The sequence below is a fragment of the Enhydra lutris genome, unplaced genomic scaffold, assembly GCF_002288905.1.
Source record: "Enhydra lutris kenyoni isolate GAN:26980312 unplaced genomic scaffold, ASM228890v2 scaffoldscaffold8, whole genome shotgun sequence".
NCBI lineage: Eukaryota > Metazoa > Chordata > Mammalia > Carnivora > Mustelidae > Enhydra > Enhydra lutris.
The window spans coordinates 12,519,000-12,591,088 of record NW_019154092.1 but is presented as its reverse complement, the minus strand read 5'-3'; positions in this window follow the sequence as shown (position 1 = coordinate 12,591,088).

The window sequence follows — 72,089 nt, the reverse complement described above, 5'->3', positions numbered from 1 at the left end:
AATGTGCTTTTGGAAATGGAAGCATTTGTTTTCATTAAAATAATCTGTACAGTCATGTAAATCATTTTTATTTTATTAAGTTTACAAAAAGAAATCCAAAGTGTATGTTAAGCCATTACTCTTTTCTTACCTTTTCTATCTCATGCTGCACAAAATATCATTGTTCTCCATTTGAAATAATAAATCTATAACTTTGCTTTAGATACAGGATCAGATTGTGCCAACTTGAGACTTGTACCTAATTACTAATCATGATGTGTCCAATCAAAAATGGTCATAATGTACTTGCTAACAGTTCTGTATATGAGCTACAATTTCAATTAATGTGTTTTTCATTTCTACTGAATTTACAAAGTGCCATTTCACTCTTACTCCCCCTTCAGATCACCATTAAAGAATACGGCAAGGAAGCCTATCTACAACTTCAGTTTATTTCAGTTTTACTATGGGTTACATAGAGCTGTGCTCGCTTTATGGGACTTCTGTCAGGGAATATTTGTACTTGCACGGAATGAGGTCTGTCTTCTTCACGGATTTGTAAACTCCTTGAGTGCAAAGACCAAATATCTTTAGACTTCCAAATTTATTCTCTGCATGGAGCTCAGTGTCTGGCATCTAGCATGCACTGAACCAGTATTTGTTGAAAGGATGAATTAATGAAGAGATCTTTCTTTTGCATGCATGAGGTCTCAGTTTAAATGTTAGTAATGCAAACTGCTGAAGTCAATTTATTCCAGGGAGATGCAACAGCTGAGGTCCCAAACAGAAAAAAGATTCATAGGATCAAGAAACAGAAAGACCCAGTGGATCAAAGCAGGGTAATCCACAAGATGAGATGTGTTTCAAGAGGGAGTTAGGACATCAATTACACAGGGCCTTCTAAAGGGTTTGGAGTTCATTCTAAGTGCAATGGGAGAGACTGGAGGATTTATACAGGGTTTGATATGATATAATGCATGCAAAGATCACTCTTGCTACTTTGCAAGACATGGAGTGAAGGCAGGTGGGGGTGACAGCTAGGGGTGAAGTCAGGAAATCTAAAGGAGTGAAATTTTGACCTCTTTAGGTTCATGTTGTAGACAGGGAGAAAACTGGATGAATATGTCATATTTTCTTGAGAATCATTAGGATACATCTGACAGATCAAAGAGGAATTGAGCTATTTCCCTGGTTTCTGTCCTGAGCAACTGAGTGTATGATGTTCCATTCACAGGCACACAGTCTATAAATGGGAGGGAGTGCATTAGAGGAAGAGTGGTGAAAACACAATCATGTAGTAGTTTTTAAGTAAAACATTAAAAGTAAAAAGATAGAAATTCTGGGGGCGCCTGGGTGGCTCAGTGGGTTAAAGCCTCTGCCTTCGGCTCAGGTCATGATCCCAGGGTCCTGGGATCAAGCCCCGCATCGGGCTCTCTGCTCAGCAGGGAGCCTGCTTCTTCCTCTCTCTCTGCCTGCCTCTCTGCCTACTTGTGATCTCTCTCTGTGTGTCAAATAAATAAATAAAATCTTTAAAAAAAAAAAAAGATAGAAATTCTGTATCCTATGCAGGCACTAATAAAAAGAAAGCCAAAAAAGCTGTAGTAAGGTCAAATAAGATTTTAGAACAAGGAATATAACCAGGGAAAAAAGAGACATTTCAGAATGATAAAGAGGTCAATTCATCAACCCTTACTTAGTAGGTCTGTACATATTAACAGAGCTTCGTATCACAAGAAGCAAAATTTGTTAGAACCAAAAGGAGACATAGACAAGTCCATAACTACAGTAAAAAAAATACATCCTAGAGGGGGAAAGGGATGCTTATTATAAATTATCTTTCCTAATCACACTTACTAATGAATTCACTCCAGTTTCCAATTTATGTTATGGAATATACATAATTCTAACTTACTTCATCAGAACTGCTAAAATTATAGTCATAATTATTCCTTGCATAAAATTTCTCTGACACCAGTACCAAGGACCTCCAAAACTTCATGACTCAATAATCCAACAAGGATTTATTATTTAACAAAAATAAAATGCTGAATGTCAATATTGAGTATTTATTCAAAAGACACATGTTCTGTCAATTAAAAAAAACCAAAATATTGCATGCTAAGGGAGACATGATTTGACACAGTAAATACTGTAAGTGTGATCACAAGTCCACTAAAAATGGTTAGCTTTGGAATTTTTTGAATTAGAAGATTTGAAATACTTTTATATTTAAAATTCTTACATTAAAAGTTTCCATGTTACACCAACGACAAACATTCACGTGTACCATTTTTATAGAGTCTTAAAATTCTAGAATATTTCCAAACATTATCTCATTCAATTCTCGCAACTCAGGGAAGTTTGTTTTTCCCTAGAATAAAGAAACAAACAAACAAAAAAATAAATCTCAAGATGACAAGAAAGTGGCCATAATTCACAGTAAGTGAAGTCACCTTGTCTTCTGACTTTATGTCCACTGCTCTTTCTTTCACACACTTAGTTTAATGTAAATATAAAGAGGTAGAAGGTATTTGTGTACCCACTTTATTCTTTGCCTGACAACCATCCTTTTTAATTATATTGTCAGGTTTTCAAAATACCCATGTAGATCTTAGTAAATTTGCCAAAAAACACACTAAACATTTTGCTGTTCCTAGATAAAAGTGACTTTTATTTAAAAAAAGGAGGGGGAAGGAAAATTCACTAGACCACAATCTTCTTGAAATCATATTATAGAACTGAACCTAAATAAGCTTATGTATGAAATGACTCTTCTAGAAAAATATCTCTAAAATACTGAAGTGGAGTTTCAACCCTATTTAAGAGCTAAGGTGCATCTAAATGTGTCCTAATTATAATCTAGTTAATTCTAGACCTGTATGAAAGTCTATGCTCCTTCCTGTCAATTCAAACCAGGAATTGTGAATTACTGCTATTATCCATATTTTCAGGATGAGGATATGCAAATAACAGGAAAATGTGAATAAGAAAGAGAAGTTTCAGTTTTCTTATAAAGTAGAAATAAGATTAAGAATGTACACTAAGTACAAATAATGTATTATATACTTTGAAAAACAAAAAATATCATATGTACTAAGAGCTTTTTATCTCTGCAGATTTCCCACAAAACTTAAACAAGACAATTGTATTATCATTGAACACGGCAGTAAATAATACCAAATATGATTAGGTATTGACTTAATGAAAGGTCATAGCAATTAAAGTTGGCTTTAAATTTCTATTAATCACTAATAACAACCAAATGCTTAGTTTCCTTTGGAGCATTGGAGAATGGAATTTTTCTTCTCAGGAATTGACCTGGAATACATTAGATGTATGTAATCAGACACCTGAAGTTTCCCCTTATGACTTCACCATTCTACAAATCTACTCCTGGGTTCTACTCCTGCCCAAGAATTAAAGTAGTCCTCAGAAACTATATGAGAAATAGGATAATCTAGAAACTTCTAAAAAGTGTTATTAATGTTCTTGACATTGCATATTTCTGTCAGACAAAAAACAGATTTTTGCTCCTAACTCTGAAGGCAACTTTTTCTCCAAGAGTCTTTGATGGAAAAATAACATGGAAAACATGATAAAATGGAAAGTAGTTTTGAATTTAAATGGATACAGATTAGTCTCTATGCCCACTCCAATCATGCCTCTGTGCATTTCTTGGGGGTATGACTTTGAGCAAGTTACTTAATTCCTTGATCTTCATTTTATCTATAAATAAAACAGGAATATCTGGACTCATCTCACAAGATCATCTCCAGAATTTGAAGAAACTTCTTAGCATGTGGTGAACAATAAATATTACTTCCCCTTCCCAGTTCACAAATCTTAAAAAGCCACAGTCTAAGTATCTGGTAATGCACAATATTCCAAAAGTCATAGTCTCCTCTAAGCACCTACTGTGGCAGTGGAGTGTTTCCATTAACACGGAGTATTTATTTTTAGTAACACAGAGGTCACCTAAAACAGAGTCCCTGAACTTGATAATGCTTGAATTCTAATGATAGGCAATGGGATTTCTGGGTCTGTTATTTATATTTTTGCACTATACAAGATTATGTTCAAGGATTATAAATAGAAAAATGCATTAAATATTTGGATAAACACTCTCAAAGATCTTGCATTTTAAATATTGAAGAAATATTTTACACCACTAAGGCTAAATGGTTTTAAACTTTTGCTTTCTCTTCACTCATAGTTTCTAACTCTTGCAAAATTACATAAGTACTTTTTAGTTTGCTAGAAACTATAAGTGACTAGAAAAACAAAGTTTACAAAATTTGTTCTAAGGTCTAATATTGCCCTGTTGCTCTCTCTGAAAGACATTATGGTATACATAGTTGCAAATGTTTCAGCAAAATAATTATACTGTTCTTATAAAAAAACGTCTGGCTTAAGCCCTGATCATATAAAAAAGTAGATTAGATATATTAATAATTTACTTTATTGGTTAATCCTATATATGCCATAAATCTTTATATGCATATTGAAAGATCTTTTTTTTAACTCTTGCTTTTTTCTTAACAATTAACTTATTTTAAAACATCTTGGGAAAAAATGAAGACAATCAAATGGATAGAAAAACCTAAAAAAGTTTTCATTTTCTTGTTTTCAACAATTCATAAAGAACATCATCAAGCCTAGAACGTAGTTTTCCATGGTCAGTATCAAGTCTCCACATGAGACACAGCCCAAGTTTTCCTCTTCCTAAATCTCACTGGTCATTTGAAACCCAGTACTATACTATGGTGAATAATATCGGAGTCAGAATTGAGCATTAAGATTGGATGATGGAAAAAAGACTGGATTAAGGAATTAACTTCTAAGTACTCCCTAGCCCTAGAGATAAGCCTGCATATGAAGTTAGAAGTTTAGATGGAGTACCTAGTAGAAAGGCATGGTATCTTTATTACCTAGTATTTTACAATTTCACAGATTCAAAAGGTTTGGTCAGCAGTTTAAAACACAAATTAGAGTTGAAATAGCAAGCTCTGATATTAGGAATCATCAAAGTGTGAAGCAATATAAAATAGAAGCTATGTAGATTCCTCTGGAAAGAATCAAGTTTGGGAATTTTAAAAGTGGTTATCCTGGAGGTAATTTAGTAACATCATGAAATAAGATTTGCATTTAAACTAAATTTATATATTTTATGGGTATAAATTGATGAATATAATGAATCATGTCCAAGAATTAAACCATGACCTGAGAATTTGCATATATTAATATTTTGTTATTAATTCCATAGAACATTCTGCTTCAAGGTCCACCAGTTGAAGACAACAGCAGCAATGACACCAGAGGTAGATGAGAAAGTATTTACGAAGAATAATTACAATGCTAACAGTAGAGGTATTAATAACAGTTCACACGCATTGGTTATTTCTGTATCATATAGTAGACATTATTTAATACTCACAAAAATTATTGTAGATATTCTATTATTCTCATTTCAAAGATGAAAAGATTTGGAAGGTAAATTACCCAATATCAAAATGCTACAAAGTGGCAGATATGAAATCATAAAGTTTAAAATAACAAGAATCTTCAAAAATATAATACATGCCAGATGTAAAAAAAAAAAAAATTCTACTCTTGAAAAAACATAGTAATGTCTTCCTAGGGTCGACTAGGTAAGATAAGGAAAATTTAAGGTAGGAAAAATTACAGATGAGAAATGTAAGTCCTCAGAGAAAATAGTATCAAGGACTAGTGAATCTATAAAAACCCTTACAAATGTTCGCACAATCACTTAAGGATAGTCATTTATTGAACAACTTCTCTTTAAGTCTAGTACTAAGCCCTTTTTGTAAATTAGCTCTTCGGCCAAAGTCATGGCCAAAAGTTGGCACAGTCCATGTTCTAGCCACAGATTATTGTTCCTACAGCCCATGTTCTCTGCCACAATGCTATGATCATGGGGCGTTTACATGTCTCAGTCTTCCCAGTTTCCATTTACCAGGTTTTGTTCACTAGGAACCTTTGGGGATATCCCTTCCCTGCACTGAGCATAAGATACTTGAAAAGCTGTTACAGGTTGAAGGTGAACACGCATTTCAAGAGATCGAAGGGTCTAAATCCTCCATCTAAATATGCAGCATCTTTCCATTTATGTCTAAGAAGTATTAACTTACCTGGAGTCTCAGATACGTGAGATGCAGAGTAACCTGAATGCTTGAGAAGCAAAACCTTTGGATGACCTGTATTTCTCAACACCTATCTACCCAAGATAAATTCACATCATGGCCAAAGCACCATTTCATCAATTAGCTTGTGTCTTCATGGCAGCTACTGGAGCTTCTAAGAGATGGCACGTCACCTATGCTCATTTAACCCCCTCTGGGATTGATTTCCTGCAGTAACTACTTCAATTTTGCCTTCTGATTCAACTTTACTGTCTTTTTTCAATCTCAGTTCTATTTTGCTAATTGATCCTAACTGGAATGACTGGCAATTTCATATATTGGAGCAGAAAATTTTGATGTTGAGGAAAAGATATCAGAAGCAAATTTACATGCATTTGAAGTACAGGTAAGGGAAGCCCACAGTTAGGGAAGGATCTGCATAAAGATAATCACAATAGGTACATTTTCATCATAACCCATTTCCAGGGGATAGCGTTCTCCATTTTACAGTTATTTTACAGCAATAAAAATAACGTAGATTGTAGCAATTACAGGTTTCATAAAACCGTATTGCAGTTATATTTTACAAGAAGAATGCTTGTCATGAAACTCCCCTTATACTAAATGTTAAGTCCCTATACTTTACACAAGTAATAAAAATATCTCTAAATACATCAGCATATGCTTAGCTAATAATAAACATTTCAGTCCATATACCAATGCCTTTTTGTGGGAGCCTATTTTTTCCCCTCCACCATGTGTCTCTTTAGTTATAACCTTCCAAGCAGAAATACTTCTCAGCAGGTCATGTCAGATATCATCAGCAAAGAGTAAATTATTTTGAAAGTCTTACCTGATCTTAGTGAGACGAGCGTAATCTGTTCCCCAACTCCATTAATCGGAGCTTATATCTGAGGAAACCAGATGTTTGCTGGTCCCAGGAAGAGGTATCAGTAGCAGTCACTGAAAGTGCTCCAGAGTACCAATTCAAAGTACTGAAACAGAGGGAAACAGAAAACAAGCACAATCTGTAAACAGAGCTGCACAGTCACTTAGTTACTTTTTTCAGTATTAACATATATACGTTAAACCACATGCACAACAGCTTCAGCCTCATCCTATCTTCAAAACAATAGTTCATTGGCAGGCTACTCTAGTCATCAAGAATGTGAGCTCTGGGTCTAACACGGAGACCTCACGTCACACCTCAGCCACCCACCTGCCTCTTGGGCAAGCTATGGACACCCCCTGCAGAAGACTGTGAAAAGGACAAATTAATACAAGTGCTTTTAACAGTGGCTCAGTAAAGAGTAGTTATTTTATCCCTCCCCTCTTTTTTCACTGTTCTCAGTGAAAGGAAAACAGAACACCCATTTATTGAACACATAATATAAAGCAGTGGGTGGTACTTTATAGAAATTATCTCACTTCATCTTCAGATGACATGCTATTAAATCTGTTTTACAAATAAGGAAACCAAGATCTGGGGAATTAGTAATCTATCCATGTTAGACAACAAGAAAACAGTATAACTGGGACCTAAACTAGGTCTGTCTGATTTCCAAAGTCTTTGCTGAACCCCCATGTTGGAGGGCTCATTTGGAGTATTTTGATGCTATCCAGAGCAAAACAGTAAAAGTATGAAATTTAACTCTTACTATTGGTTTCATATAAAATACTATTTTTATAAACTTGCCTTAAGTTTACTTATACTGAGTTTTAGTAGATTGAATGCAACTAAAATTAGCCAATGAAACTTAGCACATGAAATACATTAGAACATTCAAAGAAATTTTTTTTTCAAGATTTTATTTATTTTAGAGAGATAGCAAGTGTGCCCTTGTCCACTTGTGTGTGCCAGTAGGGATGAGGGCAGAAGAGGGACGGAGAGGAAAAGGGAGAGAACACAAACTTGTGCTGAGCCTGGAGGTCGATCCCATGACCCCGAGATCATTACCTGAGCTGAAACCAAGAGTCAGACGCTTAACTGACTGAGCCACCCAGGCACCCCTCAAAGTAATTTTTCTATTTAACTCTAACATGAAAGATTGATTTATATTGATGATTACCACCATGGAAAGATAACTGATGAAAGACAACTTGTTCAAATTCCTATGGTCAAAATTACAGAAAAATTAAAGCTGTGTACTAAGGCCCATTTGATAGATTTTCATTATAATAGTACCTTTTCTAAAAATCTGCCAACAGAAAAATATTTAGTCATATTCCCAGCACATCATCATTATCATTACTAATAATATGGTATCCTTTCCAGACTATTTCTCTATGCTGAGATTTTTCCTAGATATATAACAATACTATATTCTGTTTATTTGTTTAACTTATAACAAGCAGTTCAAAGTTTTAAGTTTGTAAACATTTTATTAAATAACGCACTATAGGGACACCTGGGTGGCTCAGTTGGTTAAGCGTCCCACTTGATTTTGGCTCAGGTCATGATCTCAGGGTTGTGAGATTGAGCCCCAAGTTGGGCTCTGTGCTCAGCGGGGAATCTGCTTGAGATTCTTTCCCTTTGCTCATCCACCCTGTGTGCATATATGCACATACTCTCTAAAATAAATAAATCTTTTAAAAAAATAATGCATTATACATTTTAGATAAATTTCACTTTTTTTTTAAATTATGGAATGTAGATCTATAATCCCTTATGACAATACCAAACTCCAAAAATTCTTTTAAGGATTTTCTTGTTTCTCATTTGGTAGGAAAATCTGATCTGACCTGAACTGATATGAAGCCACTTATTATTTAGAATGCTCAATATGAATATTCTTGTAATTCACAATGAAGTTATGAATGGGTTTAACTCTGGGGTCCTACCCCAGAAAACCTTAGCTATGCTGGGAGGGCATTATATAATATAGCCTAAATATCTCCTGTTACTTTTCTAAAATCTAACAAGGTCTGATTTCTGAAAACTTTAGAATTTTTGATGAGCAGTTATGGACCTAAAATAGTAACAAGGTCTCATGTGGTGCTTAGCATTTGCCAGACATATTATTTTAACTGCTTTACATATAATAACCCTCCTAACATCCTCCCAACACAAGGTAGGTTATATATATATATATACATTTTTTTTTCTTAAGATTTTATTTGAGAGAGAGAGCACACAGGACTGGGAGGAGAGGGTGCACGGAGCCCAATGTGGGCCTCGATCCCAGGACCTGGCATCATGACCTGAGCCGAAGGCAGACGCTTAAATGACCGAGCCACTGGAGTGTTCTGGTAGATACCATCATGAATATCCTCTTACAGATGAGAGGAAACTGAGGAGACAGAGGAGAATGCGGCACAAGGAGCCTCAGTAACTTGCTTGATTCACATGGATAGGAAACAACAGACCGGCAGCCTGAATCCAGACAGCCTGACTCCAGCACCTGCATCCCACGGCAACATTCCTAGACACTGGCTTCACTCTCAGAAGTAGAACCAAGACATCAACGTGTTTAAGATCTCGATGTGTATGGATAGGCTGTCTTCTTAGAATATTTGTGCCAGTCATGACACAGAATAAGCAGTTTGATTTCATTGCTGTCATTGGTTGTGATTCATTCTCAATTTTTTCATATTTTGCAGGTGAAGAAAATTAACTTTATGGTTGGCTTTGATTTTGACTTGCTTTTTGTGACCATGATGAAAATGTTTGCATATTTTTGTTATCATGTTTGTTTTTTCTTTCAATTATCTTTGCACACCCTTTCCCTAGTTAGACATACTATTGTCTACTGGTATCTTCCTGTTCCTTATGTGCACCTGCATGGCCCTGCTTGGGACTGGTCGGTATACTCATCTGTCGTGGCTGTTTCACACCTGTGGGAGAGCCTTGGTAATTCTGAGGCCTGTGCATCTGGAAGAGCTCTTCTTTCCAAGCCCAAACAACCTGGAGTGGCCTGATTTCCACCCCTAGCTGCCCCGATGTCCCTTATTTGTCCCTCTTTTCTTTCATTGCAGCTTCTCCTGAGTCAGAAACATCCCACATCTCCAACAATGGGGTCTTTCAATGACTCCAGCCCATGAAGATCATGCCTTTGAGCTCTCTAATGTTTTGCTCATTCTTGTCACCTACCACAATCACAGGCATTTTTCATTGTTGACTTAGGGAATAAATTTTGATCATTACGTGAAGAATTCATCCAACATTCCAACCCTCTGGTACTTTCTCATCACCTCTGCCAACCTTTGGCTTTAGAGAGAATGAAAAGCCAAAGCAATTTCTCCTATAAATCCTCTTCAAAAAAACTATCAAATTTCTAGCAACATAAGTTGGAGATGAGAACCAATTCAATTGTTTTTCAGCCAGTCCTGCATGAGTGTTTGTCGTGTGTGTGTGTGTGTGTGTGTGTGTGTATGTGAGAGTATGTATGAAATTTATTATTCCAGAAGTATATAAAACTACCATTTTATCATGTCATCACCACTACATGGGATTTTTGGTCTTTTTCATTTTATTTGTTTTTATTTATTTTTTTAAGATTTTATTTATTTGAGAGAGAGCACATGCAGGAGTAGGGGGAGAGGGAAAAGCAGGCTCTCCACTGAGCAGAGAGCCCAATGTGGGGTTCAATCCCAGGACCCTGAGTTCATGACCTGAACTGCAGGCAGATGCTTAATCAAGTGAGCCACCCAGGTGCCTAGTGTTTTTCACTTTAGTTACTCTAGGGGACATATCACAGCATTACACTGTGGTTTCAATTTGCATTTTCCCCATAACTAGTGAAGTTTTAAAATTTGTTGACTATGTGGATATCATTTTTTAATAGGTTGTCCACTTTAAAGTTATTTTAGTTGTCGAGTTTCTTTATATCATCCATAAAGGAGTCTTTAATTTCATATATATATGTGTGTATATATATACACATATATATATATATTTATATTTATATAAAGGCAAAACTGTGCAAATTAAGGAATGACAGGGATGAATTAACTATTGAAAAAAGGGGGAAAATAAGAAGGGCTACTCTACAGCGTAGTCTTATAAATGATGTCTTATAAAAGACATCTTTGCTTTAAGTTTTAAAATATAGATAAAAAGGACAATTTTCTGGGAAGGATGTACTACCAAAGGTTTAAAGAGACTAAAGAGGAAGTTATTAAAGGTCAATCTCCAAAAACAACCAGGCAGACAATGTCACAGTTGAAATCCAAAAAGCATTCAAAGACCAAATAGTCCCAACACTATAAATTGCCCCCATAGTTTCAACACACTATAAATTTGAAGCAAAAGAAAATTTGTTATTAAGCCAGTGCAATGTTGAAGTGGGGAGAGAACTTCAAGCAGACTCCCCACTGATCACAGAGCCTGAGGCAGGGCTTAACCCCAAAACCCCCAAATCATGACCTGAGCTGAAAACAAGAGTCAATGCTTAACTGAGCCACTCAGGTGCCCCTAGAAGCATTTATACTCAGACCTGAAATAAGGTAGGAATGTACAGGATGTCATTACTCACTATTGTAATGAAAAGTACCAGCAAAAGGACTTACACAAAATCAATTAAAGTTATAAGAATTGGTAAGGAGGGTGAAACTTTACTTATGAATGATGTGACATCTGGAAAATGCTTAAGAATCAGTAACAGTAGTACCTCAATAAAATGATTTAGTAAGTAATAGAATATGAAATTAGTATTCAGATACCTTTCACATATATTGCATTATAAATTGATAATATAACCAAACAGAAAGGGAGAGGAAAGAAAGTTAACCTAAGTAACTGTTAAACAAGTGTTTTGCTTGCTTACTATAAGGTTATGCACATGCTCTATTGTAGTAAGAGATTTGTTTTTCATAGTGGTATGAAATTGCAATTTGAAGTACTTTATGTGTATTTACAGATAAATAATGAAATCTAGTGATGATAATGAGAGAGGTTTCTCATTGTTAAAAATCACTGGTAATGGAGGGATTTGCCAGAATGAACCCTGTGATGTTGGAATGGAGTCAGATATATCAAGGAAATCATATTTGGATTTTGTGTATAGACATAAATAGGTATAAAAACAACAGATGTGTGTATATGCTTGTTTGCATAGATGTACATATGTCCTAGCTCAGTTAGGTAAGAGGCCCTAGAAGAAATGATGAAGTTCAATGAGCACACTCAGCACCCAGATCTTGGTTTCTCAATACCCTACTTCAATAAAATGAACCAAAAATCCTTGGAGAAATGGTTGATTTCAGGAATGATGCAGAGAGGAGAATAACAGAATGGGGCAAGAAGAGCCAGCAAAATCTTGTAATGACAGAAAGGAAGCAAATGCTCAACATTCGATGATAGGTCAAAAGAATAAAGGACCCAGCCTAAAGGAGCTTCCAATGGCCAAACCTAGAATAAAGTGAAATAACTAGAGTGAATTTGATCTTCTGGAATAAATAAATATCTTTGAGTCTATACTATAAATCAGTAATTACATGAATAAATAAGGATGAGACAACTTATTCTTAGAGTATATTTCAAATGAATATAGAAGGAATGATGCAAGTAAAAAAAAAAAAAAATCATCATCTCACGAACACCAGAGTAGTAACTATTATAGAAGCAAGAATCACTGATAGAGGCTAATGTTACTGGGGAAAGTCTGTGAGAACACAGGATACTTAACATAGTCTAAAACTGTCTCTTCACAAGATACTCATTAACTATAAAAATCATATTATATACATATATATATATATATATCAGTGGGGAAAACTGACAGTCCACCTCAATTAGGTAATCAATCTTAGTATCACCAGGAATGAAACATGTCAACATTATATACCTCCTGATATGAGGCACTGAGATTATCTCATCATTTCTGGTATTCCTGCCAAAAGGAGGAACCTAAAGGGCTCAATCAGTTAAGTGACCAGCTTGGTTTGGGCTCAGGTCTTGATCTCAGACTCCTAAGATAGAGCCCTGCATGGGGCTCTTCACTCAGGAAGGAGTCTGGTTATCTCTATTTCCCTTTGCCCCTCCCCCTCCACCAATCACACGGTCTCTCTCTAAATAAATCTTCAAAAAAAAAAAAAAAAAATCAGGAACCTGGATTTAATCATGAAGAAAAGTTAGACAAACAAATTCAGAGAAATTCCCCAAATTGAATGGTCAGCCCTCCTCAAAAATGTCAAGGTTATGAAGATACATGAAGTATAAATTCCCCACCTCAAGGGAGAATAGATATAACAGCTAAACTCAATGTACAATCTTGGATTTGATCCTCAACTAGGAAAAGGATATTTGTAGCACAACTGGCAAAGTTTGAAAAAGGCTTATGAATTGCATCAATATCAATTTCACAATTTTATAATTGTACCACAGTTGTTATATAAGATGTTGACACTTAGTGAACCTGGGTGATGGGTTTATAAGAACTTTTAGTAATACTTTGTGTAATGTTCTAAAATTCAAGTTACTTCAAAATGAATGTTTCAAGACATTCTAGAAGCATCTGGGAAAAAGACTAGCAAACTAGTCTTTAACCAAAGATATTATCAGAGATAATAGATTAAAAAAAGAATGAATAAAAATGAATACAAAAGTCAATTGAGTTGAAACCGGGTATATAATGGAAAAAAAAACTGTTTCTAGAAATTATTAAGACATTAGGAAAAGAGAAATTTAGCAGTATCACATGAAAATAACGGCATCTCTGAAATACATATCAGAAAAAAAAAACTTTAGGACAGTAACTTACAAAACTGAAAAAACTCAGGAAAAACACCCACACATATATGACAAAGATGACATCTTCAGCGAATGGGAAAAACAACGAATTGGATCTTTTCAATAAATAACTTGATAAACTGAAAATGCATATGGAAAAAGAAATGGGTCTTGACCATTTCCTCATGCTTTACCCAAAACATAAAAATAATGCCAGATGGATTATAGACTAATATGAAAGGTAAAATGAGATAGCTTCTAGAAAAATGGCTCAAATTCCAAAACCCTAGTGTTAGCAGATACAGGAAATGAAATTCACATGTGACTGGTCCAGTTTAAACTGGTTCACTTTCTTTAAAACATTGTGTAGATAAAGGGGAACAAATGCAGAGTCTTTGATCAGCAACTGCACTCCTATGTACATTCTAGGGAATGACCATGTGTGCACACCAAAAGATATGAACCAAAATCTTCACAGCTTTTTGACTCATGAAAGCCAAAAACCACCAAGGCAAATTTTCATCAATAATAGAACTGATTAATATATTACGCTCCATTTGAAAAACTGACTGCTCTCCAGAAAAAGGAATTAAAATATTGCTGCCAATAACATCATCAATCCTACAGAGATAATATTCATTAACAACAAAAATAAAAATTGAGCATAAAGTATTACATCTATATAAAATTCAAAAAACTGGTAATACCAATTTTTAGTGGGAAAATGGATTATAGTGATTACTTCTGGGGGTATTAATTAAGAAGTAGGACACAGGAGTTCTTTGGGCTAGAGATAATATTTTGTACCTTTCTATGGTACCAAAGTATGGCTGGGGAGCAGCCATCATCTTAACTAGGCTGTACACTTAAGATTCATGTGGTTTACTGTGGGTAGGTAATAATTCAGTGAATTTCTTTGTCCTGAATGTATCCTTTTATCTCAATTTTCATAGTTTAAACATGCCATATTCTCAGACAGGCTTTCCAAAGGAGACAATTAAAACCAAGTATTAATTTCTGAGAATACCTTCTTCCATAAAATAACAGAAGAAAGGAAAAGCACTATTTTCTATCTTTCAACCCCTTTGCTGAAAATGGATGCTTTAGTTATCCATTTACTACTTTGTAGAGCAAGAAAAGATAATATCCTGGTTTTTACTATAAATGCTAACTATTCCATCTGTTACAAAGTGTTTATTTCTTGTCAAAAAATGGCAGGAGATATTAGATACTGGTAAATACTGCAGACTTAGCACTAGCTTAGAAAAATATTTTTAATTTCTGTGTACCAAGCTGATTGTTTTCAAAACATTTTAATGAGGCATTGTATTTTTCTAAACTAACAATATACTTCCAGCTTAGCTATACAAAGGTGCTAATGCAAAACCATGTATTTCAATTTTCCTCAACATCAAATTGCAATGACAATAACATTTTCCTTCAATAATGACAGAATTTCTAGAATTTTCCATCTCTATCAAAATCAACTAACAATAGTGAGTTTGAAATCTCAACTGCAGTCATCCATGATTTTCCCTGAAAGTCCCATTTAAAAACAATGAACATACCATCCTTTAACTATTTCATATCCTATTCTGAAAGACAATTATAACTAAATCATAATTGACATATGAAACATGAGTACTAGCCATACAAGTACTGATTTCTACCGATAGAATGTCAGATGTTCAGGATCTCCATTAGCCTCTACATTGCCCACAGGATCTATAATACTGTGACTTCAATATGGCCAGTTATCAATATATTGTTTTTCTAAATTCTAAAGGTAAAACCCTTAAAGCGAAAGGAAAAATGTTAATTATGACAATACCTTGTGTTAAGAGAAAGCTGGAAAATACATATATATTCAATTTTAAAAAGCAAAATGATATAAATTAAATCTGGCAATTGGGATATGTTCCAATTTATCTAGAAAATGTCCTCATGTACCACCTTTCTGTTTAACACCATTTCTAAGTAAATGAGGTATTACTGCACATACATACAATGCCATTTACAGATCCAGGAAAAAAAAAAAAAAAGAGGTACTGCAATAGGACCATAGCCATATTTCTTTTAGAACCTTAATAAAGTTTTAAGACGTACAAGTATTTTTTTGTCCATCATATGGTACAGGACCTTTTTGACTTTAGTTTAATTCTAATCATACAATAAATACTCTCCATTCCTCTGAATTTAACTCTTCCCATTGCTATTACCAAAGTTTCAATTTGTAGGTTTCATCTAACTACTGAAGCATGATCAGAACCCAAATAGAGCCATATTATCTTACTAACTAATGCTCTCCAAGAGACTTAGAAATTCGTATTGACCATGCTACAGAAAAAATGACCACTGAAATCACAGCCCTAACACACACTTCAGTGAACACACTCATATACCCATTTCTCTAGTAGGATTTTAGCAAAAGACGGGGAAGATAACTGAAATCGCCTGTGCAAAAGCAAAAGATTACACTGGTTCGTAACTATACTAAAATTCTAACTTAGCAGATAGTCACAAGCTCTAGCCTCAGGATTCTGAGAGGGATGTACACACCACACAAAGAAATATTGAAGAAGAATTACATAATCCATTCTTCAACCAGTTGTTAGCTTGTTTACTGTAGATTTAAACACTGCCACAGGCTTCTAGTGGTTGGCAACTCACACTGTGGGAAATGTCACTGGGCTTTGCTACCCTACTAGCTGTGCTCCACAGAGCAGAAAATTAAGCTTGACACATTTTGGGGAGGAGTTTTCTGTTTGTAAGAATTTACAAAAATAGCCATACTTATTCATTCCAGGGTCACATTTGTAAGTTCTTAGTAGCTCTGAGATAAATTTAATTTTATTACACATGCTAAAATTAAAATCTTAGGTCATTCTCACTTAAAATCTAGCTAATTGTCTCTTAGGTAAATAGACTTTGGTTTCTAGCTTTAAAAGATACATATACATACAGTACTGCAAAATACTCAAAAATCTATACCAACTGAAAATAAACTGAAGAAAAATCAGTATCTAAAATCATGCATTTCTGCTCCAGTTTATTCTGATTCCCTTTAAATAACGACAAATCTGAGCAGCTAATATCAAAATATGAATCTCATTCTGAATAACCTAGATTTAATGTACAAATGGAACTGTTAGATACTAGGTTCAAATTTTATTTTATATATTTCTTTTGACTATGGTAACATTTAAAACTAATTATCCTTTAGTTTGTGTCAGCATATTTGAAATATTCTTTATTTCATTCTATTTTAAGTAGAATCATATATCACAAATTGCTGCACTTACTCACAAATCCTAAATAAAACTATGAGGTCCTGGGGTGCCTGGGTGGCTCAGTCATTTAAGTGTCTGCCTTCAGAACAGGTCATGATCCCTGGGTCCTGGAATGGATCCCTGTGTTAGGCTGCCTGCTCAATGAGGAGTCTGCTTCTCCCTCTCCCCTGTCCCTCTCCACCGGTCTCTTGCACAAGCTCACTCTCACTTTTTCACTCTAGCAAATAAATAAAATCTTAAACAAACAAAACCTAGAGGAGCCTGGGTGGCTCACTCAGCTAAGCTTCTGACTCTTGGTTTCCGCCTCAGGTCATGATCTCTGGGTTGTGCGAGCCAGCCTCACATTGGGCTCCACACTGAGTGTGGAACCTGTTTAAGATTCTCTCTCTCTCTCTCTCAAAAACAAACAATAAATAAATAAACAAACAAACAAGATTCTCTCTCTCGCCCTCTGCCCCTCCCCACACTTGCACACTCTCTAAAAAACAAAACAAAACAAAAAACCTATGAAGTCCTAAAATGTGTACACAATAAGATCACCAATGAAGAAAAATATTTATAGTGCTGCTTCTAGAAAAGTTTGTCCAACTTTTTCAATAACATCAAACCACATATTTAATCACTCAGAGGCATTTGCCAACTTCATCAAAATGAAGACACACCTCCTTGTCTCTTGCCAGATTTCTTTCTTACCCGACTTTGGCTGTTCTCTCATGGAACTTTTAAAAGGAGAATCTTGTGCTTCCATGCTCTTTCTGCAATATTCCAGGCCCATTTTATTATGCATGCCAAACACTGTGGCCTTCAGAGAAAAGTGCTCCCATATCTCTCCATTTCCTCAGCACCTTACCCTCATGTTTGTGCAAAGTTAGCCTCTCACAACATTTCCTTCTCTTACCATGCCTTGGAAAGCCATCCCTCTGCCTTCTAAAAGTCCTATTGATCAAGCTAATGCCATTCAGTTAGCATCTGCGAAGTCAAAGTCACCGCTCTTAAATGACTGTGATGAACACACATATACATAGATTACAGGGCAGCTTCCTTTAAACAAAGAAAAATGTCCTGTGATTCCTGTTTTATAAAGTAGCCCCTGATGCCTGAGAAGTCCCCTAGCAGTCAAACATCCACTTACTTACACATGACATCTCTCTTTTCCTTAAGATTTCCATTTGAATTAAGAGAAATCAAAATTCCCTTTCCCCAATAACCACCACCTAGAATTTTGTAGACACTCTTGCCTTTTCCCTGAAAACATATGCTTATGACCAGTATTTCATGGAAATGTCTAAGCCCATTTTCTTACTTGATTTCATGTTTCCTTATCAATGATCCTCTGTATGTCACTCTCCATTATTTTTGTATAGGTGGTTGTAGATTCATGAAGAGGGGCTCCTTGTGACTTTTTTAGTCCTTGGCACAATTAAACATTAATGTCCTCTGTGATTATGAGGATTATCTACCTGGAATTAGAGATGTTCCTTAACTCATTCCTGTTTAGTGTTCTGAGCACAACTAAAGGCTGTGTATCAAGAACAGGGGAAGTAACTGCAAGAAAGTAAACATTTGAATAACAACTTGCACTCTCGGAAAACTCTGTTTTTAAATGTTCTATTATAAATCAGGAGTTGATACTATTTAAATTATAAATCATCACACACCAAAGCTTTCTGGTTTTTAACTGTTTGCTCTCTGCTTCCAGAACACTTGGCTGCTCATCTCCTATTTTGTTTTGCTTTGTTTTGTCTTGTTCTTCCTTTCTTTAGGTCTCAGGGGTTGCACTGGCTCAATACAGGCTTCCCCTGGAGCAGGGGGCAACAAGTCACAATGCCTCGTTGATCAACCTTCCTTGCGGAGCTGACATGTTTCAAATGACCTGAAGTGGTTACACCTGTTCAGTCAAGTTATTACAAGCAACATCAAGAGGGAGCCCCTCTTGCGGAGCAAAACAACCACAGCACAGCCTCCTTCGGGTCCCCCAAGAGGCTGCAGGATCCAGCTACTGGCACTAGTCAGATCTCTCTTTCTCCATTACTAGGTAATTCCCTTTTCATTATGAAAGGCTCTCTCTGCAGCTTTTTGCCCCCCCCTTTTTTTAATGATGAACAAATTTGGCTTAGAGAAAACTATTTTCAGACAAAAAATGAAAAACATTTTATATCCTAAAATGTGGAAACCTTGAAACTTTGTATTTTAAATTTATATTTAGATATTTATATATTAATACAGTTTATGTACTTAAATCTTTTTTTCCCTACTATGTTTTTCAAGTTTTCTTTTATTTTTTTGTCATGCAGTTTAGTGGTAGGCTCACCAATTTTTAATGAGCTTCTGTCAATGTATAGGTACTCTGAACTTATGTATTTTCTGACCCTGTGACAAAAAGATCTATAGATTAAAAATTTTTCACATTAACTTGGGGTGCTTGGGTGGCTCAGTTGCTTAAGCATCTGACTCTTGATTTTGGATCAGGTCATGATCTTAGGGTTGTGAGATGGAGCCCCACGTCCGGTTCCACACTGGGTGTGGGGACTGCTTAAGATTTTCTCTCTCCCTCTCCCTCTGACCCTGCCCACCCATCTCAAATAATAAATCTTAAAATACATGAACTCCAATTTGTAATTTCTAGGTTGTTGCCAAATATCACACATTTCACCCTACATACAGTTTGAGCAGTTTTAGTGCCCAGATGTGTATTACTCAAATGCATTAAATTTTCAGGCAAGGAAATAGAAACATTCACTCTCTATTTCTCCCACTGGTGACAGGTGTGGAGGCTCTGTGCAAAGCATTAGCTCACTGGTCTTCATGTCACAGAGCAAAAAGATCTCCATACGTCCTTATCTATTAAGCATAAGCTTTTTTTAAACCAACATCACATCTATTTTCATACGTACTCAAAACCTCAAAGTACGGGCTAGGTTTTAATAATCTTCATGTTACCTAAGAAGAGTCTGGAGGTACAGGTGGGCTCCCAACTCTGCAATTACTTTCCTTAAAAAGAAATGTCTCCACCCAGATGGCCACCAGACACATGAAAAAGTGCTCCACATCACTCGGCATCAGGGAAATACAAATCAAAACCACAATGAAATACCACCTCACACCGGTCAGAATGGCTAAAATTAACAAGTCAGGAAATGACAGATGCGGAGAAAGGGGAACCCTCCTACGCTGTTGGTGGGAATTCAAGCTGGTGCAACCACTCTGGAAAACAGCATGGAGGTTCCTCAAAAAGTTGAAAGTAGAACTATCCTATGACCCAGCAATTGCACAACTGGGTATTTACCCTAAAGATGCAAACGTAGTGATCGGAAGGGCACATGCACCCAAATGTTTATAGCAGCAATGTCCACAATAGCCAAACTATGGAAAGAACCTAAATGTCCATCAACAGATGAATGGATAAAGAAGTGGTATATATATACAATGGAATACTATGCAGCCATCAAAAGAAATGAAATCCTGCCATTTGCGACGATGTGGATGGAACTAGAAGGTATTATGCTTAGTGAAATAAGTCAATTGGAGAAAGACAACTATCATATGATCTCCCTGATATGAGGAAGTGGAGATGCAACATGGGGGGTTTGGGGGATAGGAAAAGAATGAATGAAACAAGATGGGATCAGGAGGGAGACAAACCATAAGAGACTCTTAATCTCACAAAACAAACTGAGGGTGGCTGGGGGAGGGGGGGAGGGAGAAGGAGGTGGGGTTATGGACATTGGGGAGGGTATATGCTATGGTGAATGCTGTGAAGTGTGTAAACCTGGCGATTCACAGACCTGTACCCCTGGGGCTAATAATACATTATATGTTTATTAAAAAATTAAAAAATATATAAAAAAGAAAAAAAGAAATGTCTCCTAATGCATTCATCAGAGTGGCTAAAATCAGTGACAACACAAAATGCTGGCCAGGGTGTAGAGAACCTGGGTCACTCATAGGTTGCTGGTGGGAATGTAAAATTACATAGCCACTCTAAAAATGATCTGGCAGTATCTGAGTTGAGTATCAAACTCAACATGGGTGATGGGCATCAAGAATGGCACTTGTTGTGATGAGTATTCGGTTTTATCTCTAAGTGATGAATCACCAAATTCTATTCCTGAAACTAATCCTACACCCTATGTTAACTAATTGAATTTAAATAAAAAAAATGAAACCATACATATACAACTACATACACTCAACATGCACTTAACACAAAAACCAGCAATTGCACTCTCGGGCATTTGTCTCAGAGAAATGAAAAGCTAGGTTCACCTAAAAACCTGTACACAATTGGGGTAACTGAGTGGCTCAGCTGGTTAAGGATCTGACTCTTGATTTCAGGTCTGGTCATGGTATCAGGGTCATGAAATGAAGCCCTATGATGGGCTCATGCTCTGCACAGAGTCTGCCTAAGACTGTTTCCCTCTCCTCTGTCCCACCTCCCTGCTTGCTCTCATTGTTTCTAAAATAAGCAAATCTCAAACAAACAAACAGACAAAAAAAGCCCTACACAATTTTCATAGTAATTTTGTCATAAGAACCCCAAACAGGAAAAGCCTGAATGATCCTCAATGGGTATAAAAGGCCATGGAACACCATTCAGCAATAAAAAGGTATTCAGTACCATTAGGCAAAACAGCTTGGATGATTCCCAAGAGAATTATGCTGAGTGTAAAAAGTCGATCCCAAAGGTTAAATACTGCAATGATTCTATTTATGTAAAATTCTTGAAATAACAAAATTATAGAAGTAGAGAACAGTGGATGCCATGGGTCAGGGATGAAAGATATATAGCTTTAAAGGAGTAGCACAAGGGAACCACATGATTATGCAAAGTTCTGGATTTTGATTGTTCTAGTGGCTACACATCTGATGTAACTCTATAGCACACATACCCGTGCGTGCGCGTGCACACACACACACACACACACACACACACACAGTACATGCGTAACTGATGAAACCTTAACCTTTGAATGTACCAGTATCCATTTCTTAGTTTTAATATTGTACTATAGGGATACAAGTGGTTTTTGAGGGGAAACCAAGCCCATCTGATCCCATCATTTTCTTCCTTCATTGTCTCATACAAATCAAAAATATCATTGCCGCTACCTTCACAATATACCCTGAAACGAACGAAGCACTTCCCACAGCTTTCACTCTTACCACCTATTTGAGTGCACTATTATATTTGCACTGGATTCTTCAAATGGTGTTCTAAATCACTACTCTGGCCGTGCTCTCTATAGTGTATACTCAGCGCAATGACCCAAGTAATCCTTTTAAATTATAGTTAGTTCAAGACACCCCTCTGGCCCCCAAAGACCCATACTTTCCAGACCTCATGCCTTACTATTAGACCCTTTGTTTACTCTGCTCTAGTTCACTGGCCTTCTTGTTTTTTCTAGTACATACCAAGTACACAATTGCAGGGCCTCTGCATTTGCTGTTCTACAACATGGGTAGCCATTCTTTCTTCCCAGTTCAGGTACTCACATGTTACCTTTAAGATGGATTCTTATCACTCCATGCCTTATTGTACTCCATAGCAATCACCACCTCCTCTATCATCATATGATCTACCATTCATTTTATCATCTGTGGATTCTCACTAGAAAACAAACTTCATAGAATTTGTGTTTTTGTCCATTTTTACACTTGTTTATTGCCATTGTCTAAGGCATGTCTGGAACACATAAGGCTCAACTGTCACAGGAATAATTTTTTTAAGTAATTATCCAAATAATCCTCTACTTCCAAATAGGAAGAAACCTGCAGTATTTGGAATAGCATGGACTGTAAGAATTCTTGAAGACCTGAAGGACTACAGAGAATCCCATGTGCTCTATGACTGATAGCCCTGGCAAGCACAGCAGACATCACCTCATCTCTCCAAGATCTGGCAGTCAGATGACCAAATGCTTCACAGTCACAGACCTGTCCACTCAATAACAAACAGAGCCCCCGTTGGGGAGCAAGGCCTATTTGCTCCCTTACCCCTGGGGATTCCACAGCCTGAGAGCAGCATGAAATATAGTTGGTCGGAAGCAACTACATCTACTTTCAGCTTCCTCTGATACTAGACAGAAAATCAAGCTCATTAAGATTCAAATACAGTCAACATCAAATAAATGTTTATTATAGATTACCCCACCTGATAATAACAACAGACATTCTTTTTAAGCTCACATGGAACATATTCCAGGATAGACAATATTCTAGGCCATAAATTAATCTTGATAAATTTAAAGTTAGAAGAACAACAATTATACAGTATGGTCTACAATCACAACAGAAGGAAATTTGAGAAATCCCCAAATACTTGCAAGTATAACTAAAGAATTCTGAATAATTTACATGTCAAAGAGGAAATTATGAGGAAAATTAGAATATACATATATTTTAAAGATTTTATTTATTTATTTATTTGACAGACAGAGAACACAAGTAGGCAGAGCAGCAGGCAGAGCATGAGGGAGAAGCAGGCTCTCTGCTGAGCAGGGAGCCCAATGCAGGGGTCAATCCCAGGACCCTAGATCATAACCTGAGCTGAAGGCAGACGCTCAACCAACTGAGCCCCCTGGTGCCCCTAGAACATATTTTAAACTGAATAAAAACAAAGGCATAACATACCGAAATTTATGGGATGCTGCTACATCAAGGCTAAGAAGGAAATTTATACCTTCATTCACCAGTATTAGAAAAGAATCTTAAATCAGTGCCCTAAATTCCCACCTTAAAGAAACTAGAAAAAGAGCAAACATACCCCCAAAGCAAACTGACTCCTTTTTTAAGACTTTATTTATTTATTTGACAGAGAGAGAGAAGGAGAGAGAGAGAGCTCAAGCAGGGGGAGCAGCAGAAAGAGTGAGAAGCAGATTCTCTGCTGAGCAAGGAGCCCAACACGGGACTCTATCCCAGGACCCTGAGATCATGACCTGAACCAAAGGCAGATGTTTAACCGACTGAGCCACCCAGGTGCCCCTGGACTCATTATGAAAATTTCAGAAAGGCCCATCTATACATATGGAAAGCAGATCAGTGGTTGCCTGTTGCTTAGAATTGGGAGCAACAACTGTCTATAAACAGTATGAAGGATCTTTTTAAGGTGATAGAAAAATGTCCTAAAACTGGACTGGAGTTGTATAATTGCAGTTGTATAATTCAACAGTTTACTACATTTCTACTTCAGTTTCTACTTCAGTAAAGCTAATAAAAAATAATTGGCCTAATCAGCAGTGGAAAAATATGCAGATGTGTAAATACAAATGTATTTGTAAATTTGTATTTGTAAATATACAAATGTGTAAAAAAATCTTAAAAATAAGATTTATTTAATCTTGCTCTTTATAGTTTTATAGCCAATAAAATACCCTCATAGGTTAAGTATTTCATTTTCAGTGGATAAAACTATTTGGGCATTGTCTTAATTTTTCAAGTTAAAATTTGTATTTAAAAACTCAATCTTATTTACCTCTGAAATATTAAGTCAAAAGCTAGGTCTTTGTTCCCACAATGATGTGAATAGCTTGGTTATTTGGGAAAAAAGAAACAACAACAAAACCCTATGCCTATCAGTATTAATATATCTTATTTCTCATCTTTAGCAAGAGAGTCTGATTTTTCAAGTGGATTTTAATTGTAACAAATCATCCTAATGTTGGCCAAACTTTTATAGACATATATAGACATCATCAAAATGAGTCATTTATTTGATATAGTCAGGGGCCACATTCTCCAATAAAATTGCTCTAAATATAGATTTCACCAACCAAAATTCTAGTTATCAAATGGATTTGTATTAATCTGAAACTCTGAAAACAGTCTATCTAGGTCCTAATTACTCATCAATCTCGTGTGCTGCTTTCAGATGTAAGTAACAGAACTGAAAAATTTGAACCATCTTAAGGGATTTGGGGGAAATTGAGTTCTTCTTAAAAGGTAAAAAAAATCTGAATCCCTTTAAAAGTCTATTTCTAGGGACGCCTGGGTGGCTCAGTTGGTTGAGCACCTGCCTTCGGCCCAGGTCATGATCCCAGCGTCCTGGGATCGAGTCCCACATCAGACTCCTTGCTTGGCAGGGAGCCTGCTTCTCCCTCTGCCTCTGCCTGCCATTCTGTCTGCCTGTGCTCGCTCTCTCTCCCTCTCTCGCTCTGACAAATAAATAAATAAAATCTTTTAAAAAAAAAAGTCTATTTCTAAATCTGATGGAGAAGTGCTAAAAGAGCTAAATCATATATTTTCAACAAGGGGTCTGTTTCTCATGGAAAATGAGAAATCTTAGATGTTACTTTGGTTTTTGTTTCAAGAACCAGAGAACATCAACAGGATACATGTATCTGTGGTATTAAAGTTTCATGGGACACTAATTAGAACAAAATGTTTATACAAGATTGGGGCAATGATGAAAAGAACAGATAATTCCCAAATAATTTATTTGGCTCTCCCCTCCATTTTTTTTTAAATTCATTACAGTTAAGTGCCTGTCTGATATCCAAATAAAAGTGAACTCTTTTTACCTAACAATGTGAAATAACATTACAAATGCAAAAACACTTGCTATGCATATTTCTAGAGGTTATTTAAAAACGTCAATGTATTTCTGATAGTTCGTGCCATAAGTCGAACACAATACAGACAAAGAGACAAATAGCCCAATAATCTCATGGAAAAATTGATTTTTTTTGTTCTTTACTTTCATAATATGTAAATTCTATAATAGTTATTTGGTATACAGCACTATCTTGTATTCAGTTTTCTTACCATGCAGCTGTTGAACAAAAACAGCAAGAACTGTGCTAATCTAGTACACTGGCATTTCTTAGCTGACCTAAATTACAAAGGACTGACTTCAAGACCATCAGGCAAACTAATTTTAAGCACTAATTACATCTAAACACATCCTATATTTATTCAGAAGTCACAATGTAGATACATTAGACGAACTAGTGTAGTACAATTTCAGAAGAATTAGTTGGCATATTGCTTTCAGAACTATTTGAAAAATAAACGCAATGATTTCATTCAATATTTTTAGATTCAACAATGTATCCATTATATCACTTTCCTAATTTCAGCTTCAAGTTGCTTTCATTTTACCAAGTTTTCTTTTATAATAAAAATTTGCAAAGCTTCCAAATTAAGTTAAATGTATGCAGTTCTTTCAGAAGTCCTAAGAAGTCAAATTATTCCTTAGGAAATTCAGCAATTCTACCAAATGTTATACTATAAAAAGAAAAAAAAAAAAGATTTACAGAAACAGAAGGAATACTCAAATAGTAAATCAGTTTTTTCAGGAATCGTAAGTGGGTTTTTTAAAAAAGGTACTACTTTAGTATTTAGTTGATCACATATTTTGCTCAAAAGGCTAAAAAAAATAATAAATCTTGTTTTATCAACCTGTATTTGTACAAAGAACATAAGCAATGGCTTCATTTTAATAACCTTTAAATCAGAGCAAGAAACAATACAACCACAAAGGGAAAAATTCCTGATTCTCATGAGAAAAAAGTTTAAATGTAGGTAGGACCTAAGGCATAGTTTCAATGATGGTAAACCAGAGGCACCATCATAGTTAAAGTTTTGACTGTGAATTTAGGAATTTTCTAACAAAACTGTCCTTCCTACCCATTACATTTTCTCTCCCAATTTTGCCAATGGTATTTAAATTTTATGATTTAGATATCATGAGGGTTAATTTCATGTTAACCTGGCTGAGCCATGATACCCAGACATTTAGACAAACATGCCTGGATGTTGCTGTGAAGGGATTTTTAGATGAGACCATCAACCAAAGCAAATTACTTTCAGTAATGTGGATATCCCTCACCCAATCAGCTGAAGACTTTACATAAAAGACCTTACATAAAAGACCAAGAAAGAAGGAATTCTATCAGCAGACAGCCTTGAACTCCATCTGCAACATCACCTCTTCCCTGGGTCTCCAGATGGCTGGTCTGTTCTTCAGATTTTGGACTTGCCAGTCTCTGCAATCATCAGCCAAGTCCTTAAAATCAATTTCTCACTCTCCATACACACACATATACCCTGTATACTAGTAATTCTGTTTCTTTGGAGAATCCTGACTGCTACAGGTTTATAATGCTTCCTTCATTTTTAAGGATGGCATAAATACTACTGACAGGTTGAGATTAGTTAAAAATTCATTCCATGAAGTGCTATTTGAAATACAACTGCTATTAAAATTTACATTTCTCTGTGGAAAGGGGAGTTGATAAAGACACACACAGAGTTGGGAAGCTGTTTTTCCAAGGGAAGGAAACAGGTTCAGAGAAGCAAATAGATCTGTAAGGTCAGAAAAATCATCTGATGAGAGAGCCAGAAATAGAACTGCCTCTCCCTATATCGGAGATGTACTCTTCAGCTGCAATAATTCTTCCTAATTTTGTGTATGTGCGTGTGCCTGTGTGTATGTGCATGTGTATATTTTACTGAGAAGCCAAATACTGTTGTTATACCTTGTCCTTGGGTGACAAGAGCGCCCCAGTCTTAACTTCTGATTATAATAATCAAGAACTAGAATCAGGAGCACCTGGGTGGCAGCACCTGCCACCAGCTCAGGTCATAATCTCAGGGTCCTGGGATCGAGCCCCACTTTGGGCTCCCTGCTTAGCGGGGTAGTTTTCTTCTCCTTCTCTCTCTGTGCTCTCTTGCTCTCCCTCAATAAATAAAATCTTTTAGGGGCGCCTAGGTGGCTCAGTGGGTTAAGCCTCTGCCTTCGGCTCAGGTCATGATCTCAGAGTCCTGGGATTGAGCCCCGCATTGGTCTCACTGCTTAGCAGGGAGCCTGCTTCCTCCTCTCGCTCTCTGCCTGCCTCTCTTCCTACTTGTGATCTCTGTCTGTCAAATAAATAAATAAAATCTTTTTAAAAATAAATAAATAAATAAAATCTTTAAAAAAAAATAGAATCATTACCAATCCTGTAGTTACCTACCACATTTATTTCTTATTGTAATTCAAATAATTTAATACTGTTTGATTATTCTAGAATTAAGGTACCCATCTAAGGACCCTATCTTATATTTTTTGTGGTAAAATTAAAATACCTACTGAACAGCCACGTACCAAGCTGGAAGAGGAACAAATGCTTCACTTCAGCACCATGGTTAGTGACAGAGAATTATGCCCAAGAGGGGAACAGGACAGAAGTTTTGCCCAGAGTGAAAGGGAGAAGTTATAGTATAGATGGAGCTGGGGGTCTGGCAAATGGTATCAGGGAAGACTTCTCAGAGGAAATAAAGACTGTCTCCACTCTTGCCTTAGTGAAAGGAAAAAAAGAATAGTGCTGAGGTGTTGAACTAGAATAATGCAGGGATGTGGACATACAAAGGACTGGGCATGAGATGGAGTTGGGATGACTTACTAGTGGGAGTGATATAGTCATGAGGGCATGGTTGTCACAATTGCTGTTACAGGACTGGACAGGGAACACAACTAGAGGCTGAAAAACTAATGAGAAGCCCATCACCGTATTCCCAGTGCACACAGCAAAGGCAAGGACTGGAGTCTCAGGACTATGGTAGTCAGACTGGAAGGAGGGACTGGATTTGAAAAATAATGTCAAATTACAAAATTGGCAGGATGTACAAAATGTCTCAAGTGTGGAGGAGAAAGGGCTGGGGTGAAGAATGATCTAAACATTCGAACTGAGCTTGAGAAGGTAGACAGAAAAATAAATCTGGAGTTGGGAGGAAAAAGTAAGGGGGCCATAACATTATGAATCCAAAGTTCCTGTGGAATAGCCACATTAGTTTGTTCACTTATCTACTGAATAAGAGGCCTGGAACTCATGAAAGTCAGGGTGGAAACAGAAGATGGGAGCACCAAAAGTATACACGTAGTTAAAACTATAGTACTTAATGAGATCACTCAGCCAAAGCACCACTTTTAAAGAGAAATTGGGGTGGGGGGGGCACTTGGGTGGTACAGTTCGTTGTGCATCCAACTCTTGATTTTGGCTCAAGTCCTTATCTCAGGATCATGAGATCAAGCCCTTGGTGGGGCTTTGTGCTCAGTGGAGAGTCTGTTTGAAACTCTTTCCCTCTTCCTCTGCCTACCACCCCAACTTGTCCACAGTCACACTCTAAGATAAATAAATCTTTAAAAAAAATTGCTTCTTATGGAGTGTCTCTTATTTTAAGACTTAATGGCGCCAATAGCTAATTTCAATTTCACGTCTCTGGCCAGAGAAACAGAGCTTGGATTCTGTCTCCCTTAGAGGAATGTTGCTAGGAACCTCAGAAAGAAAGGTGAAACAGTAGCATTAAGTACAGTGTTTTTTGTTTTCTTATTCCCATTGTGTTTCTCTATTCCCTAATTCTGTTGTATGTGTATATGCATATGTATTTTTGATGTTTTTCAAAGCTAAGGCATGCTTGTGATATCTGTGGAAAACAATAAAAAAAAAGAAAGAAACTGCTAATCTCCCTCTGCATTCTTCATCTGAAGTAATCAACAAACTGTTTAACATATAATTCCATAACAGTCAGCACAGTGCACAGGTGGCCCTTGAAGACAAAAGTCATAGATCGAGTTTTGACATTACAAGGTGGTGATGCCCCTAAACCCTGGGTTGTTCCAGGGTCAACTGTTTTAGTTTAAAATAACATAATCTAGGAAGACACTGGGAAGATGGCAGAGTAGGAGGACCCTGAGCTTACCTTGTCCCATAGACACAACTAGAAAAGTCACATCAGCATAAAAAACCTAAAAAACAACCCGGAGACTGGCAGAACTAAAAGTAGTGAGGAGGTCATATAGAAGGTCATAAGGGCAGAGATGAGATTTGGGAGTGAAATGGACCTTGACTATGTGCCATTGGGAGGGAGCTGGGTCATAGAGAAGGGTGAGAAACAGACTATAACGCCAGACAGCCCACAAGGGGAAGAGCAATCCCCATAACATTCCGCTTTGAAAGTGAAAGGTGCCAAATTTCCTGAATTTGTACAGCCAGAGGGATCTAAGGCCTAGAATTTTAAAAATCTGTGTGCTCTTGTGGATAAATGTCTGTTCATGGGGGCGCCTGGGTGGCTCAGTGGGTTAAAGCCTCTGCCTTCGGCTCAGGTCATGATTCCAGGATCCTGGGATCGAGCCCCGCATCGGGCTCTCTGCTCGGCAGAGAGCCTGCTTCCTCCTCTCTCTCTCTCTCTCTCTCTCTGCTTCTCTGCCTATTTGTGATCTCTGTCTGTCAAAATAAAATCAATAAAATCTTAAAAAAAAAAATGTCTGTTCATGGATTCTGCCCATTTTTTTTTAAAGTTGGATTATTTGTTGGTTGCTGAGTTGTGTCAGTTCTTTAATATATTTTGAATCCTAACCCTTTATCAGATACGTCATTTGCAAATACCTTCTTCTTTTCAATAGGCTGCCTTTTAGTTTGTTGATTGTTTCCTTTGCTGTCCAGAAGGTTTTTATTTTGATGTAGTCCCTATAGTTATATTTTTCCTTTTTTTTCCTTTGTCTCAGGAGACAGATTGAGAAAAATGTTGCTAGGGCCAATATCAGAGAAATTACTGCCTGTGCTCCATCTTAAGATTTTTAAGGTTTCAGGTCTCACATTCAGGTCTCATCCATTTTGAGTTTATTTGTGTGGATGGTGAAAAATGGTCCAGAATCATTGCCTTGCATGTAGCTGTCCAGTTTCCCCAACACCATCTGCCGAGATGTTTTTTTCCTGTTGTATTTTCTGTCCTTTGTTGAAGATAAGTTGACCATATAGTTATGGGTTCATTTCTGAGTTTTATATTCTGTTCTATTGATCTATGCATCTATTTTTATATGAATTCCTCAAAAAGTTAAAACTAGAACTACCCTACAATCCAGCAATCACACAACTAGGTATTTACCACAGAAAACATACAAGAACACTAATTGAAGGAATACATCTATACCTATGTTTATTGCAGCATTATTTACAATTCCCAAATTATGGAAGCAGCCCAAGCACCCATCGATTAATGAACAGATTAAAAAAAGATGTGATATATATTATACAATAGACTATTACTCACCCATTAAAAAAGAATGACAGCTTGCCCTTTGCAAGAACATGGATGGAGCTAGAAAGTCTGATGCAAAATGAAAAAAGTTAAAGACAAAGACCATATAATTTCACTCTTGTGTGGAATTTAAGAAACAACAACAAAAAAAGACAAACCAAAAAACAGACTCTTAACTATAGAGAACAAGCTGAGGGTTACCAGAGGGGAGGTGGGTAAGGATTAAGGAAGGCACTTGTGATGAGGACCTGGTGTTATATGGAAGTGTTGAATCACTATGTATTGTACACCTCAAGCTAATAGTATACTGTATGTTAAGTAACTGGAATTTAAAACTTAAAACTCCTGGGGCACCTGGGCGTCTCAGTTGGTTGAGTGTCTGCCTGCAGCTCAGGTCATGATCCCAGGATCCTGGCATCGACCCCCATGTGGGGCTCCCCGCTCAGCAGGGAATCTGCTTCTTTCTCTCCCTGTCTGCCACTCCCCCTGCTTGTGTTCACTCTCTCTCTCAAATATAATAAAATCTTAAAATACAAAAACAAAACCAAACAAAACCCCTTAAGAACCCATCTTGCTGTATTAGGCACATTGCTGGATACAGATGTGTGGATAAGACCGACAATATCCTTAAGGAATTTACAGTCTAGTATTGCAAACAGATTCTATTGTAATTGCCTACTTAAGTACAACTTATATGGCCAAGTGCAAGGCCAGGGGAGGGAGGTAATTGAAGAGAAGCCAAAGAAAACTCCATTATCTCTGTTGTGCCAAAGCACTATGACATCCTGTGTTTAAGCATCTTGCCTTTAAAACTTGCCTTTTGTTCACTTATCCATGTATCATTTAGTAGGGCAGATTCTATCCCATGCATTTGTGATTTAAACAGACAACCCTCTTAACCCACAAAGACTTAGATGACTCAAACCCAGCTTTACTTCAAATGTTGTGATCTTCTCCCACTCTATTTCATCACTGCCCTAAGCCTTTTTAGTTACCCTTGCAACTTCTAGTTTTAATTATTGAGTCTTCAATCATTGTCTATTAAAATCAGGCCTTGTGCCTCTATTACAATAAGGAATAGAAAATGCAGGAAGACTACAAATGTAGGCGGGATTGGCACAGAGTAAATATTTGGTCTGTTATTAACCAGAAATAAAATATGTCTCTGAATAAATCATCCCCCTTTCTGTCCTTTTCAGCAAGACCTCTCAGTGCACTCAATACTGTCCCAAGACTTTAATGATATAATTCTGATCAAGGTACTATTGTTTTAGGGTGCCTTGGTGGCTCAGTTGGTTAGGCATCTGCTCTTGGTTTTGGCTCAGTTCATGATGTCAGGGTCATGAGATCAAGCCCTGCCTCAGGCTCTGGGCTCAATGGGAAGTCAGCATCTATCCCACTCTCTCTCCCTCTCCCTCTCCCCCTGCTCTTCCCCCTACTCATGGTCTTTCTCTAAAATAAATCTTAAAAAAAAAAATAAAAAAAGAAGAAAAGGACTGTTGTTTTAATTTCTTATCACGAAGAAGGACATTTTTAACCTGAAATAATGCATCTGTCTAAAGTGTATTAAGATCAGGTTGCTGTTCTCAGGTACAGAAAATAATCTCTTCCTTTAAATCAGAATACAGCACAGACTTCGAGTAGCAGTCCAAGTTGTATATCAGCAATATACTGAAAGACCATGTAATTTCAATGTACTTAACAAAATGTTATGAGATGGGGGTAGATCTAGTTTAAGGGTAAGAATATATGGTTTCTTTCTAGCTAACATTACATATTAATATTTACATTATTCACATATAAATAAACACAAGTACTTCCTAATCACTACCTCATTTAATAAGCCTTTACTACATATCTACCACTTACTATATGCTATGGAAGGCAGTAGTGTGGAGAGCCAAGGACCTTCTGAAAGATTCAGTTGGGTCATCAGATGGTACTAATACTCAATAAAGATTTCCAGGAATGAGTTCAAAATTGTACATGGTGGAGATACAGGTCTGGTATAAAGAGGACTAGGAGGGTCATTTACCCCACACTGGATGTCCTTGGTGGTAGCTATTTGTGCCAACATGAAGGAAAGCTTCAGGAGCTACTAAAGCTGAGTGTTAACGAAACAGGAGTCCAGAGGGAGGGGGAGGCAGAGGAAAACATCTGAAAAGGTACAGATCAAAGAAAGAACAAATATATAAAGTACGAAAATAACACCTAGAACTGTGTATGGCTAGAGCATAGGGAGTGTGTGGGAGATGGTTAAAAAAGAACCTAGAGTCAGGTCGCATGCCATGCCAAAGTGTTTGGGCTTTATCCTCTTTAGTATAGACTGTAGGGAGCTGCTGAGAAAACTTAATAGGGAGAAAGGTGCATTTGAATTTCAGCAAGATCACTCTAATAATAGTGTTAAAAATTGATTATAGAGGAAGAAAAAATAAAATGGCCCCAGCAACGACCTAAGGGTAAAGGATGAAAGCCTAACTAAGGCAGGAACTAAAGACAAGCAGGGGTAATTAACAGGAAAGGCCAGATCAGAAACAGAATCAACAGAAAATAGATGCTTATTCATGGGGCAGTGGAGGTGAGGAAATGAATGGGAAGAATTCAAGCAGATTCCCCGAGTTCTAACTTGGATGCAAAAGAGAATCCAAATACTAAATGTTAACTAGGCATCTACTACATCCACTGCTTGTACCCAGGGCCCCTCTCTGGGAAGCCTTGCCCCTCGCTGCACGGACACACGCACACACATGCCCATCAGTCTCCCACCAGTTTCCCATTGTTCCTCTCCTCTATCTTCTCCCTTTCAATGCTCCTATGGTTTTCTGGTTATCCTTTTCTTAGACAGAGTTATTGGGCTTTTTTCTTTGATTTGTCTCCCATCACTCCACTCATCTAAAGAACAGATTCCCCCCTAGATCTGCATTTCTTACATGTCTGGAGAGAAGAGAGATGAGTATTAAATACCTGACTTAGTATTTAAACAAATGATATTTATCTTGTCACAAAGAGCAAGTATATGAGAAAAGTTAACTATTTTTGTTTGGGAGTCTTGTTTCAGAAAGGGCAGTAACTGGAGTTCCTAAAAAATAAATAAGAAGAACCAGAAAATATTTAACAACGTAATTCAAGGATATTGAAAGAAAATATATTTTACTCTATAGGTTCAAAGAGCAAATTGTTTTCTAGGAAAATAACTCGGGAAAATAGTCAACACTGAGACAGAGTGTGATAGCTCTAATACTGTAAAAATAGAAAAGAGTATTTGGTAAGATACACAGGAAGGAATATTAAGGGGAAAAAATGAGGTGGCTGGTCACTGGCTACTTCAGATCATAGTCTAAAGGATGACGGAAAAATGCTTGCCAGATTCATTAAACATATGGACACACAAAAAAGAAAACAGGAGTGTTGCCAAGTAGCATGTGGGTAAAACAAAACAAAACAAAAAACCACTACGGGTTTTTTGTTTTGTTGTTGTTGTTGTTGTTGTTGTTTTTCAGTTTTGAGAAAGAGAGAGAGAGCACGCACACAAGCAGAGAGGGAGAAGACTCCCTGCTAAGCCCGGAGCCCACTGTGCATCTCCTTCCCAGGACCCAGATATCATGACCTGAGCTGAACTCAGACTTTTAACCCACTGAGCTACCCAGGCACACCCATACCTGTATGTTTTAATAAGCAAAAGTATTTAGTAACATCTTTCCATGAACATTTATAATCAAAACTATTAGAGCCATCCAAGAGATGAATGGAAAAAGTACAACTGATGATTACCAATGGGCATTAAATCTGTTCAACCATACAAACTAGGGCTCAAATGAATTCTGGATTATGGTAATAGAAGAGAATGCAAATTCTGTCACCAAAATTCAGAGGGGAAATTAAAAAATGGTCTAAAAATTCTGTCAAAAGATTCTCATTTTCTTTGCTTTAGAGCTCAGGAATACAACAGATCATTTAAATTGAATAATGATGGTTTAAAGTGTTTTTACCAGTAAAAAGGTAAACATTAATGAACCTAAAAAAAATTGAAAATGCAGTGATTTCCACATTGATCATATCAGAGAGTTAAAAATACTGTTCAGTGTGATATAACTGAGTAATTCGTAAATCTGTAGTTTAACTACTGGACTGGTAATAAAAAAATACATGACTTTACTAATAAAACACATCAGAAAAGATTAAAATATCACTTTTCTTCTAGTAATGGAGGACTTTTCAAACAATTTATGCATAGTTCACAAAAAAGAAATTTGATTCACATAATTTGGGGAGAAAATCCAGAAATTTGTGTTTGGGTGTTCCTTGACTATGAGTTCTTATTTCTCTTTTGTCAGATATAATCTTGTCAGTGTACTCTAACATTTCCCACTGGTCAAAGAGTCCTAACTATGATTTTTAAAGAAATATAAATAGATGCTGATAAGGAATCAAGTGAAATGAGAGTACAGCATTCTAAGGTCAATATCAGCATTTGAGTTAAGTGGATTAAATTAGTCTAAAAACTGGGGCACCTGGGTGGCTCAGTGGGTTAAAGCCTCTGCTTTCGGCTCAGGTCATGATCCCAGGGTCCTGGGATGGAGCCCCGCATCGGGCTCCCTGCTCGGCGGGGAGCCTGCTTCCTCCTCTCTCTCTCTGCCTGCCTCTCTGCCTACTTGTGATCTCTGTCTGTCAAATAAATAAACAAAATTATAAAAAAAAAATTAGTCTAAAAACTTAAATCTTCACAATACTTTCACCCCATTTAAGCGTCATCAAGACATTTTATTGCCAGCATTCAGTCAGATGTTAGTCAACCAAACATATAAATTCAGCATTTGCTCAGGACCCTTCCACTACAATATACTGTCCTAGGAGCCAGTTGTCTCCTTTTGATACATAGATTTTGGTATTCAAAACTGAAATCAACATTAGACCAAAGCTGCATTCTTCTTTCTTAAGCAAATGCTTTTCTAAGCATTATTTATAAGGGTCCCCAAGGTCAATTTAATTCAACATTATAATTAAAATAAGCAATGTTATTTTACTGTCTTTGTCATATGATTTGGGCATCATTCTAGTCTGAACATGCCATGAGGACAAGGTTCGGGACTCTTCATGCCCACCCCAGCACTGAGGACAGCACTTGGCATGAAATGAAATCTCAGTATGTTTGTGTGCAAAGGCCTACATTGAATAAACAGCAACACAATAAAATCCTTTAATTATGACTTGAGAGTTGAATTTATCATACAGAATAAACGCTTTCTTCAAAGAGCAAGTCTTATTTTTAGTATTTAAGACCATCCCATTGTTTATAATTATACAAAGACAACTTTTTATCAGTTTAAATTCATTTATAAATGTTGATACATTGAAATTTGGCAGGCATGGGTAGTTTTAGTTTATAATGCACTTATATTTATCTATATAAAAAGGAAAATCTGTAGATTCTAAAATAAGAAAAACCTTTCAGAGGAGTAGGAAAACAAACTGAAAACACTGGATCATATTCGATCATAAAATATATCAAATAGCTCCCTAAAGTTATCATAAGCATAAACAACAGTTGGCATATATAATGGCATTATTTCAAATACTGTGTGCAGTTAAGGCAATAAACAGCTGTTAATGTCATTATACTCTCCTACATAACGTACTAAAAATTATTTTTCAGTGTATCCAGTAATTAATTCTGGCATATTCTCCAGTTCTATAACTTGTTCTCTTTTATATCAAGAGCTTTCAATCTGATTACACTTTCCATGATGTAAAAATCGCAACTTATTGGAATCCATTGATATGGCCAATTTCTGTATCCTTTCTCCCTCTGCTTTATTTCATATAAATGGTTATTTGCATTTCAGTGGAAACCAAAGTGATATATCTTTACCACAATCTCAACTGATAGGAACTCTACTATTCCTATCTGAGGACTGTAATCTCTGTCACTTCTTATGAAGGAAACCCACTGATTTAGGAAATATTAGCTTTAGCCAAGATATAACCAGTGTCAACATGAAACCTTCTCAGGCAGGAGAATAAATGGTTCTTAGTCTTAAAATGACAGTATTACAACAAAGTCAGGGTTTATCTGAAGAAGGATTCTGAGTACTTGGTCAGCAACTCTTAGTTGGCAATATTTCTCTCCTTTCATCCTAGAGGTGAAACAAATTTGATTTAACAGATTCATTAAAGATTTATTGGAAACAAAGTAGCACCCTAGATTTTCAAGTGTTTGGAATTTGGCATTGCCCATTGGGGCACGATAAGATTCATCCAGAACCATCCAGAGCACACTTAATATAGAATTTCCTTGGCAATGGTTATCTAGATTATTTACAGATTAGGTCATTTGGACTTTGCCAGAACCTTCTGATCCCATAAATTCTGACTCCATCTAGTGAATCCAGGGAAGAACTGTTCCCTTCCCAACATGAGGGATCTCCGAAGGTCTGGACTTTGCCATGGATGCCATGTATGTTCAGGATTTCAGAGGACTACATTTGTTATCTTATCGCCATTCTCACACACACACCACACACACACACACACACACACACAGTTCTGGCAGATGACTGTATTTGTAGATGACGCTTCTTCCACATCTGAATACAGAAGAGGGTTTTTTTGGTGAATGATATATTCTGCTTTCTGCAACTGGAGAGAGCATTTACTACCACTCTAGGCGTCAAGGAAATTCAAGTTTAGAATAGAAGTTAACTGGCATATTACCCCAAGTTCATTATTTCTAGACTCTGAGCTAATTTTTCTTATGCAAATGTATTGCTCAAAAATGTCTATTTATAAAATTTTTAAAATCTTTAGTCATTAGATACCTTTTTCATGTTTAATAAAAAAATGAAGTCTTTCATTCTCATGGAGTTTGGTGTAATAAACTTTTCTTTTTGATGGATAAACAAGTTCATTTGAGAGATTACATTCTTCAGAATTTTTAAGTTAACTTCATCTTCAATCACTTAAAGTTATGTGACATTGTCCTTATATTGTGACATATATATTACTTTCTTATAAAATATAGTATAACCCACACACGGAGGTATTAATGCATACAATCATGATTCCTTTGAAAGGATACCAAGAAAATATTATCTGTAGAACTGGTGAGGGTACAGAAAACAGGTAATCTCATACATTGTTGGTGGGAGCTTATGATAGTATAGCATTTTTGGAAGGCAACTTGGCTGTATCAAAAGTTAAGGAGTATATATGCTTTGATCCCAAAATTCTACAGTTTGGAGTCCATCATCCATTATGGAGGCACAAAACAGCATAATGACATATGCATAATATATGAAAATATATCACTGCATTAATACTAATAGAATAATTTCTTAGCTTTTATGGGTAATGAATTTAGGAGGATGACTAAATCCCTATTACGGAATAACAAAACAGTTGAATAAAATGAAGTAGAGCTACATTTACTGACAGGGAAAGATATCCAAGATGCATTGTTCAATTAAGAATCTAAGGCCAAGGGGCGCCTGGGTGGCTCAGTCGGTTTAAGTGACTGCTTCGGCTCGGGTCATGATCCCTGGGTCCTGGGATCGAGCCCTGCATCAGGCTCCCTGTTCAGTGGGGACCCTGCTTCTCCCTCTCCCTCTGCTGCTCTGCCTGCTTGTGTCTCTCACTCTCTCTGTCAAATAAATAAATAAAATCTTAAAAAAAAAAAAAAAAAAGAATCTAAGGCCAAGGGGAGCCTGGGTGGCTCGGTGGTTTAAGCCTCTGCCTTCAGCTCAGGTCATGATCTCAGGGTCCTGGGATCGAGCCCCACATCGGACTCTCTGCTCAGCAGGGAGCCTGCTTCCTCCTCTCTCTCTGCCTGTGTCTCTGCCTACTTGTGATCTCTGTTGTCAAATAAATAAAATCTTTTAAAAATTTAAAAAAAAAAAAGAGTCTAAGGCCAAGTTACCAAGGAACATATCCAGCATGATCTCATTTATATAAAAACTAAGACTATCAATTTATCTGCCTACTTATGTGTTTGTGTGTGCATGTTAGAAACAAGACTTAAAGGATACTACAAACTATGGTTATCTGCAGTGAAGACAGTAGAATGGGGAGGAGTGGGGAATGTGGAGGCCAGGAAATAGGTAAGAAAAGGAACTTTCACATTTTACATTTTGTATTTCACATTTAGCTTTTTGTATTGTTTCAATGTTTTACAACAAACATGGATCTTGTCTCTCTTCAGAGTTTAAAGGAAAAGTTCTCAGGAGCCATGCAATAAACTAACTTTCTAGTCACAAAATCATACAGTTATAATTCAACATAAACATCTTTGAAGTATGCTGAGAAAATAGAATTAACACCCAAACTGAAAGGAGTGGTAGTCCTATAGTATGGGTAAGTTAGTCTGACACCTTGGGACAAAAATCAACAGTTACTTTCTATGACTCTACAGTCTGAGTTTTATTTCAAAAGAAAAAGCAAAATTAAAAGCAGCTCCTCATGTGCTTATGGGCTTAGTAGGAGGTGAGGAAGCAGTCTACACAATATGGAAGCACCTAACAGTCTCCATAATAAGCATTCTATAAGTGCTAGTATCCTGTCTTCTTGTGAGCTTTAAATTGTTGTTTAGTTTGAACCCATCTTTCCATTTTTATTTCTTACTCTTCCCAAAGACAGACCTCTTCTCCTCAAGACTTGGTTTTCTCACAATTCCATCAACAGTATGCTGTTCTTACCATGTACCTCTGTATTTAATGTACTTGGGTTACCTCATCAGTTAACATTCCCTTTTCTGAAAGTTCTTGGACAACTCCACATCCACAATTTCCCTCCCAGAGGGAGGGTCCCTGATTTCATATTCATAGCATGTGATCCCCTATCCTGTACCATTACAATTTTTGGACCGAGTCCAACCTCTCTCTACCCATCATCTAAATCAATTACATCCTCTCTGAAGAATTTCACCAAAATAGCAATATAGCCACCAAGACCCAATCAATTACTAGTTGTTCTTGTAGCTGGAAATCATGCCCACTCAGGAGCCATGGCAGCCCTTGGGGCTATTTGTGCTTATTAATACACAGGAGATTCAGATCGCAGGCATGTAGAAGCAGAAAAAGAACCAAATGAGGACAGCAAGAACAAGAGTGGAGGGAGAAGGAGAGGACCAGAGAAAGGGACAAACACAGCTACTTTCTTCCCAAGGGTTTTTTAACTGTACCCTGAGAAAACCCAACAGTTCTTCATTTCTTTTGGTTCCACTGCCTACCACTGTAATTTTAATAAATATCTTAGTGAAGCCAACATGACAGGGTCTTATTTTAGATAGCTGATAAATAATGTCCCTTCAATTATCCCTGAATCATTTCCAAATCTACCCATCTATCTTTCAAGGCTCAAATTCTTTCTTGAATCACATGAAAGGATAAGAACACAATTTCAATTTATATGGATTATTCCTTCCCTGAATATACCACACAGTCTGTGCCTTACAAGTAAGCCTAGATGGGATCAATGTCCATCTGTGATGTAATGACATTCAGGTTATGAGTAACTAAATTGAAACCTTCTTTAGGGCAGAGGTAAACTCCTCCATTTCTTTATTACTTTCTGTATATTGGCCAATCAGTAGGTATTTGATAAATAGGTGAACCAAGTTGCTGAGCCTATATTCAAAAAATATAACTGAAGCTCACTCAACTTTAATAATTAAGAAGGAGTATATTCTACAATTGAGAGCTAATAAAATATTTAAACGAAAGGAGAAGTCTCTAAAGAAATTTTATATACTAGAAAATGGCAATTTTGAAAAAAATAATTAAGTCAATATACACTGCTTACACCTTTTTTTTTTTTAAGATTTTATTTATTTGACAGAGAACACAAGTAGGCAGAGAGGCAGGCAGAGAGAGAGAGAGGATGGGAAGCAGGCTCCCTGCTGAGCAGAGAGCCCAATCCGGGGCTCGATCCCAGGACCCTGGGATCATGACCTGAGCCGAAGGCAGACGCTTTAACCCACTGAGCCAACCAGGCGCCCCTGCTTACACTTTTAAAGTACAAGTAATAAGCATCAATTTCATATTCAAAACCCAGATGCAACCTCATGGAAGAAGAATGGAAATAAAATATTGCTTGTTGGTGTGTTATAAACCTTACACACAAGTATTCTTCCAGGAATAGAATAAATAAGTTTTTTTTTAAGTAAAATTACATTCATGATTATTAAAGGGAGTCATAGTCAGGTGGATAATAGAATACATCCCAAACATATAGTCCCTGAGGATTTTTCAAATACATTACAAAATAAAAGGGATATACTTACATTTTGAAAATTATTCTTGTTCTAGTTTTCTTAACTTAATAACTAACCCTTCAAAATCACAATGACTTTTAAAAGCCTGACAATTCAGCAAGCTCAACAGGAGAACAAGCATTTGCCTTAAGTGGAGAAAGTCAACCTACCAATAGAGTACAAATGGAGCACAAAGAGAAATAAAAGAAGCAAGCTGTATATTAACTTATCTCTATTTTTTCTTCTCCCAAACCAGTCCTTCTTTCCATCACTAAATATGATATATGTGCAAGTTGATCCCTTTATAGACCTGCTCCAAATCCCAGGAAGCACACTGAAATGAGTATAAAGAAGTATCACTAAAAACAGAATATAATCTAGCAGATATTCACCACAAACTAGCTCTTCATTATACCCAAACTCTGACTCCCTATTTGTCTGATCCATTATCATTTTACAGGATCTCAACTCACTCCATGTGTATAGTTGACCCATCTCTTTTACTTGGACATGGGACTAATGAGATAGGTCTTTGTCTTTAATCCATTGTTCTGGCATCAGGACTCAGCCTCTCAAGATACACTCTAGAAGGCAAATTAAGAATGCAGATACCAGTTAAATTCTACTCTGCTATACATATACATACAACTTCCCAACATCCTCATTGCTGACTTGTGGGATTTAAGGAGGGCTAGCCAACAATCAAGAATACTAATTTATTTAATTTCTCCATAAATATTCATTAGTTTCCACCAGCCTGCCATGTAGCATTTCTCAGGTGGTAAATACTACTCAAAGGTTATACCTGTTTTCTTATATTTATAGATACTGTTTGAAATGGTTGACCTATGGTTTACTGGTTTTCTCATTTTAATACTATTGTGCTTCTGCTAAGACCTAGAAGTTTAAGACCTTCTATGGTCATTCTTTTATCTAGGCCTATAACTGTTCTCACATATAGACATACAAAAATGAAATATCAAATAGTTGGATTTGTATTTATACCATAAAACAGGATCACAATGATAACCAATGGCTAGAAGCTGTAAGGAACATTTTTTTTTAAATGTCAGTCCACAGGTAATATTTGATCAATCTGATTTTCTTCGAATCCTCCAAAATAATCTCTCAAGGAGTAAAGTCAAAGTTTCCCCTATCGGAGGCACTATTAGGCCTTCCTATTATTTCATACCTCCACAATGTGCTTCTTACCTTTGTCTTACTCTTCATTACGTTCTAACAGATAAAAGCCACTTAGGTAGGTGATCCCTATTTCCTACTCCTTTGGCATTTAATCTACATTCACTGTGTTAAATTAAAGTGGACACTGGGTTTACAATCTACCACACTGACCTAGCCAGTTAACCCACACAAGCACAACCTAATATAGTATATTCTACAACACAAGCAAAAATTTCTTTATTAGAGGCATTTATAAGAAATAACCTAACAAGATTTAAATCATTTTCTAAAATGGTCTAAGATAAGCACTCTACCCATATCTCTGCCATTTGAAAACCTCCACTGCTAAAACCACTCACTTTAAAGATTACATAGCTTCCATATTTCTAAGAGGCCCTGTGACAACGCACCTTTAAGCTTCATCTTACTTTCAGTGTAAAGACTCCCAGTTCATAAACTGTTCTTTTATGCACAATAAACTCTTATTAGAATTGTGATCAATCTGATTTTTAACACTAGCATGTGAATGTTCAAATCTTATTCACCTTCCAAAACCCCACTAAAGCACTGTCATTTTTATGAGATCATTCTGGAGTCCTTCCGTAATGAGAGCTGCTCTCTCTATTCCAAACTTTCTGGGGCTTTGTTTACCTTTCTAATTGTTCACATCTCACACAGTAGAATGCAGTGACTAAGCCCAAGCTCTGTAGTCAAGTTCATTTGGATTCCATTTTAAAGCCTACCTGAGTAATCTTTTATAGGAAATCATAGTTATTACCTCTCAGAATTGCAGCCCTTTCAAATTTTTAAGTATTCAGTTAAGGTTTGCCATTACTAGATAATGAAACTAACTAATGCAAAATAATTTCCTCATGGTCAGTTAATAGATTCCCCTATAGGCAAAATTTCAAAATATAGAAATAATTAACTTATTTATTAACAATAAAAATATAGCATAATACTTTTTTTAAAAGGTAGTACTTCTTGTTATAAAATTATTTTCCAAAGTTCCTCCATCTATGATGAATAAAACTGTACCAGTAATTTGATTGAGAGTCAATTACTTTAAAATTTTTAAAAAATCCTATTTTGTAATTTTCTGTCGGTGGCTCCCATGTTTAAATAAAATGTTTACTTGTTAACCCTCAAATATAGGAATGCTGATTTTTTTTTGAAGAGTCTGTACGAAAAATGAGATCTTTTCTACATTTTTTAAAAATTCAAGTATAGCTGACATAAATGTTATTACCTTTGGATATCCAACATGGTGAATCAACAATTCTATGTATTTACAAAAAATCTATATGCTGAAATAGGTTCCATTACTACATACTAATGAAGAAGGAGCAAAAAGAGAAACTAAGGAAACACTCCTGGAACATTTGACTGGCTCAGTCCATAGGGGATGTGATTCTTGATCTCAGGGTTGTAAATTCAAGCCCCATGTTGGGTGTTGAAATTACTTAAAAGTAAAATCTTAAGAAAAAAGAAAAAAATCCCATTTATAATTGCACCCAAAACTAAGATACCTATGAATAAACCTAACCAAAGAGATTAAAGACTTACACTCTGAAAACTATAAAAACACTAGTAAAAGAAATTGACGACAACACAAAGTAAGAAATGGAAAGACATTCCAGGCCCATGGAAGAACAAATATTAAAATGCTTATACTACCCACAGAAATTGACACATTTAATGCAAAAATACCAACAGCATTTTTCATAAAACTAGGACAGATAATCCTAAAATTTGTATGGAACCACAGAAGAAGCCAAATAGCCAGAGCAATCATGAAAAAGAAAAGCAAAGCTGGAAGCATCACAATTCTGGAGTTCACGTTATATTACAAAGCTGTAGGAATCAAGACAGTATGGTACTGGCATAAAAACAGAACAACAGAACAGAATAGAAAACCCATGAATGAACCTACAACTATACGGTCAAATAATCTTTGACAAAGGAGGAAAGACTATCCGATGGGAAAACACAATCTCTTCAAACAAATGGTTTGAAGTTTCAAACAAAACTTGTCAACTATGTGCAAAAGAATGAAACTGGACCATTTTGTTTCACTATCCAAAAAGTAAAATGGATGAAAGATCTAAATGTGAGACATGAAGTCCTAGAAGGGAGCACAATCAGAAATGTCTGACATTGGCTGTAGCAATACTTTTCTAGATATGTCTCCTACATCAAGGGAAATAAAAATTAACTATTGGGACTACATCAAAATAAAAAGGTATCCACAGGGAGGGAAACAACAAAACTAAAAAGGCAACCTACTAACTACAAGAAGATATTTGCAGATGACACATCTAATAAAGGATTAGTATTCAAAAAACTATAAAGAACTGATACAATTTAACACCCAAAATGCAAATAATCCCATTAAAAATGGGCAGAATATGTAAACATTTTTCCAAAGAAAAATCCAGATGGCCAACAGAAACATGAAAAAATGTTCATCATCACTTACCATCAAAGAAATCAAAACTACAATGGGCTATCATCTCACACCTGTCAGAATAGCTAAAATCAACAATACAAGAAACAACAGCTATTGGTGAGGATGTGGAGGAAAAGGAAACCTTGTGCACTGTTGGTCAGAATCAAACTGGTGCAGCCATTCTGGATAAGAGTATGGAGGTTCCTCAAAAAGTTAAAAATAGAATTACCCTACAATCCAGTACTTGTACTATTGGTCTTCACTTAAAAAAAAATATAAAAACACTCATTTAAAGGGATAAAAGCATCCCAATATTTTTTTAGTAAAGATTATTTGAGAGAGAAAGAGAGAGAAAGAGCGCATGTGCACGAGAGAGCTGGAGGAGGGGCAGAGGGAGAGGGAGAAGCAGACTCCCCACTGAGCATGGAGCCCAACATGAGGTTCAATCCCAGAATCCTGGGATCCTGTGTGTGTGTGTGTGAAATGCACACACACACACACACACACACACACTGAAATATTATTCAGCCATTAAAATAAAGGTTGAAATCTTGCCATTTACAACATCATGGATGAATCTAGAGGGTATAATGCTAAGTGAAAGAAGTCAGAGAAAGACAAAATACTATGTAATTTTCATATGTGGAATTTAAGAAACAGAAATGAACAAAGGAAAAATAGAGAACAAACCAAGAAACACTCTTAGCTAAAGAGAACAAATTGATGGTTACCAGAGGGGAGGCAGGTAGGTGGATGAGTTAAATAGGTAAAGGGGATTAAGGAGTGAACTTTTCATGAAGAGCCCTGGGTGATGTATGGAAGCACTGAATCACTATGTTGTCCACCTGAAACTAATTTAACACTGTATGTTAACTATGCTGGAACTAAAATAAGCAAAATTCTATATCTTACATTCACCACAATAAGTATAGTTATGATCTGTCACCATATAACAGGATTATTGCCTATATTCCCTATGCTCTGACTTCATTTTGTAACTGGAAGCTTGTACCTTCACTTATTTTGCCCCATCTGTCATCCCCTTTCAGCACCCACCTGTTTGCTCCTTTTTTTTTTAATTGTTTTTACTTTTTAGATTCCACATCTAAGTGAAATCATGTGCTATTTGTCTTGAACTTATTTTACCTAGCATGATAACCTCTAGCTCTATCCATGTTGTCACAAATGACAAGATTTTAACAGCTAGGTAATTCTCCATTACATGTGCACACACACATACCCCACCTTTTCTTTACCCATTCATCTACTGATGGGCACCTAACATAAAATATTATAGAAGCACCTTATCTCACAGGTGTACAATTTTCACTTCAGCACAGTCTTTAAAATCCAACAAGAAGGTAATAAAGATTGTTAAATGGAACTCCTAAAGTTCTTTAAATATAATATGAATTTGATACCTTCTAGCAATGTAGGTTAAATGGCAATTTGATGAAGTTTTTCAAAACCAAGGTAATCAAATAACCTGGAAACCAGTAACATGTATAGGTCTAGCTGATACTTCAGCAACAGTATTTAAAAGTAATAGAATTTAGGGTTTGTGGGTGGCTCAATCATAAAGAATCTGTCTTTGGCTCAGGTCATGATCCCAGAATCCTGGGATCAAGCCTACGTGGTGGGAAGCCTGCTTCTCTCTCTCCTACTCCATCTGCTTCTGTTCCCTTTCTTGCTGTCCGTCAAATAAATGAATAAAATCTTTAAAAATAAATAAAATAAAATTAACAGGATTCCTGGCTATATCCTTCCACCACATATTTTGCCTAATAGAGATCAAGTAACTGATATGCCTTCTAACAGTATTTAGCAATGGAATCACGAGTTAATTAGCCTCACTCCTTCTTACAAAGGCTGAATGTCTTAAGAATTATTGAATTATCTTTTCAATAGTACCAAAGTACAAACAAAACATTATAACATCACCTGGGGAATAATGTTTTAATATTCATCTAATTGAAAGGTTATCTTTGGAATTTTAACTTTTAAAATTCAACTACTGTATAAGCATATTTATTAACCAGTAAAAGATTATGTACTTGAACCCAAAATATTCAGGGTACTAACGAGATTTTCATGGTTTTTATTAGCATTCATTTTCTATCTAATTAAATTTTGAAAATATAATCTTAATAAAATCAGGATATAAGATATCTCTGATTCAGCAGCAGAAAGCTGTGCTAGAATGAACACTAGACTGGGACTTAAGAGACTTGGGTTCTAAATGGATTAGCCATTTAATGAACTATGTATAGATTTGCAGAAAATGTCACCCTTCCACCCCAATTCATAAAACGAGGAATATTTCAAAGGAACGTTTACCCATGAGGATCAAGTAGAATTGTTTTGGGACTATACTAAATACAATATAAAGTACTCAAATATAATGGATTATTATTATTTTTTTAATCCACGTAGCCTTTTTAAGTAACCAAATGGGAGAAACCCCATAGTAAAGGGAAGAAACTAAATCCTGCCATTTCCATTTGAACCCACAGTGCCTGTACATACAATCCTCAAGTCTACAAATAAGGTTCACTGATAATCATTTCAGTGACTCAATCTAGTAAGTTAAGTCTGGATCATTTTTCTAGAATTCAGTGAATAGGACAAGATTAGTACACAATGCCCTTTCACTCTGCCAATATGACCTACAAAAGTTCAAAAAGCTTTTAAACACTAATGTTCTATGATAGTACCTTAAAACGGAAAATTCCTTGAAGCAATTCTTCTTGTCAACAGGGTCTTAGTACATGTTTCCTAAGGTGGGTACTAATGATGGAATCAAATGTATGATTCGATATTCTGACAAGTCATGAGAAATATCTAACCTAGCTAATATCTTTATCTAGGTTTCCTGGGGTTCAGTGAGGACATTTTAAGAACTAAGTTTTCATTATGGAGCTAACTGCACACTCTAAGATTTCAGAATATAGCCCTCTTATCAAAGAATTTACTAAGTTAATACATTTATATTGATTAGACCAGTGCTTAGATCTTAGTAAGGGCTCAAGAAGTTGAGATCTTTACTATTCTCACTGATTTGTTAATTATTTTTGTCTTCCTGGGGAACCACCACAGTTCACTCTGATGTCAGAATGCAATGGCAGGAATTAATCGATCTTCATATACCATGTCTTATTGATCAGAAGAGTTTTATGCCTTCACCTTGGAAAAACAGGTTGAACCTCAATGGCAACAATGGGAGGTTTTTTTTTTCCCCTCCCATTCTAAACACATCAGGGCTGCCTCTAGCTCAAGTACTCTATATATTCCCTCATTCTGACATAGCTAAAATTATCCCATTATCATTGATCATTGGGACACTCATAAAAAGAATGATGGCTAGATCAAGAAAGACTACCCACTGTTGTCTAGAAATATGACCTTATAATTGCATCAGCAATATCATCTCAGGGTAGTCTTCTATTACTTTTTTACTATTGGAAAAATAAAAACAGCTAGGTTATTCACTAGACTTAGTAAACATGAAGAAACCAAAATTTTCCATTAACTGACATTTCAAATTAGAACATCTTTGGTGTTTTGCCAAATCCATCCTACATCTTTGCCCTCAAAGTTCTTTATACCCCCACTCCTTTCTCCTCCACCCCCTTTATCTTTGCTGGTTCCCAACTCCACTGTTGCTGTCATGCCTCCCTGATGCCTGGAACTGTGCCTTGTTGCCATGGAAATAACCACTTTAAAAAACAATACAATACAATAAAGTAAGTAATAATGAGAGCTTTGGCAGCCTGTACTGTAGCCAGAAAAGGAAAGTAGAGCCAGAAATAGAACTCAGTGTTACTGTCACTAACAACTACTCCCTTGATCGAGCCATTAGACCACTAGATTTCCCTTTCCTTTATTTACCCTTTTCATATATGTACTCCCAGGTAATATCAAGCAGCATCTGATTTAAGAGATGCAGATTGCGTGTTGCTGCAAGGAATCATTTACCATATTATATAATAAAATAATAACCATGGGAATTAGCATATGGACCTTTAAAAAATTACAGGGTATCCTAGAACTGACAGGCTGTTCCAGTAAAAATCTGCATATTCAGGGTTCTTGCCATCTGAAGACTTCTAAAATATATACAACAAACATACAGAGAAACATACATATAATAGCTGATTTATTTCACATTTTACTTTCATCACTTGTTATGAATAATCCCATATTAATTGTGGAGCAATGTGAAAGAGAATTATGGCAAACATGCCCCTCAACTGACAGTAATGTCATATTGTTACTCAAATCATTTTTGTAGAGAATATAAAGTTTTGTAGGTCTTTAGAGGAAAGCTTATGAAAGCTTTCCAAGCATAGAAAAGCACAAAGGAACATATAAAATACAAATCACAAACTTTAAACACTGCCCTGAGGATTTAGGAAATGGACAGATATGGGCTGATGAATTGTCTTAAAGAGGTCATTTACTTAAATATTTAAGCACATTTATGACCAGAGCTGGGCTGCGGAGTGATTACAATGATAGCTTTGACCTCCTCTGGGAACTGAAACATCCCTTGAGGAGTTTATAGTTCACTGCATATGGCAAATTACCAAATATAACTGCAGTTCATCATGATGAATGCTGCACTGGCAATATGGAGAAGCAGGACTTACAGTCGTCACACCTTCTGAGCTTAACCATACCCAGGTAGTCATACCCAGACAGGTAGACTTACCCAAGGTCAAAGAGGTAGTTAAAAGTTCATATGGGTGGGAATGAAAAAGCATGGGCAAAAGACCTCTGGATCCTTGTATTAATAAAAAGGATCTTGTATGAATAGCATTTGTGAGGAAGTGGAGTAGTGGACACAATTTTAGAGAACTTCAGAAGATCACTAACTGGGAGACCAACATTGTAAGACTTAGAAATTCAAGAATGAAAACAAGCATCAAGTAAGGCTATGCTTAGAATAGAGGAGATGCCAGTTAAAACAAAGGAAATGAGGCAAAAAAAAAAAAAAAAAAAAGAAAAAGAAAAATAGTGAAGCACCACAGATGCATAATAGGTATAATCAGGGGATCAAAATCTATGGAGAAAGCGTATTTGGGGTAGAAGTGTTGCCTCTGTAATACTCAGATAAGCAAGAGTAAAAGGACCAATTCTAACTTGTCTTGTAAATGAAACATGATTTAAATTAGAATGGGAAGTGTGCCAGTCTTCTTTAATATTTATTGAACACCCACAGTGCTCTAACTACTCAAATCCTCATTGGAATGGTAATAAAAGCCATGGGAATAAATGAAAAGGGTGGAAAAGAGAAATGATGGGGCAAGGTTGAGTGGAAAGGTAGGTAATATCAAACAGTTACAAGACATTTATTAGGCCTTTATTACAAACAGGTCAACAAGGCATATTATTAGCCTCTCTGGGGAGTAGAAAAGAATTAAGTGTTTTAACAGAGGGGTGCCTGGGTGGCTCAGTAAGTTAAGCCACTGCCTTGATCTCAGGTCAGGATCTCAGGGTCTGGGATAGAGCCCTACCTTGGGCTCCCTGCTCAGCAGAGTCTGCTTTTCCTTCTGTCCCTCCCCACCTCCCCCACCATTCTCTCACTCTCCCTCTCTCAAATAAATAAAATCTTTAAAAATAAATAAATAAATAAATAAATAAGTAAATAAATAACGTAGCCTAATAGGGAAATAACAGACATATGAGTAAAAAAAAATTACATTTATAAAAATATGTGACAGACATTAAAGCAAGGTCATATCATTGACCCGATGGTGATTTTAAATTTATCGCTAAAATTGGAATTAAAATAAAACCTTAAAAATATAAAGTAATCACTAATACATATTAAAGAATAAACCTCATTGGAACAGTAAATACAAAGGTAGTGGATTAATCACCTATAAAACTAGGATGAAGGCTAAGAGAAAAAAAGTAAAATTGACTGATTACAAAATTAGTTAAGGGATACAAATGATAAAGAAAAATGTGACATTAGAAACAAAACCATGGTGGGTAAGTAAAATTTTTTAGCTTTAGAATAAGCAGAATGCCTGGGTCCCACCCTGCCCTCCCCTTAACCCACAAGGATTTGATTCAGTTGTTCTGGGATGTAGCCCAGGTGTTGAGTTTGTTGTTTTCTAAGTCTTCTAGGTGTGCTTTGTGTATAGCCAACTTGAGAACCACTCTTCTAGATGACAAGAGAACAGCACCACTGAGTGCTGGAAAAGAAGCGAAGGACCACAGCTGGAAAGGCCAAAGAGCAAAGCATACAAAGTTTGGGTCCTTGATGAGGTCATAAAGCCCCTACTCCAACCTAAGCCATTGTTCTTGGAGTTTCAGTCTTAAGAAAAAAAAGAGATGTGATTAGATATTTTTTCAAAGGAGACCTACACATGGCCAACAGATACATGAAAAGACTTTCAACCCCACTTATCAGGGAAATGCAAATCAAAAACCTACAGTGATCTATCATCTTATACTTGTTGGAATGGCTATTGTCAAAAACAAGAGAAATAACAAATGTCAGCAGAGATACAGAAAAAAGGGAATCCTTATGCACTGCTGAGGGAATGTAAGTTGAAGCAGCCACTACGGTAAACAGCATGGATTTTCCTAAATAGATAAATAATAAATTTTTTAAAAATCAAAAAAGAACTACCATATGATCCAGTAATTCCACTTCTCAGTATTTATTTGAAGAAAACAAAACACTTACTCAAAACAAAAACAAAAACAAAAAAAACTGCAAATAAAAAACAAACTGCACTGCACTGTTCACTGTAGCTTTATAATAACCAAGATATGGAAACAACCTACGTGTCCATCAATGAATGAATAAAGGTGACTACACACACACACAGATATAATTCAGTCATTAAAAAGAATAAAATCTTGCTATCTGCTTTATATATGGACCTTGAGGGCATTATGCTAAGTGAAATATAATAAAAACCAAATACTGTATGATCTCTTACATATGGTTTATATAAACACACACACATATATATAAACATATATTAATATATACATATATATGTGTGTGTGTATATATATATATATATATATATATATATATATATATATATGTATATTAATAAAATAAGACCTCACAGATACAGAGTACAGATTAGTGGTGGTCAGATGGGGCTAGAGGGTGGGAGAAAGGATGAACTGCTTTTTAGTGCTTAAGTAAATTTTAAAAAATTATAGAAAATAACTGATGGAAATTTCCTTAGTGTAAATTTTAGTTAATATTATACCATTTCTTCTAGGGCACATTTCTCTGACCTTGAATAAAAACAATGCATGGCTTTTATTTTAAAATAAAGTGTTTTTTTTTTGCCTGGGTGGCTCAGTTGGTTTAGGTGTCTGACTCTTGATATTGATCAGCTCAGGTCATGATCTCAGGGTCATGAGATCAAGCCCCCCCATTGGGCTCCATGCTGGGCATGGAGCCTACTTAAGATTCTCTCTCCCTCTCCCTCTGCCCCTCCCCACCCCTGCTCACACACATGCTCTCTCTAAAATAATAAAATAGAATTTTAGAGCAGGAAGGAAATGAAGAAAATGTCAAATTTTCAGAGGATAAAACTGAGTTTCTGATAAGTTAAATTAGATGTTCAAGATCACACAGCTGTTCAGTGCCAAAATCTCAACTAGCACTCCCAGGTCTTCAACTCTCTCAAGGTCTTTCTGCCACATCTCACGGTTACTCTTCTGCATCAATTTTTTGAGTTCTACTTCTCAAGATTTGTGTTTTATATTACACCTTATATATATTACATCTTATAGATCTTATATTACATTTATGTTTTATATTACCTCTTATTACAACCAGATATAGAGAAGGTATCCAGAGTGCCAAATCCATACAAGTTTTGAGTTACAATTAAAAGAAGTTTGGAGAAATTAATTTTTTCCTTGCTAATGTGGTATCTGATGTTAATAAAGACTTCCCTTAAGAAAAACACAGTCATCTTTGTCTGCTGTAGTTCACTATTTCATTACACCTTCCTAATATGCTTCACTGTCTTCTAGGACTTTGTCCATCCCTGGCATGCTACTGACCACAGTTTTCTTCCTGAATTACAAGCTCTCACTAGGCAAGTTCATCCTTTCCCCTCATTCCCATGGCTCCAATCACTGCCACCTCACTAAAGACTTCTAGAGCTTTCTACGTCCAGGTCTCCTGGGCTCTCTAACTGCATACCCATATACTCCTATGTATCTCTAAATTAGATGTTTCATGGATACATGTCCAAAATGGAAGACTTTTTCTTTTCCTCAAAACCTTCTTTAGTCATTAGCTCCACTATCTCCCGATCACAAATTCTAAAGTCATTCTCCTTCCCCATACCTTACTTTACTTTGTCCTCTCTATTCCCCTTCTTAATGGCTCTTTAGTATTGTTCTTACCTTAATATACACCTTAATTTCTCTCCAAACATTGCAAAGATCTCTGAACTTATCTTGTTTATAGCTCGTCTCTGATCCACCCTCCATATAGTGTACCCCAATACTTCCCACGTAAGCCCTCAAACCCTATAGAAAAAGGTCTAATCTCCCAAGCTTGGCACAAGAGACCCTTCCTTACTTGGTTCTTTCCATACTAGCCTCCCCAACTTCATGTCCTCTTCATTCTCATCTGATAACAGCATTATGAACTGTTCCCACAAAACATGTTTCTACATGAGAAGGCAAGAGATTGTCGATGGGGCAAAGCCAACTCATCCTGTGAGCAGCAGACAACACAAGGAGGACCTAAACATTAGAAAGTTTTAAGAACATGATAAGGTATTTCAGAGTAGACAGCAGAGAGTGATAGCTAGCAAATATTACAGGAATGGTGCCTGAATCAGAACTCAGTGATGAATACATTTATTAATCCCAGGAACAGGGACTCTCAGGGGGCTGAGTCAGTAAAGCATCTGCCTTTGGGTCAGGTCATGATCCCAGTGTCCTGGGAGCGAGTACTGCGTTGGGTTCCTTGTTCATCAGAAAGCCTGCTTCTTCCTTTGCCTGAGGCTCCCCCTGCTTATGTGCACTTGCTCACTCATGCACTTTCTCTGACAAATAAAATCTTAGAAAAAAACAAAACAAAACCCAAAAACAGGAATAATGGACAGTGATAAAGATATTTCAGTACGACTTTAGATAACTGTAATTTGCCTACTGCAGAAATATTTCATGATTTAATAAAGTCAATGGATCTGTGGACCATTCAGCTTTTAAGAGATAAAACTGGGATTTGAATCCTGATGTCCTAATTCTACAAACCATTCTGCTGCCTTTAAGAGCATTTAAGTGTATTACCTGAAACATCTCTTCCATAGATGTTCTTATTATCTGGGGTAAAGTAGAACTTTAATGCAGAATTTCTCAAAACCCTAATGTGGGATTTCCCCAAAGTAGCTACCTTCAACACTCCTGTTTCAGTAAATCTAAGGTAAAGTTATACTTTACTTACAGCCAAAGACATTCTAACCAATAAAGCTTTATAAAGTTATTTCATACAACTATATCAAAATAGACTTCCTAGAATTTAAATAAAATTGGGAAGAAAAAAATAGATCTCAAAAATGCATCAAAAATGCAAATGAACCAACCAGAAGGCTACCATAAAAACAATAACAACAACAACAAACACACAGAAAATAAGCATTGGCAAGGATGTAGAGAAATTGGAACACTGGTGCACTATTGGTGGGAATGTAAAATGGGATAGCCACTTTGCGAAACAGTATCACAGTTCTTCAAGGAATTAAAAATAGAATTACTATGTGATAGAGCAATTCCGATTCTGGGTATATATCTAAAAAAATTAAAATCAAGTTCTTCAGGTATTTATACACCTACATTCATAGCTACATTTTTCACATCAGCCAAAAAGAACCTCAAGTGCCCATCAACAAATGACAAAATGTGGTATACACCAACAACGGAGTATTTATTGTTAAACCGGAAGGAAATTCTGACACACTCCATAACACAGAGGAACCTCAAGAACAGTATACCAAGTGAAACAGGCCAATCACAAAAGGACAAATACTTGTAAAAAGGACAAATAAGCCAATTACAAAAGGACAAATACACTCACACTTATGTAAGTGACTCCCACTTACATAAGTCAGCTGGAGTAATCAAATTCATAGAAACAAAGTACAATGGAGAGAGAAGGAAGTGGTAAGTTTTCTAATGGGTACAAAGTTTGTTTTGAAACATGAAAAATTCCTGAAGATTGGGTAATTGAATGTACTTAACACTACTGAACCAAACACCTAAAAATGGTTAAGATGTGGGCATCTGGCTGGTTCAGTTGGTAAAGCATGCAACTCTTAAATTTCAGTGTTTTAAGTTTGATCCCCATGTTGGATATAGAGATTACTTTTAAAAAAATCATTAAAAAATTTTTTTAATCTTTAATTTTTTTAAAAAAAATTAAGATGGTAAGTTTTATGTTATATGTATTTTGCCCTAACTTTTTAAACAACTAAATGGTGATAGTAAAAAGGATTGACAAACTTTAACGTCCATTGATTGAATTAAATGATTATCATGGGTTCCCATGTATTACCCAAAATTACTACAAAGGTATGTTTATCTTTTATAATCAAAACAGAGACTATTCCAATCAGTAAGTCCAGACCACCTAATACATGCATATTGAAAAAGCTTCTTCAATATGCCTTCTGATCAACTGAATTATGAAATATACCCTATCATGAGTCTGCTGATGGCACACAATGACTACCCACTAAGATGCACAATTACTACAACCTGTAATCAATGATGGATAATTTAAATATTACTGGTGAATAGTCATTATTTAACCTAGAAGTCTATTTCTTTCCTATTTTTAAGATACTTCTACAAGGAGAATTCAATTTTACTTGACTATCTGAACACCATCTACACAGAAGGTACAATGTCAGTTACTATGGTGGACACAGGGATAAATAACAGAGCTTTTGATCTTGAAGAGGAGGTTGTAATAGACTGTGTTATTCTTTAGAATATTGTTTTTCCTTATGGAGGAAATGGACTTCTCTGTACCATTTTGGTTAGGGAACTGGGAAAATAAGTACCCCCTTTTTTACAACAAACTGTTCTTTTGGGGCAGTTTTAGGCTCACAGCAAAATAGAGAAGCAGGTACAGAAATTTCCCATAAGGTCCCTGCCCCCACACATTCATATATACCCTATTACCAACACCCCCCACCAGAGTGGTACACTTGTTACAATTCATGGATTTGCACTAACACATCATTAGCACCCAAAGTCCATATTTTACATGTGGGTTCATTCTCAGTGTTGTACACTGTATGGGTTTTGACAGATGTATAAGGAGTTGTAACTGCCATTGTGGTATCATACACAACAGCTTCACTGCCCTAGAATTCTGTGTTCTACCTATTCATCTCTCCCTCCCTCATAACTCCTGGCAATCACTAATTCTTTTTTCCTGTCTCCATAGTTTTGCCCTTTCCAGAATGTTCTATAGCAGGAATCATAAAATATGTAGTTTCTTTGGAATAGCTTTTACTTAGTGATATGCATTTAAGTATCTTCCACAACTTTTCATAACTTTATAGCTCATTTTTTCTTACTAATAATATTCCATTGTCTGGACATACTACAATTTATTTATCCACACCTACTAAAGGACATCTTGTTTACTTCCATGTTTTGCCAATTAGGAATAAAGCTGCCCTAGTGTAAGGCACTTTCGAGCCAATCTGTAAGACCTCTCTCGTGGTGCCTCCAGGTTCTTTTTGCTCTGATCCCTAAGTGGTCTACATTGGGCCAGTTCCATTAGCCTGCATACATCCAGGCACAAAGAAGCTGGGTGCAGAACAACATAGTGCAGAATGCGCACCTCATTAGCAATATTTGTCACCTCAAAGTAATTTCGCCTATCCCAACTGATACAGTTGGTCAAGTTTGTGTACAAGTTTGTTTTAAACTAGATATACACCATCTTCAAAGACAGTTTCTCTATGCCACAGAGCTAGAGAAGATTGTTCCTCCTGTAGTCACTTTCTGAAACACAGACACTTATTCCCCCCACCCCAACAACACGGGGCAGGAGATTTCAACTAGGGAAATTTACCTAGCTTATTTTCCCCATTCTTTCACTTAAGAAAGACAAAGTTCAGTTGCTAAGTATGCACTCAGAAATTTGCTTTCTTTATTGTACTTTTGCCTTTGGCCAACTTGAGCCACCATCTTACATTTCAAGAGTCTCAATTCCTTGTGCAATTAAGTCTCATTCATCTGTTACACCATCTTCTAGAGTTGCCATCAGTTGTTTCTTTGCAACTTGGCAGACTTTAAATGATGAGTGATGATAGTCCCAACCAAGAGCAGGTTACCACCTATGTGATGACTTCTACAGCACTGACTGATGAAAAGCACCTCTCAGCTTGAAGGCAATTGACAGAACAATCACATAGCCAACAGTGGCCCCTTTGAATCATAGCTTCCAACTTAAGTTAACTAGTCTTTCCCCACAGCAGCAACTTGCAGAGTTGCTGAAGTAGAACTAGGGACCCTTAGGTTGTTTCAAAGAGAAGCAGATCCATACCCTTTGTTAAAGTCTGTATCCAGAAACAGATGTCAGGCTGATCAATCAACTCCCTGGGGCCAAAGGAGTTTCTCAACATGCCAGTGAGTAGTTCACAGAAATGGAGAAGTATTCTGATCTCGATCACACCATATTTGTGTGTGGTTTTGATACCAGGTCCTCTTTAAACTGATCTAAAGAAAAAAAAAAAAAAGCTAATATATCAATGGAGAGTGGGATAGTTGGTTTTGTTATTGTTACGGATTTGTTGTGGAGTTTAGGTTACAAACACATAAGAAACTGAACTGTTTGGTTCAGGAGGAGACAGTATTAAGGGATTAGTTGGTTCAGGAGGAGACAGTATCAAGGGATTAGTTCCTCAAAATAGACCACTTACTAGACTATCATTTATACTGAGACTACAGCCAAGTTTCTGATGCTCCAGGAAGAAAAGGAATTTGGCTGCATATCATATTATACTTAAAATGCCTTCCTGAGGACAACTAATAAAAGAGACTGCTGAGGTGTTATCTTGGCTGATCACCTGCTTGATCAACCTGCTTAAGTCTTAAAGCCTAAGATAGGAAGTTTTATGAGCTACTGAACTCTCTAAAATAACTGTGTAGTCTCAAGTGATCTCACCCAGACCCATGGATTTAAATGTCTTTATATTTTATGATTCCCACATTTTTATCCTCAGGCCAAGTCTCACTTCGGAGATTCAGCTGAATATTTCAAGCTGCCTCTTTGACATCTTAGGTGTTTGAAAAATGTTTCAAACTTAGAATGACCTGACCTTCATCTATTTCGTGTCCTAAACATCTCCCTCTTCTGATAAAGCACCAGGAAGTAATTATGTGGACCAGAAACTTCTGAGCTCACCTTGGCCCCTCCCCTCCCTTTCAGTCGATGACTGTATACTTTGGGACCCATTTTAGCAAGTCATGTCCATTCAATCCCCAATATGCATGAAGACTTGATTTACTTCACCCTATGTTCTCTGCTACCACCTTGAACCAGACTTCTATTGCCCTTGATAAGAGCAGATCCCAAATGATTCTCAAACTCCTAGGAGATGGGGTTTCCTTGAAGTAATAGGAACAGTCTTAAGACATGAATGAGATTGTCATTTGTGTCCTTCCATTCTCTTGTGTGCCTTTCACACTTAGAATTCTAACTCCTTACTGTGGCCTTTGAAAATTATACCTAGACTCTTATTTGTATAGCTAGACTCTTCTATCCTATTTTTTTTAAAAGATTTTTTATTTATTTATTTGACAGAGAGATCACAAGCAGGCAGAGAGGTAGGCAGAGAGAGAGAGGAGGAAGCAGGCTCCCTGCTGAGCAGAGAGCCCGACGTGGGGCTCGATCCCAGGACCCTGAGATCATGACCCGAGCCGAAGGCAGCAGCTTAACCCACTGAGCCACCCAGGCGCCCCTCTTCTATCCTATTTCATGCCCTGCTCTCACTACACTTCAGTCACAGCAGTCTTTTTGCTCCCTGTTTCTTGAGCATGCCCATCTTTACCACCCATTGCCTTTGCATGTATTTGCACATAGCTAGAACGTACTGTAGCTCTTATTTTCATGTGGTTGATTCCTTCTCACCATTTAAGTCCCCTCTCAAATGTCTTTTCTTTAAAGAGGGCATTCTTACCCCATCTATTTGAACTAGTACCATCTACCCCCATTCTTCACCTCCATCTACAGCTTGCTTACTTGAGGACCCAATTTTTACTAACATTTTTGTCTCTATTGTTTTTTGTCTCTCTTGCCGGCTCATGAACTCTGGGAGTAAGCACAGTGTTTCACTTGCCCCTGAGTCACATCCCCTAGTATAACCAGTACATAGAAGGTGTGAAATAAACACTGAACACAAAAGTGGCTACAAGGCTGAATGTAATAATGGGACAATAAGGCTTGATTTTCTTCATGTATGTGGAAAAAGGAGAAAGCCACTGTAAGGCCCATGAGCTTCAAGCATCCATTTACTAGAGGATATGAATTCGTAATAAAATTTTGAAATTTTAGGAAGTATTATCACATCTCTTCAATCAGGAAGATATCTTCAATCAGGAAGAAACAAGGAGCTACTGAAAGTGTGAGAATTGAAATTTTATTTCCTTTTTCTTACTATTTCATTGGCATTTGTAAGTAACTAACTTCAGTCGAAGCATGACAATATCTAATCTAAGCACAGAAAAATGCACTTGTAAATGGAAAGATTCTCTTGGGAAAAAACAAACAAGCAAACAAAACCCCAAAACAGAAAGCCCCCAAATCTCTGTCCTCAATTGTTTTTTCAAAGTAGTTATTCATGAAATTAGAGTTCCTAAATGAACGTTTCAGTTTTATTGTTAAAATATCTCTTTTTTATAATTTAAATTCTTCTCCCAGTGAACCGAATAGTTTTAAGCAGGTGGGAACAAATCTATTTTTGGCAATCAAGACTGATGAGGAGAAAAATTACTAAGGTTCTGTTGTCAACAGTGACATTTTAACATTTCTTTTATCATAAAGGATTTCATAAACGGATTTACAGGGGTTTCAGCTCGCATTTGGTAATGATAGTCTTGAGATAAACACGGGGAATACCATCTTTAGGCCCATCTATGCTGAAAATAAGCCACTAGTGCAAGTAAAATCCTAGAATAGTATTCAATAGTGTCAAAAAAGTTGAGTGTTACTTACCAAGAAACAGTATTAATTTTCCAGTTTCTGATTCAGTCTTTCATTTGAGTTTTATATTTAACTCTGAAGTGTTCCAACACAAAACACATGTTCTAAGAGAGACAGCATATTGCATTTCAAATTTCCTATCTGAGCTTCTATTTTTCCTCTCTTGCCATAGGAATTATGGAGAAGCATAAGATGAAATTCTAAATGAGCACTAACTTATTTAATCTTACCTTTTTTCTTTTTATATCGCTGTGATGGTCTCTAGAAAATTAGGGAGGCAAGTATTGCCATCTCCTGGGTTGAAATCAAGATAAATACATTTGAAGTCAAGTAGCAAGTTTAAAATATAATTAAATTTTGTCTCGTTTTAAAGATTCCTATTTTTACTGTCTCAGTGAAAGAACTCATGGCATGATCTCCAAACTGAAGAGGATTTCTTAACCTACTAATTCTAATGGGCATAAAGTAGGTACACTATAAATATCTGCCATTAATTAAAGCGTAAGGATGGAGACAGATGCAGGAAAGATTAAAAGGTGAATTATTCTGGCAAATATAGAGAAATACAATGCATATTCTGAAGGCCAAATGGCATTTTTTACAGCCTAATGATTTTTTAATACCCTAAGAGTTTATAACAAACTGCTTAAGTCAATACCCATTGAATTATAAGCCTTCCAATTTGTAACAAGGCAAGGATGCTTTTACAGCTTCTCTTGAATACCAAAAATTGCAAAAATCACTCAGTTGATAGCCCAGCTAACACCGAATGTGAGTCGAAATTACCACAATGTTTCTAAGCCCCAGGATAAAGACAAATTGACAATCACTTGCACTTTGACCCTAGACTATAGGAAAAGTGACAGATCATAGGAGTCAGACTTAGGCTTTATTCTATTCAAGAAACATGAATCCTATAAAACAGACACACTGAGTGCCATCCTAAGCTTAACCAAGATTAGCAGAGTTCCACTCCATAGTTCTCAAGCAAAGAGAGAGCTAGAGTGATTGGTTGTAAATACATGAAACACGCTGAGTTTGTCTGGAATTTTGTCTCAGCTACTCCCAAGAAGAAATAAAAATTTAACACTTGATTCCAAATATAAAGAAAAACAGTAAGGAAAGAAAACTGTGAAACTTCCATAATACGAAGTCTGTTTTACAGAGACACAAAGAGGATAATCCTGAGATACACATGGGGATACACCATCTGAAGGCACATCTCCCACACTTTGTGAAAGAGACTGCGACTGTGGAATTCCATTGCCACCCCAAGGGCAGGGACCTTCATGATGGTTGAGGACCAAGCATTTCTCCAGAGTAGCAAAATTAAAGAGAGAGGGCTATTCTTAGTAATTATGTTCTTCTGTCATTCTGAGGTCCAAAGACACTAAGAAAAAGACTTTACTGAGAACCAAAGAACAAAGTAGTTTTCCCATATAGCCAACCACTCCAGTGCTACTGGAGCAGACAGTAGCACTGCTATTGGGGATCTCTGACAGAAATCTAAGCATGCTCTCCCTCCAAGAACAATCTGGCTGGTTCCTTTGGGGAGGTAGGAACTCATGCTGTGGGCTGTGTGGCCAAAAGAGGCCCAACAGGAAGATCAGCAGAGCAACATGTCCTTCATCTCTCTCGTTCCCTAAATCAGAAGGAATAAATCTTCTAGACCAGTGAAGAGGGCCAGTGGGCTGGAGCACAGGGTTTGTGATTCATTGAATTAAGGGGTCCTGCTTAGGTTTCGCTCATTGTTTCCAAAACTTCAATTGTATAACCTCCACTAATTTGCTCCCTTAACTATTTAGAAGGTCATCTGTACAATACTTCCAAGTGGGGGAAAGAACTACAGCAAAGAGGTAAAGCTGCCATAAAATTTTGAGCCAAACAGTACCAATAGGGGCTCCAGAACCAGACACAATCGAGTTCAAATCCCACTGCTACTAACTAGCTGTGTCACTTAAGCAGGTCACTTAAACACAAAGTGTCTAGGACTTGACCTGTTAAGTGGGTGTGGTTAAGTATTCCACCTTAGGGTGATTGTGAGGACATCAATCACTTCAAGGGCTCAGCACAATACCTAGTATGCACCAAGGCTAATAGGTTGCTATAATCATCATTAGCAGTAGTTTTCTCAATAACCATGATTTGTAAGTCATCAGAAGGCTAGATTTCCTCAGTTTCAGGAGCCCGATTTCTGTCTGGGGCAGTTGTTCAATGTCAAAGGGCGAGCACCAATCCTAAAACAAACTGTTTTATATTACAAAAGTCCATATAACTTTTAAAAATTTTGTTTCTCTCTCTGCCTACTTGTGATCTCTGTCTGTCAAAAAATAAATAAATAAAATCTTAAAAAAAAAATTTTGTTTCTCTGTGTACTTAGAAACCACACTTTACTTACATCATAGTACTTCTTGGGTCCTATACTCACCATCCTTGAACAGAGAACATTCACTTGAAATTATCAACATCCATTTATTTATTATAAAAGAATAGGTTAAAAAGTCCCCAAATACTTTTTCTCAAATACTTTGCTCTTGATTACATTTCCAAAAGTACCAAGCCCTTTGCTCCCTAAGTAGTATACCACAAAACCCATGGGTTTTTTTTGTTGTTAAGCTTATTTATTGAGAGAGTTGGGGGGCAGAGGAAGAGAAAGCAGACCCCCCCCACTGAGTGGGGAGCCTGATGCGGGGCTTGACCCTAGCACCCCGAGATCATGACCCGAGCTATAATCAAGAGTCACATGCTCAACCAGCATGGGCACCATGATGCCCCAAACTCACAGCTTTTAGTGGGGGTAAAACTGTCACAGATCTGGAATTATTCAGTAAATCTCACCTTTAATTTGTATTTAATAGAAGGGTAGGATGCATGGGGATAAACTAAATTATAATTTTGTAGTTCAATCCTCTCCCATCTAAGAGCCAGTGGTATTTAAAATTTAAATTAATCAGCTCAAGGTAAAGATTTTCTTAATTCTACTTTTTTTTCGGGACATATTTATCTGGCCATTAAGCTGGGTTTATGAGCAGACACGTCTGTTTTATAGATTGTTCATCAATATGTTACTCTAATTTAGTGTGTGCTTTTATTTTTAAGGTTTAATGTTTCCTAAGGCATCAGTTCTCAACAGAGAACGGAGCCTATACCACGGTATCTGTTATGTTGTATGCACCAAAATGCGTGTCGTTTCTGCCATATATAATTTTTAGAAATATCACTGGATACTTAATAGTAATTTAAAGTCAGAGAATACTTGTAAATTTTCACTATGTGTTCAGAACCATGGGGCATATAAAATCATATTGGGAAATAAGGTATACTAATGTGAAGCAAGTAGTGGGAAAAGAACAGCATATGTTTCAGCATTTAAACACATTTAGTGTTAAATACAAGTAAACAGGCCAAAAATTGGCATCACTGTGCCAACCCCCCACATCACCAAACCAAAGCTTAACTCAATTATAGTTTCTGGATCTCCCAGAACAGGAACCTTAGAGCAGTCAGGAATCACCTGACCAGCACTAGGGAGGTAGTCTGTATGACAGACCCCAGCCAGTCCCTAAAGAAAAGTAACTTTGCAAAAAACCAACCTGCATTTTTGTCTGGTGTGTAACTTCCTTGTTCCTGTTCCCTTCTACCTATAGTCTCTTGTTTTGTACAGGTCCTCAGAGCTCCTTTTTAGTCTGCAAGATTGGATACTGCCCGATTCATGAATCACTGACTAAGACCAATACGATTTCTAAAATTCACTTAAGCTGAATTTTGTTTTAACAGTAGACAGCAACCTAAACATTCCCATTTGTCCCTAAGATTCTGCACCCTAATTCCAATGTGTGAGTGGGTCCCCCCCCCCCCATACCAAGCAATTCTTCATTCAATACCAGCTGGATGTCCTAAAACTCAATTCTGACACCACGTAGCTGGAAATAGTGTCAGATTACACGGAATAAGGACTCAGTTCTACAGGACGGCTCCCCGCTTTCAGACACCAATCTCACATCCAGATTCTCACCAGTGCTTCTGAAGGACAAACTATAGATTGGAGGTTCCCACAACCCCTTCTTCAGGTTTGATTTATTGGCCAGGATAACTCTCAGAACTCTAAGAAACATTTTACTTACTCACTTATTACGGTGGATATAACTCAGGAATGGTCAGACAGAAGAGATGCAAAGGGCAAGGTATGGAGAAAGGGCAAGGAGCTTCCATGTGCTTCGAGCAAGCCCTCTACCACAAATACCCAGAAACTCTCCAAACTCCGCCCAAATCGGTTTTTATGGAGGCTTCATTCCATAGGCCTGATTGATTAAATCACCAACCACTGTGATTTAATCAATCTCTGGCAATTGAACTCAGCCTCAGCTCCCTGGAGGTCAAGGGGTGGGGCTGAAAGTTCCACGCCCCCTGATCGCTGGTTGGCTCCACCTGCAACCAGCCCCCCATCCTTCAGTACTTTCCAAATCACCTGAGTAACATACGAAAACCACTTTTATTGCTTTCATCACTTGGAGAATTGGAAAAGGAGCTCTATGCCAGAAACTGGAATCAAGACCAAATATATACTTCTGATTATAACACAGCCCACTCAGCTTTTCTGCAGCAATACGGAGGGAAAAAAAGACCTTAATAAATCAAATTTGTTTCATTTGAAATATTTTTCACATTTTTCAATGATCTTAAATATTAAAGTCAAACAGAGTGAAAGGGGAAACTGCATTTATGTTCAGTGGATATGTTGTCAATACACTAACCTGAAATTAAAGATGCCTGGCCTCTCTCTATCCTGGACAAATTATTTACCAAGTCTGAAATGTCTATTATCTGAATAGCTATTACAGAAAATGTTTTGGAACTGATAGGAGATGATTATGGGGATGAAAGTTGAAAGCATTATTGCTGCTACAAAAAGATAAATATAGGAACCACTTCACAAACACTGGAAATTGGTAAATTGAGAGCAACTGTTATCCCTTTGCTTTCATCTGTGTCACTTAAATCAATTTTCTGTGTGTCCATTAGGCCAGGCATACATCACTAAACCTCAAAATGGGGAAGAAGTTTTAGACTTTAGTCACTGAAAACAAGCCAGAGGATTCTACATCATATGTGACCTATTTTAAAGACCTTCAGGGAAGATGATTTCAAAACATCTTTTTGATAACTCATTTCAATGTCAAATTATTTAAAAAAAAAAGAATGTACTTCTATTTTTTAAACTACCATTTTTTTGCATTGCAAATAATCTTTTGATACCAACAGGAAATTCTAACCATAACAACAGGAACAAATGACAGCTACCAGGTTTTAAGCATCATTTATGTGCATGTACTTTATATTAATTATAGGAGGCACAAAAAATCCTGTAAAATAAATATTATTTTACAGGTGATGAAACAGGGTCAGCAAACTATTTGCCTAATTTAAACAGCTAATGCACAGAGAAACAAAAATGTAAACCTAATAACTGATGTTGAATGCTTGGTTTTGTTTTGTTTCTCTATGGCATGATGTTTAGGAAAGCTCTATCCCCATCTCTTCTCAGAAATTCTTTGTTGAGATTGTTGAGGATAAGCCAGCATTCTGACTCAGTGCTATTAGTCCCAAATTATGTGATGCTTAACTACTTTCTTACAAATTACAAAGGCAGGATTCATTCATTAAGAGAGGCAGGTGGAAAAGCAGGTAGGCATAGAAAGAGCCAGCTATGAGGAAGGGAAAAAAAGGAAAAGAGGAAGAAACCCTTAGGTTGTGTGTAGCATGGATTTCCAAAGACCCACATTCTCTCCTTCCATAATTGTGTGCATACCTACAGCCAACTTATTTTGCATACTTAAGTAGTAACTTGATTTGGACAGAAAGCTAGATATGTCCAGTCTTAGGATGGCCGTAAGGGAATCACTTTCATAACAAGGAAAGATCCTGGGATGCCAACAAATCCAGGACCTGTCCCATGAGGGAGCAGGTGTGGCTTTTAGGACTGGAAACCATCAAAGATTTTTGACCAGATGTTAACAGGTGGTTGATTGGGTTTGATTTTGGCGAGAGACAAACTGACCTGGATTATTCAGTAAACTCCTGCAAGTTTTGCCCTATGGGTATCACAAAGGACAATTCCCCTGCTGTTGCTCTGAACAGAGAAAGGATGGGCAGAGCTTTCTAACCTGCTGCTACAGCATCTGCCCGTGACAGGAGATGCTGTGAGTTTCTGAGAAGGTCGGACCATAGCTGCACTGACTCAAATCAGTTGAGTTAAACCATGAGGCCAGGGCTTCCTGAGTCACATGCATACTTTTTTTTTTTTTTTTAAGATTTTATTTATTTACTTGACAGAGAGAAGCACAGCAAGAGAAGGAACACAAGCAGGGGGAGTGGGGGAGGGAGAAGCAGTTCTCCCCCGAGCACAGAGCCCTATGTGGGCTCGATCCCAGGACCATCACTAACTGAGCTGAAGGCAGATGCTTAAGGACCGAGCCACCTAGGTGCCCTGCATGCATACTTTGGTGCGACTGGCTTCATACCTGACTACTGGGAGCTGTTTTTATGTTGGGAATATAGAAAGGGTGTGTAGTTGGACTGCCCCTCAGGGCTCAGGAACCATGCTATAGAGAAGCAGTTCTCAGGCTTTAGCCTGTAGAAGAACCACAGACTGCCAGCACTCCCCCTCCCCCTGCCACCCAGAGTCTTGGACTCAGTATCTCTGGGGTGAAGCCGGAACCCCTGCATGTTTGACAAGCTCCAGTGTGTCCTGGGGATCCTCCTGGTTAGTGCAAACACTAGAAGAATCACTCCCATAGAACAACCAGCCCTTTCCCCCCAACCCCCATCTACCTCCTCCTACCAAGTTTACTACTCATGAAAACACCAGATGTCCCTTTGCCCTGCATGTACCACAAGTTAACTCTGCACTTGAGTAACTGAAAAATGGCAAAATCTTCCAAATTACTTTGAAGTCTGGACAGCATCGGGATAGCTAGAACAATATCAGGGTGGATTAGTCATGTAAAAGGGCAGGAACTCAAGTCACACCCTGTTGGTCAGGGCAGGGGAAGAATTCCCACATGCTCATAGGTCAGATGACAAGTTTCAACCATTTACTCCAGCTGTACCTTGAACCGAATCAATGTCTGTTACAGTTGGCAATACAAAACTCTTCTGCCAAAATGGGGTCTGTAATTTCGCAGTGAACACTAACAGGCTATCATCAAACAAAAGGGGCCAAAGGAGTTTGAATCTTTAAATCTCATATTTGCATTTTTCTTCCCAAAAATAAGGCCACTCATCCTGAATGGAACCAGAATGATTAGCCATCAGTTGTGGTTAAGAAGGTCTAAAACAAAAATACTGGTCATTATATTAGGCATGATAAAGATTTCCCCCCTGAGTTTTCCCTGTATATAGTTTAAAATAATTATAATTACTAATTCGTCACTCAGAATTTAGTGATCAGAAAAAATAGAGGTACATAATCATTCGTGTTCATTGGTAGCACCCGGAGGTCATATTCTATACTCATAATCCCAAAACCTCACTGGTGAAAGGGCCCTGGAATCTGTATTTTAACGAGAGCCTAGGTGATTTAAGTACCGGACCGAGGGGTGAAGACAAGAAAGAGTAATGTGCCCAGAACCCCTTGAAAGAAAGTAACCACTAGCTCACTAGCAAGGGACCACTGACTGTAGCTTTGAGAGAACAGTAAGATTTATCATCCACAGATCAATAGTTGAAGTTGCTACTCTACACCAATAAGTACCTACACAGAAATCAATTATTTTGTGTTATCTAGCTGCAATAATTGTGTTATCTAGCTGTTGAATATTTGTTGAGGATATTAAGATGCATGAGGGATCACAGTTGCACTCACAATTATGTGATTACAATGTTTTACTAAATCCGCTAAAACTGAGGAAATTATTTTTACATTGAGGAACAAAACAGGTTAATCAGAAACAGATATTTCCACTTACCTTATTAATGTTCGGACCTGATATCATAATCACCTCATTCATTTAAAGCAGTTATCTTCAAAATAACAATAAGTATTACCTTATTTGTTTTTTAAGAACTTATGGGAGGACCAACACTGTTAGTTCTATTTTATAGATGATAAAAAGTCAGATAGATTAAAATGACATTTCCAAGGTCAGTTGCCCAGACCGCAGAGCCAACTTTTCTGATCTTAAGACTTCACCATGATACAGCACTATTTGTTATTATTTAAAAGCACTGAATTGGTAAAAAGTTGCTTTGTAAAAGGATTACTCTTTCTATAATAATTATAATTATTTTCAGTCATATACTTGCCTAGGGAAAGTTCACCCTTAAAGACCTACAAGCCCTTTTGTACATATGTCTGTGGATCAGATAGGTCTTTTATATATTGTAAATTATACTCACTTTTCACTTTACTCCTCCTCTATGCAATACTTCTATATTGAAGTGGTTTGCCATAGGCAAAGTTTCACAAGCAGTATTAGAGAAAGGAAAACGAAGAAAGTGAAAAGTACTGCTAGAAGCCATAAGGAAAAGTCGGGGCGGCAGAAAATGTGGTCTGGCTTATTTTCACCACAGTCCCCATGAACATCTCTCTGTCTCTCCATCTTTCTGTCTTTGTCTCTATCTCTTTCATCCCCCCAGAGAAATTATTTGAAATGCTTACAGGCCAAGCCAGCTTTGACGGTGACTATGTGAATTTAGACATTCTTAACTCCAACATTACTGCATACCTTGAAATCCTCACTTAATATCATACTGCAAAAGGTAATGGCTCAATGTATCAGTTATGGTAGAAACGGGCGTAGGCCCATATCGGAATAAAAGGAATCTATACCATTTGTTTTTCTTTTTTACTAAAGAATATTGCAAACCACAGGTTTCTTTCCTAAATAAGTTCACATAAAGTACAATTAGTCCTGATTTGGAAACGTCAGCAAATCTTAAAGTTTGTACATTATAATTTAGCTTTAATCATAAGCCCTACTGCAGTTTAAAAGTCTCCATTGTAATGTATGAGCTGTCAGTCACTATCGGGAATTAAGAGCATGTAATGGTCATGTGGTCTTTAAACAAAGTACTTAAGTTTTGCCAAAAAAGCCCATTTCTCCATGATCAGCTGCAATATACCTGGAACATACAGATTGAATTCTTTTAAATTCAGAAAATGTAATGTAATTTGACCAGGACATTAACAATTCTAATTATTTAATTCTTTCCATCTCTTAAACTCCGTATTATAATAATGATGTTTAATGCTATCATGTTGTAAAAGGAAAAGAAAAATCAATGTCTTTAGCTGAAAATTCTCCTAAGAGAACAATTTCTTAAATGAGAGGTACGCTGTAAAATACAAAATATATCACGCTGTAAAATACAAAAATTCTGATGATAAAGTTTCCCTCCCCCATTAAGTCTATATCCCTGCCAAATTCTAAATTATGTTTTAAAAAGTGTTTCAGTTATGCAAATCAATGTCTTATTATATTGTAAAATGAGGAACCTTCTCATGTTCAAGCTGACGTTACTCAAGGGGCAGAGATTGTCTCTTGAAATGGAAATAGCCTTTCCTCCTCTCCTCACCCTCCCTCCCTCCTTCCTCCCTTTCTCTATTTTCTTGCCAAACTCTAGTGGAGAATCTATGGATTGTTTGTAGGATCGATGTGATTCTGGGAGAAAATTTTGTGGGTCTATTAGGCTTCGCAATATTAAAGAGAATCCAATCTTGCTTTTATTTTTTCTCTCTAGCTCCCTTCTGCAGCCTATTTTCACCACTTGTTCCATCCTGCTGTTCCTTCTCACACTATCCGGTCATCAACTTTTAAGTGTCTCAATCCCAGTCAAAACTCCACCTCTACTAAAGGCTTTCAGGTTCAGGGCCTGTAGAGATCCCACAGATGGCCAGTGTTGGATGAGGGAGGCTTTATGCCAAACACCAAAGTCAGAACTCCAGAGGAAGGAATGGGAAAAGGTTTGGAGATGGTGGAGAAAATGTTCCATATCTAATACATCCTTGTTTCTTTTCTTTTTTTTTTTAAAGGTTTTATTTATTTATTTGAGAGAAAGAGAGAGTGAGAGAGATCATGAGAGGAGAGAAGGTCAGAGGGAGAAGCAGACTCCCCATGGAGCTGGCAGTCCGATGCAGGACTCCATCCAAGGAGTCCAGGATCATGACCTGAGCTGAAGGCAGTCGCTTTACCAACTGAGCCACCCAGATGCCCCACATCCTTGTTTCTACATGCACCTGAATGTTTTTACTACATTTTATTTGGAAAGAATACACAACTCTTGAAGATATGCACTTAGGAATGTAAGTAAATGAAATATCATTTAATAGCGTAAGATAAACCAAAATTCAGTTCTAGCTTAGTTTGAAATACACTTTGATCTTTTTTCCTGTAAGGCTGTTCTTTCCTAAAAATTATTATGAGTTTGGATTTATTGAGCACATATCAACTGCTCTGTGAGGTACTAAGAAAATGTGGCAAGTAGGAGGAAGAAGTTAAAATACAGCTTATACACTTATATACCTGTCACAGGTAGTACACAAGGTGGATAATCTAAGTATAGATAGGATGAGTTGACTCCTACATAAAATATAACATATAGATAAACCATGATTTACTTTCACATACACTCCCTGGGATATAACTTTTTGGGTTCAAATAAATCTAATGAGTTGGAATGGACTCTATATTTTCTTATTCTACATAATTTTGTCATATGTCTATTTATTTTCAAATTCCCTCAAAGGAAAAATAGCAATATAAATACCAAATCCTGGTAAGTCAGAGGATGCATAATATGTGAAAACATAAAAGGGACTGCAAACACAACAAGGCCATAAAAGACTCGTCAGGAGAAGGAAAACATCCCTGCATGGTTTACAGAGGACAGTTATGTAGGGTATCCACGGTATGATTAAAAAGGGACTGTTCCCCATTCCTTCCTATAATCTTGAAATAAAAGCTAAAAATAGAAACACCTATAATCTACCAGTTCTTTGAACAAATTGCTGAGACAGAGAATAAGTGTGGTAGAGAATGGTACCTTCACTGCAAAGAAAAAGAACAAGAATAGCAGAGATCTGCTTATGATTAAATATATTCAGTTATACACAGGTGGAAAAATGTTCACATTCATAAGTGAGGTTCCAGCCATTGGCATAGTTACTGGCTGGAAAAGAAAAGGGGGTTTCCGTGCAGTTACTAACTACAGCTTGAAACTGGATTGACATCAGCGCCCAGAAAGGAGCTGTCACAAAGCAGCGGTGTTAATGTCACAGCTATTCCTTGACGGGATCCAAACCACAGTACAAATTCCTGGTCCATTTCCCACTGGTGGACAACACAGGTGGTAGGTTCAGCAGCACGTACGAGATCATTTTCTCTGCATAGTCCCTGTAATCTGGACACCACATAGAAATGGCCACCATTACTCTGAGAGGAAGGAAGGGATAAGACCCCATATTTCCTCAAGGCCAGCACTGGGCCAGCACTATTCAAAAAACAATAAAATAAATAATTTTCCAAAATGCCACTCTCTCTCTTTTTCTCAGAAAATTGGTTGCCTTCTGAGAATTTAAAACAAACAAACAAACAAACAAAAAGAAATGGTAGAAAGGGAGCATGATAGTTCTCACAGCTGACCTTTCACACCCTCACAGGTAATACAAAGTGGCTTTTACAGTTTCTTACCTAATTGGTTTATGTCGTGTGTTCAGAAGATTTTCTCTCAGGACAGAGACTGGGTACAGTGACTTGACTTACAGCAGCAGAATCAATGGTGTCACTCACTGGGAACCCGAACTGGCTTTAAAGAATAGACTGAAAGACACTGTCCTGAGAGTTTGGAAAGAATAGGGGACTGAACCAAAATGTACAGCTCTCAAGGAGCATAAAC